General features: G+C 45.4%; 5 protein-coding genes and 1 long non-coding RNA gene across 6 annotated transcripts; 3 read left to right on the top strand and 3 right to left on the bottom strand.

Moving 5' to 3' along the window:
* Positions 1-18,961: 18,961 nt before the first annotated feature.
* On the top strand, positions 18,962-22,866 carry LOC109762982 (F-box protein KIB4-like). The gene has a single exon (XM_020321858.3). It carries the CDS (start codon positions 19,516-19,518, stop codon positions 20,944-20,946), a length of 1,431 nt encoding a protein of 476 aa, XP_020177447.1. The 5' UTR covers positions 18,962-19,515; the 3' UTR covers positions 20,947-22,866.
* Positions 22,867-23,421: 555 nt separating this feature from the next.
* Positions 23,422-25,228, bottom strand: LOC109762979 (uncharacterized). Its single transcript, XM_020321855.4, has 3 exons — positions 24,588-25,228; positions 23,894-23,977; positions 23,422-23,788 (listed from the first exon to the last, which is right to left on the bottom strand). The coding sequence occupies exons 1-3, from the start codon at positions 25,224-25,226 to the stop codon at positions 23,657-23,659; spliced, it is 855 nt and encodes a 284-aa protein (XP_020177444.1). The 5' UTR covers positions 25,227-25,228; the 3' UTR covers positions 23,422-23,656.
* A 76-nt stretch (positions 25,229-25,304) lies between these two features.
* On the top strand, positions 25,305-27,776 carry LOC109762980 (uncharacterized). The gene is made up of 4 exons (XM_040386777.3): positions 25,305-25,954; positions 26,278-26,381; positions 27,290-27,384; positions 27,466-27,776. The coding sequence occupies exons 1-4, from the start codon at positions 25,883-25,885 to the stop codon at positions 27,621-27,623; spliced, it is 429 nt and encodes a 142-aa protein (XP_040242711.1). The 5' UTR covers positions 25,305-25,882; the 3' UTR covers positions 27,624-27,776.
* Positions 27,777-31,155: 3,379 nt separating this feature from the next.
* LOC141021213 (uncharacterized) lies at positions 31,156-31,888 on the top strand. Its single transcript, XR_012181468.1, has 2 exons — positions 31,156-31,239; positions 31,714-31,888. It is a non-coding gene; the product is annotated as an uncharacterized lncRNA (long non-coding RNA).
* Positions 31,889-32,490: 602 nt separating this feature from the next.
* On the bottom strand, positions 32,491-39,169 carry LOC109762984 (factor of DNA methylation 1). The gene is made up of 8 exons (XM_020321860.4): positions 39,020-39,169; positions 38,855-38,916; positions 37,975-38,735; positions 37,659-37,840; positions 35,391-35,480; positions 35,013-35,300; positions 34,713-34,925; positions 32,491-33,028 (listed from the first exon to the last, which is right to left on the bottom strand). Exons 2-8 carry the CDS (start codon positions 38,878-38,880, stop codon positions 32,801-32,803), a joined length of 1,788 nt encoding a protein of 595 aa, XP_020177449.1. The 5' UTR covers positions 38,881-38,916; positions 39,020-39,169; the 3' UTR covers positions 32,491-32,800.
* A 3,854-nt stretch (positions 39,170-43,023) lies between these two features.
* LOC109762994 (uncharacterized) lies at positions 43,024-45,635 on the bottom strand. The gene is made up of 4 exons (XM_020321868.4): positions 45,294-45,635; positions 44,949-45,105; positions 44,098-44,176; positions 43,024-43,536 (listed from the first exon to the last, which is right to left on the bottom strand). The coding sequence occupies exons 1-4, from the start codon at positions 45,517-45,519 to the stop codon at positions 43,396-43,398; spliced, it is 603 nt and encodes a 200-aa protein (XP_020177457.1). The 5' UTR covers positions 45,520-45,635; the 3' UTR covers positions 43,024-43,395.
* Between the last annotated feature and the right edge of the window lie 25,148 nt (positions 45,636-70,783).

Consider the following 70,783-nt stretch of genomic DNA (forward strand, 5'->3'; position numbering starts at 1 on the left):
AAAAAAATTCCTACGATCACGCAAGATCTATCTAGGAGAAGCATAGCAACGAGCGGGGAGGGTGTGTCCACGTACCCTCGTAGATCGAAAGCGGAAGCATTTAGTAACGCGGTTGATGTAGTCGAACGTCTTCACGATCCAACCGATCCAAGTTCCGAACGTACGGCACCTCCATGTACAGCACACGTTCAGCATGATGACGTCCCTTGAGCTCTTGATCCAGTTGAGGATGAGGGAGAGTTTCGTCAGCACAATGGCGTGGCGACAGTGATGATGAAGTTACCGGTGCAGGGCTTCGCCTAAGCACTACGACGATATGACCGAGGTGTTAAACCGTGGAGGGGGGCACCACACACGGCTAAGAGATTGTCTGTTGTCCTTTGGGGTGCCACCTAGCCACGTATATAAAGGAGGGGGAGGAGGAGGCCGGCGGCCAGGAGGGGCGCGCCATAGGGGGAGTCCAACTAGGATTCCCAATCCTAGTTGGAGTCCCCTTCCTTTTCCAAGAGGGGGAGTGACGATGCCATGGATCTAGGGTAGGGTCATAAGCCTGACCTAGACACCCTACCCAAGGTCACTACCCTAGAGTCAAGAACATTCAAAGTATAACAAAGGACACCAACTGAAGTTACCTTGGAGTGCAATCCACTCGACCAATTATCTCACTCGGATACCCCAATTCCATTCGACCAAGATGAAGCCACTCGACCATACAAGAAACCACTCAGACTACAGAAGACCTAAGGCCACTCAGGATGGCAACGGTCAGGTGCTCACTCTGTAGTCTTAGAGATCATTTATAGCTCTTTATAGCTAGCGTTACCAGTAACGCCCTGTCTTAATGTATATTAAACCCTGTGTAACGTGGGATGGCTGGGGTCCTGGCGCACTCTATATAAGCCACCCCCTCCACTGGAACAAGGGTTCACACCCCCTGTAACTCTCATGCATAATCCAGTCGACCAAGCCTCCGGGCACCGAGATGTAGGGCTTTTACTTCCTCTGAGAAGGGCCTGAACTCGTAAATCTTGCGTGCACAATCTTACCGTAGCTAGGGCCTTGCCTCCTCCTACATACCCCCTATTCTTACTGTCAGACTTGTTCCCACGATAGTTGGCGCCCACCATGGGGCAGGCGTCTTAGCGACTTCCGATGAGGTTGCAGTTTTTTCGATCTCCATCAACATGGTTTCTGGTGGTGGTTTGACTTTGGGCCGCGAGATCCGTCTCGGCGCGCTCATCTTTGTCGCCGACGACTCCGCCTGGCTCCAGGAGTCCCCTCTCTATGTCGAGGCCCTTCCCGTCCACGGGGCGGTGCACTTTCGCCCGAGTGCCTGCGGCGTCCTCCTGCGGCAGCCGTCGACCCAGTATCGGTCAGCTCCTTCGTCATCCACTCTCCCTGCTGCACGCCGCCGCAAGCGGTCTGGTGAATCACGGCTCCAGCGGTGGGTGAAGCATGCGGTGGCCCGCCAGTCGGTCACCCCCCAAGTCACGGAAATCGAGCCCGACGAATCCCTCTATGGTCCAGTCGACCTGTCGACTGGCTCCGCGGACACTCTTTCCGAGTGCGGAAGCAGCGACCCCGCGGCAGAGGTCCTCATGGTCGACTCCCATCGCATCCCACCTGGGCACCGTCGCAGCAGTGGCGGCGGCGGCGGTGATCCGTCGTATGCTCACGATGAGTATGAACCCCAAGCCCTCACTTTGGAGCAAAGGGAAGAGCTGCATCGCCGCAACGTGGAGGCGCTCCAGACCCCCATCATGGGGGAGACTTCCGAGGCTCTAGCCCTAGAGGCCACGCGCATGGCCACCTTGGCCGAGCGCGCGCGTCTGGAGAACCTTCAGCATTCACTCGATGAGCGTGCCCGTAGGCTGGTCCCCGAATCCAATCGACGGCAACGACAGTTGTTTCCGCCTGAGCCCGGGTATACCGCACTCCAATCCAGAATCTTACAACTGCTGCCCGTATAGCAGAGTCGATTCAGCCGTCCCAATCAGAGGCTGGAAGAGGTTTGATGCTAATCCGAGCGCTGCTCCGGGCAGCCGGTGAGCAAAACACAACTGTTTCTCAGTCGCGCAACAGGATCCACAGCAGGTTCGTGGTAGCAGACACAGTCCAGTTGGCTCACAGCCCAAGATCGCCTCTGCGGCGTGAGGCTCGTGGGCACCGCCAGGAGCAGTACTTGGGTCAGAACCATGAGCAATATGATCATTGACTCGGCCGTGATGACCACTATTGAGTGCATACGCCCCCTCCGAGGGGTGGATCATATGCACCCTGGTAGTATGATGACAGGCGCCCGTATGGCGATGAGCGAAGGGCCCCAGTCGACCCAAGAGAGCCCGGGTTTGATGCAAGATCACTTCTCGTGCAAGGTTTGGTCGACAGAGGCCGAGCGCACAGGGAAGGTCAAGATAGGAATCATCCGAGTGGAAGCAGAGTTCACGTGTATGGGCCTGAATGTTTTAGCAGAGCCATCCGAGCTGCGGAGATTCCCCCCAACTTCAGGTTAGCAACGGGAGTAAGTAAGTTCACCGGTGAGTCGAAGCCAGACACTTGGCTAGAGGATTACCTAGTGGCAGTGCAGATTGGTGGCAGCAATGATGATGTAGCCATGAAGCACCTCCCCTGATGCTGGAGGGTTCAACCAGAGCTTGGTTGAATCAGTTGGCCCCTGGTAGTATTTTCAATTGGGAAGAGTTGGTCCGAGAGTTTGTCAGGACATTTGAGGGCACTTGCAAACGACCTGCTGGGCTGACTGAACTGCAGCATTGCGTCCAGAAACCAAATGAAACCTTGAGAGATTACATCCAGAGATGGACCACTCTTCATCATACAGTGGAGAATGTGTCACAGCATCAAGCAGTTTGCGCCTTCAAAGAGGGCGTCCGATATAGAGAGCTTAACCTAAAGTTCGGTCGGACAGGTGACATGACCCTGGCTCGAATGATGGAAATAGCCACTCAGTATGCTAACGGTGAGGAAGAAGACCGACTCCGCAGTCGCAAGAACAAACCAGTCGCCCAGGACACCGGAGGAGGAAATTCCAGTCGGAAGCAAAAGCGCAAAGCTGACCCCGCAGGTCCTAGTGAGGCTGCATTTGTGAATCAGGGAAAGTTCAAGGGAAAGCCTAAGGGGCCATGGATCCCCAAGAAAGTGAAAGATCAAGCAGGAAAAGATATTCTGGATTTGCCGTGTCACATACACACCAAGAAAGATGAAGAGGGAAACCTGATTTACCCCAAGCATACCACTCGACAGTGTCGACTCCTGATTCAGAGCTTCCGAGAGGGTCAGCCCAGTGGAAAGAAGAAGGAATCTGATAAGGACGAGGACAAAGAGGAGGATGATGGTTACCCCAATGTCAATGCCACTTTAGTGATTTTTGCTAACATCGAGAGCAAAAGTTGACTGAAAGTTATCAACAGAGAAGTAAACATGGTTGCTCCGGCAATGACGACATATTTGAAGTGGTCACAGACTCCCATTACGTTCGACCAGTCCGATCACCCAGCGCACGTTGCTACCCCCGGGCAGCAAGCGTTGGTGGTCGACCCATTCGTTGGGGGCACTCGACTGACCAAGGTTTTGATGGACGGTGGCAGTGGTTTGAACATCTTGTATGCTGAGACCCTCTGAGGGATGGGCATTCCGATGTCCAAGCTCAGTGAAAGCAACATGCGATTCCACGATGTCATCCCTAGGGAAAGTCGATTCACTCGGTCAGATCACTCTTGATGTGGTTTTCGGTGATTCAAAGAATTACCGCAAGGAAAAGTTGACGTTTGAGGTGGTGGATTTTCACAGTGCCTACCATGCTATTCTGTGCAGGCCTGCATATGCTCATTTCATGGCTCGACCATGTTACGTGTACCTCAAGTTGAAGATGCCTGGCCCCAGAGGCGTGATCACAGTCACTGGAAATCGGTAGAGAGCAGAAGAGTGCCTCCAGAAGGGCTCAAAGATTGCCGATGAATAGATGGCAGCAGTCGAGATGCAAGAATACCAGAAGAATGTAGATCCGAGTGATTTGTTACGTGCTAAGAAGCCTGCTTCAGAGTCTGCATTTCAGTCGTCCGATGAAACAAAGCCAGTTCACATTCACCCGACCAATCCCAATGCTGCTCCGACTCATATTTCAACAACACTCGACATCAAATAGGAAGAAGCGCTCATCCAGTTCCTCCGTGAGAACTGGGACATCTTCGCATGAAAACCATCTGACATGCCGGGTGTACCCAGGGGACTGGCTGAACACCGTTTGCGAGTCGATCCAAAGGCAAAACCTATCAAGGAACATCTCCGTCGGTCCGCCGCGGAGAAAAGGAAGGCAATTGGTGAGGAGATAGCTCGGCTTCTGGCAGTTGAGTTCATCCGCGAGATATACCACTCCGAGTGGCTTGCCAATGTCGTCACGGTCCCCAAGAAAGATAAGTCACTTTGAATGTGTATCGATTTCAAACATATCAATCGGGCCTGCCCGAAAGATCATTTCCCTCCGCCCCGCATCGACCAGATAGTCGACTCGACTGCAGGATGTGAGCGATTATCCTTTTTGGATGCATATTCCGGGTACCATCAGATCCGACTGTATGGACTCGATGAAATAAAAACAACTTTCATCACCCCATTCGGGTGTTTTTGCTATATTACCATGCCCTTTGGCCTCAAGAATGCTGGTGCCATGTTCATGCGTATGATTCAGAAGTGCCTGCTCACTCAAATCAGTCGGAACGTGGAAGCTTACATGGATGACATCGTGGTCAAGTCTCGCAAAGGTTCTGACCTACTCGCTGACCTTGCTGAAACCTTTGCCAACTTAAGAAGTATGATATCAAGCTCAATCCGTCAAAGTGCACATTCAGAGTTCCAGGTGGAAAGTTACTCGGTTTCCTTGTTTCCGAACGAGGGATCGACGCAAACCCAGAAAGGGTTGGCACGATCCTCCGAATGAAACGCCCCATGCGCGTGCACGATGTTCAGAAGCTTACTGGTTGTCTGGCTGCATTGAGTCGATTCATCTCACGTCTCGGTGAAAAGGCATTACCTCTTTACCGACTGATAAAGAAGTCTGACAAGTTCTAGTGGAATCCTGAAGCTGAAGCAGCGTTTGAAGAGCTCAAAGCCCTGCTTTCCACCCAGCCGGTGCTTGCTTCCCCAATCAGCAAACAGCCTCTGTTGCTATATATTGCAGCCATTGGACAGGTTGTCAGCACAGTGCTCACGGTTGAGCGGGAAGAAGTAGGCAAAGCCTACAAAGTTCAATGCCCAGTGTACTACATTTCTGAAGTTTTAACTCCATCCAAGCAAAGATACCCGCATTATCAGAAGCTTGTCTATGGGATTTACTTGACCACGAAGAAAGTTGCACATTACTTTGCAGATCACTTGGTTTCAATCATCAGCGATGCTCCATTATCTGAAATTCTGAACAATCGGGACGCAACTAGTAGAGTGGCCAAGTGGGCAATTGAACTCCTTCCTTTGGATATCAAGTTTGAGGCAAAGAAAGCAATCAAGTCTCAGGCAATAGAAGATTTCCTCGCCGAGTGGATTGAGCAAGAACAACCGACTGAGGTTCACTCGAAACATTGGACTATGTTCTTTGATGGGTCCAAGATGTTGAATGGTTCCGGTGCTGGAGTGGTTTTGGTATCCCCAACAGGTGACAAGCTCAGCTATGTCCACCAGATTCACTTTGATTCTTCAAACAATGAAGCTGAGTATGAGGCACTTTTGTATGGGTTATGTATGGCCATTTCACTCGGCGTCCGTCGCCTGATGGTCTACGGCGACTCAGACTTAGTGGTTAATCAGGTGATGAAGGAGTGGGATATCAGAAACCCAGCTATGACTGGTTATTGCAATGCAGTAAGAAAGCTAGAGAAGAAGTTTGAGGGATTATAGCTCCACCACATACCTCGAATCAAGAATCAAGCTGCTGATGATCTGGCGAAGATAGGTTCCACTCGAAAGCCTATCCCCAGTAATGTGTTCTTGGAGCATCTCCATACCCCATCAGTTCAAGAAGATCCCTTCACGGAAGAGCCCCCACAACCGATAAGTTCAACCAATCCGACTGAGATTGAAGTCCCAGCTGTAGTCGACTTGATCATGGGAGTTCTAGTGATCACCCCCGACTGGACAGTGCCATATATCACATACCTGCTCAGGCAGGAACTCCCAGAAGATGAAGATGAGGCCCGCCAGATCGTCCGTCGATCCAAAGCCTTCACCGTGATAGGTGGACAGCTTTACAGGGAAAGTGTCACAGGAGTTGCTCAACGTTGCATATCTCCAGAAGAAGGTCGGATGATTCTAAATGAGATCCACTCCAGGACCTGTGGTCACCATGCGTCCTCTCGGACCATCGTAGCCAAAGCATACCAAGCGGGATTCTATTGGCCGTGTGCAAATGAGATGGCAAAAGATATAGTCGACAAGTGCGAAGGTTGCCAGTTCGACTCAAACATGTCTCACAAGCCTGCATCTGCCTTGAAGACTATTCCACTCGTATGGCCATTTGCAGTCTGGGGGTTGGATATGGTTGGACCTTTCAAGACTGGCAGAAGTGGTTTCACTCATTTGCTTGTGGCAGTCGACAAATTCACCAAATGGATTGAGGCCAAGCCTATCAAGAATCTTGATTCAAGCACTGCCATCAGTTTTATCAGAGAGCTGATATTTAGATATGGAGTCCCTCACAGTATTATCACAGATAACGGCTCCAACTTTGATTCTGATGAGTTCAGAGCGTTTTGTGCTTCCCAAGGCACTCGGGTCGATTACGCATCTGTTGCGCACCCGCAGTCAAATGGGCAGGCAGAGAGGGCAAATGGCTTGATCTTACGAGGGCTGGAACCCCGACTGATGTGCGATCTCAAGCATGCTGCTGGAGCTTGGGTGACTGAATTGCCATCCGTCCTATGGGGTCTGAGAACAACTCCCAACTGGTCGACAGACCGAACTCCCTTCTTCATGGTGTATGGTGCTGAAGCTGTACTTCCGAGTGACTTACTGCACAACGCCCCCCGAGTGGAACTCTTCTTAGAAGCTGAAGCGGAACAAGCACGCCAAGACGCTGTTGATCTCCTAGAGGAAGAATGAGAGATGGCTCTGATCCGGTCGACCATCTATCAGCAAGACCTGCGTCGTTTCCACACCAGAAACGTCAGAGGTCGAGCATTTCAAGAGGGAGACCTTGTACTCTAAGTGCACCAGAAGCGACCTCACAAGCTTGCTCTGGCCTGGGAAGGCCCCTTCATCATCACCAAGGTGATCCACAACGGGGCATATCACCTCTACAATGTAGCCAAGAAAGAAGACGAGCCATGCTCGTGGAATGCGGAGCTGCTCTGCCGTTTTTATACCTAAACACTCGGATCGATGAGTTGTAATAAGAATCCTTCAGTTTGCTTATCAAGGACAAGATTTTTGCAGTATCTTAATGATTGTTATCCCTTAAGCATATGTATTCAAATGCCCCAGTGGGTGGCTTAGCTGCGAATCCGATTTGCCTAAGTTTCAAAAAACACTCCGAGTGAGGAGCAGCTCTCTCACTCGGGGGCTTAGCTGCGAACCTGATTCGCCTAAGTTACAAAAATACTCTAAGTGGAAAGCAACCCTCTCACTCAGGAGCTTAGCCGCGAACCCGATTTGCCTAAGTTACAAAAATACTCCAAGTGGAGAGCAACCCTTGCACTCGGGGGCTTAGCTGCGATCCCGTACTCGCCTAAGTTACAAAAATACTCCGAGTGGAGAGCAACCCTCCCACTCGGGGGCTTAGCTGCGATCCCGTACTCGCCTAAGTTACAAAAATACTCCGAGTGGAGAGAAACCCTCCCACTCGGGGGCTTAGCTGCGATCCCGTACTCGCCTAAGTTACAAAAATACTCCGAGTGGAGAGCAACCCTCCCACTTGGGGGCTTAGCCGCGAACCCGATTCGCCTAAGTTATAAAACTACTCCGAGTGGTGAGCAATCCTCCCACTCGGAGGCTTAGCTGCGATCCCGTATTCGCCTAAGTTACAAAACTACTCCGAGTGGTGAGCAATCCTCCCACTCGGAGGCTTAGCTGCGATCCCGTACTCGCCTAAGTTACAAAACTACTCCGAGTGGTGAGCAATCCTCCCACTCGGAGGCTTAGCTGCGATCCCGTACTCGCCTAAGTTACAAAACTACTCCGAGTGGTGAGCAATCCTCCCACTCGGAGGCTTGGCTATGACCCCGTACTCGCCTAAGATAAAACATACTCCGAGTGGTGGGCAATCCTCCCACTCGGAGACTTAGCTGCGACCCCGTACTCACCTAAGTTAAAACATACTTCGAGTGGAGAGCAATCCTCCCACTCGGGGACTTAGCTGCGACCCTGTACTCGCCTAAGTTAAAACATACTTCGAGTGGATAGCAATCCTCCCACTTGGAGACTTAGCTGCGAGCCCGTACTCGCCTAAGCTACAAACATACCTCGAGTGGAGAGCAATCCTCTCTCTCGGAAACTTGGCTACACGCTCCGAGTTGCGCCACAAGTACAACGTCCGCTCCATCCTGATCCGCAAGGACGACGAGGTGCAGGTCGTGCGCGGCACCTAGTGTTCATGTCCGCGACCCTCTCGTCGGAGCTGCGTCACAAGTACAAACGTCTATTCCGAGTGAAGAGTCAAGTTTCACTCAGAGTCAAGAGATTTGAAAGTGGTAAAAACAAAGCAATTATATTCAAAGAAAAACCAAGTTCAGATAAATCTAGCAAGGTTCAGAACCGCGAACAGAAGTGCTCGGGCATCAGGCCCGAAAGAGTTTAACGGTTACAAAATCACTCGACATTCTGAGGCAAATAAAATCAAGGCATAAAGTTTGTTCACTCCGCAGGAGGAGGACTAGCTGGCTCGACGAACTCGTCCAGGTCGATTCCATCAGCAATATGAGTAGCAGCGTCGATGAAGGTCTCCATGAAGGACTGGAATTGAAGTTTCTTGGTATTGGAGACCTTGAGAGCTGCCAGCTTCTCTTCTTTAACTTCCTTGCAATGAACGCGGACCAGTGACAGAGCCACGTCAGCGTCGCACCGAGCAGATGACTTCTTCCACGCCTGCACTCGACCGGGTATTTCATTAAGTCGAGTCATCAGAGACTCGAGGTCATTCTGGAACGTCATATCTGGCCAGAGCGTCATGTCAACTGCGACACCGCCACCTTCAGTCGTGCAAGATAGTCCATAACACTGGCGAAGCGAGATTCCAGTCGCAGCTTCGTCCTTGACAGGGGAGTTAATGGGATCCAGATTCGTCTCCGCCCAGTCTCTTCCTCAAAGTTTTTGACAGAATTCTGCACACACAGAAAATGGTGAGTCGACAGTTGTGTAATGAGTTGACAGTTGCAAATCAGTCAGGCAAGGAAAAGTACCTTCAAGCATAAGGAACATCTTCTTGGCGAGTCCTCCCAGATAGGTCTCCAGTTCGTCTCTCCTCCGAGTGAGATCTCCAATTTTTTCGGTCAAGGCCACCTTGTCCTTCTTCAGCTACACGACTTCTTTTTTGGCTTCGTCAATGGCAGTCTTCAGCTTGGCGTTCTCTTCTTCCAACTTGCCGACTGAAGCCAGCTTCTTGTCAGCAAGTTCAGTTCTTTCTCACGTCGTCTTCTGCGCTGCTGCAAGGTCGAGGTCCTTCTGCTCCAGAGCCTGCTTAATTTTTTCTAAAGAAATAACATTCTTCAGACGAGCTTGGAGTTGTCTGTTTTCACTACGCACATCTGTTCGAGTGGAGTCACTCGGTTCAAAAGATGAAAAGAAAAAAATGACAAGGCGAACAGTCGATCAGTTATTACCTCCCATGGTAGCTGCTTCATCCTTAGCCTTCTACAAGTTCTCCTTGGCCAACTCCAGGTGAGATTGAGCTGGATATGTTTCCTCTCCAATTCAGTAAACTGGGCCCCGAGCTCACAAGATTTCTGCAGTCAACAAATAAGACATGTCAGTCGACAGAAACGAAGATCGGTTGCTTCCGAGCGATGAGATACAAGTTCAAGTTATTACGGCAAAAAGAGTTCTAAGACTACTGTCGAATCAAACATTCAACAGTAGTCTCGGGGACTACACCCAGTGGGTGCACTTGGCGTGCCCCCACTGGTTCGACTTTCCACTCGACACGGTCTGTCCAGTCGGAATAAAAACAATGGCAACACTTATTCTCAGACCACCGCCGACTGCCCGCAGTCGACCGCGGTCTCGGGGACTACACCCAGTGGGTGTACTTGGTGTGCCCCCACTGGTCCAGAGCCCATTCGGCGCGACCTATTTGGACCGAGTGGAAGAACTGTAAAGAGACATTTGACAAAGACCCCCGCCGAATCAAACATTCGACGGCGGTCTCGGGGACTACACCCAGTGGGTGCACTCCGCGTGTCCCCACTGGTTCAAGACCACATTCGATGTGACCTAGTCGACTCAAGTGACAGAACTATACAGCAAAAGTTAAAGCACCCAGTGGGTGAATGGATGCAAGGTGCAGACTCATGATAGATGCGCATTAAAGGTTTCAAAACGCTCATCCACAGACATCTTACGAATAATAAAGCAGTAGTTTTCAAGTACCGTATTCTAACAGAGCAAAGATCAGTCGGAAATCAACTCACCTGGACATTGGTTTGAAGAGCAGAGTTGGCATCGTAGGCAGCCTTGCTAGCTTCGTGCACCACCTTCATTTGCTCCATCTTAAGTCCTGCTTGGCGTATAGCTTCCTTAGCAGTGCTCACTGGGTCCTCTGGGATATGATGGGCAACAAAGAGCGAAGTTGGTGGAATAGTCGAAGCAGCCAGAGGATCTGAGGCATGGAGTTGTATGGATGGAGCAAGGACTTGGGCGGTCGACGCCGAAGGACAATCAGTCGATACAGGATCGGCAAAAGAAACAGAAGTCCGAATTGGATCTCCGGACTGCTGGATCACTGCTTCTGGCGCTGATGTCGACTGAGGTACCTTGCTGGTAGGCACCCTCCTGATCGAAGTCCTGCCCTTTCTTCCCGTGGTCTTCTGAGGCACATCTTCATGATCATCATCGTCTGGAAGTTCAATGACATTTGATGGTGCTGCAAAAGACTCGACCGTAAGAGTTCAGTCGATCGACAGTACAATTGACAAAATGAGGGCAAGATTGTAGAGGCATACCCGCTTTGGAAGTGGCCGCGTCTTTGGTTTCCTCATCATCTTCATCCTTGTAAATGTCCATAGAAGTCCCAGAAGTAGTAGCACTGAAAGTTTCAGAACTCACTCGATCAAGAAAGAGAATGAGTCGACGATAACATAGAAGTTCCCAAACGATGCAAAAGCAAAGAGAGAAAGCAAAACACTTACGCAGAAGTGATGGGAACATCCACCTTGATCTTGGGCAAGGCCTTCCGAGGCTTTGAGGGGGCGACCTTGGGCTGCTTGGCGGCCTTTTCAGACGGTTCTGGAGATGAAGTCCAAGTGCGTTTTTGCACTTGTGTGCTTGGAGGAGCTGCCTTGCCACGCCCGCCTGTGGGGTCTTGAGACTGTTTGGATCGGCATTCTGAGCGAGGTGGTGAGTCGACTTCCTCAATGCCGTCCGAGTCATCACTGTCATCCTCATTATCGTCGGGGGATTGCCAGTCGCCACTCTCATATGTGCTTTCCGTTCCCTCCTGGACTTGCTCCCCGTTGGGCATCGAGTACATCTTAGTAAAAATCTGCAGGGAAGGAGTTAAACAGGCATCAATCTGATTCAAGGACAGTTACAAATCAGAATAAAAAGGCATTCGGTAACAAAGGTCGGACCTTGTCTGGCTCATTGTTGGCGTCGAATGGAACAACTCTTGTAGACCCCCTGGGGTTGTCTTTGTTTCCAGTGATGCTCCACAACCACTGTGCCACTGTCTCCTCGGTGACCTCCTCTGGGTGGACCCGAGCGGTGTCATTAGTGCCCGAGTACATCCACATTGGATGATCGCGAGCTTGGAGAGGCCGGATGCGTCGACTGAGAAACGCCTCCAACAAATCCATGCCGGTCACACCATCACGGACTAATTGAACTACCCAGTCGACTAGCATGGACACCTCTACTTTCTCTGCTGGAGTCACGGTCAATGAAGAGGGTTGGCGGGCTCGGTCCATGGTGAAGGGGGGAAGACCAGTCGACTGACCAGGGGTCGGAACATCTTGGCAATAGAACCAGGTCGACTGCCACCCTATAACCGATTTAGGAAGGGTCATAGAAGGAAAAGTACTCCTACCCCTCATCTGAATCCCTAAACCCCCGCACATTTGGATCACGTGCGTCTTTTCATCAGTTGGATTTGTCTTTTCACAGTTTGAGAGTGGCAGGTAGAGATGTGTTTGAATAGACCCCAATGCGGTCGACAACCCAAGAAGTTTTCGCACAAAGAAACATACGCAGCGAGATATGTGATTGTGTTGGGGGAGAAGTGATGAAGTTGGGCACCAAAACAGTTCAAGAAACCCCGAAAAAAAGGATGCGGAGGCAGAGTGAAACCGCGGTCGACATGGGTTACGAGGAGGACGCACTCACCCTCCTGCGGCCGAGGCTCGGTCTCGTTCCCCGGCAACCTCCAAGACCCGTGAGCAATCAAGCCCGCGCCGGCCAGATCCTCCAAATCTTCTTTCTGGATCGTGGATCGAATCCAGTCCCCTTGGATCCAACCAGGCAGCAATCCAGACCTCAACGATGACCCCCGACTCGTCTTCTTGCCCTTCCGTCACCTTCTTCGCTCGCTCCAGCGCCGCCGTCTTCTCCTTTCCCATTACGGCGGACTGCGCACGGGCAGGGCGGCGGCGTCAAGAGTGGAAGGGGGCGCGGTGGGGAAGCAGAGGAAGAAGAAGGGGAATAAGGCGCACTGTGCAAATGCATCGGCCTCGGCGCCTTTTATGGGCCTGCTTCCGAGTGGCTGACTTGTGGGCCCAAGTGATCCTGTCAAATCCCGCAACAGTCGCGCGCCCGATACGTGGCAAAAAAGGTGGCGCAAGGATCGAGGTGCCCCTGTCTATCCACTCCGTTTACTGCGGCGCGCTCCGATGATTTCGAATCCCGTGAGATCCGGGAACCGCAGAGTAACCAACCGCGCCGATGATTTCGTACCATATCAACACTCGAAGATTATCAGTATAGTTCACTCGACGACCTCTGAATCGATCAAGGCGACTGAAATAAAGTTGAAGTTTTAGAGTGATTCCCAGACTCAGGTAAAATGCCTCTGAAGCATAAGACTCGGGTCGGGATCAACTTCAACTCTCTTTTCACTCAGACCTCAATCCATTCGGGGGCTAATGATGATGCCATGGACCTATGGTATGGTCATAGGCCTAGACACCCTACCCAAGGTCACTACCCTAGAGTCAAGAACATTCAAAGTATAACAAAGGACACCGACTGAAGTAACCTTGGAGTGCAATCCACTCGACCAATTATCTCACTCGGATACCCCAATTCCATTCGACTAAGATGAAGTCACTCGACCATACAAGAAACCACTCGGAGTACAGAAGACCTAAGGTCACTCAGGATGGCAACGGTCAGGCGTTCACTCTGTAGTCTTAAAGATCATTTATAGCTCTTTATAGCTAGCGTTACCAGTAACGCCCTTTCTTAAGGTATATTAAACCCTGTGTAACATGGGATGGTTGGGGTCCTGGCGCACTCTATATAAGCCACCCCCTCCACTGGCACAAGGGTTCGCACCCCCTGTAACTCTCACGCATAATCCAGTCGACCAAGCCTCTGGGCACCGAGACGTAGGGCTTTTACTTCCTCCGAGAAGGGACTGAACTCGTAAATCTTGCGTGCACAATCTCACCGTAGCTGGGCCTTGCCTCCTCCTACATACCCCCTATTCTTACTGTCAAACTTGTTCCCACAACAGGGAGAGAAGGAAGGAGGAGGAGAGGGAGAAGGAAAGAGGGGGGCGCCGCCCCCTCCCTAGTCCAATTCGGACTTACCATGGGGGGTCGCGCAGCCACCCCTTGCGGCCCTCCTCTCCTTTCCACTAAGGCCCATGAAGGCCCAATACTTCCCCGGGGGGTTCCGGTAACCTCCCAGTACTCCGAAAAATACCCGAGTCACTCCAGAACCATTCCGATGTCCGAATATAACCTTCCAATATATGAATCTTTACCTCTCGACCATTTCGAGACTCCTCTTCATGTCCGTGATCTCATCCGGGACTCCGAACAAACTTCAGTCATCAAATCACATAACTCATAATACAAATCGTCATTGAACGTTAAGCGTGCAGACCCTACGGGTTCAAGAACTATGTAGACATGACCGAGACACATCTCCGATCAATAACCAATAGCGGAACCTGGATGCTCATATTGGCTCCTACATATTCAACGAAGATCTTTATCGGTCAAACCGCATAACAACATACGTTGTTCCCTTTGTCATCGGTATGTTACTTGCCCGAGATTCGATCGTCGGTATCATCATATCTAGTTCAATCTCGTTACCGGCAAGTATCTTTACTCATTCTGTAATGCATCATCCCGCAACTAACTCATTAGTCACATTGCTTGCAAGGCTTATAATGATGTGCATTACCGAAAGGGCCCAGAGATAGCTCTCCGATACACGGAGTGACAAATCCTAATCTTGATCTATGCCAACTCAACAAACACCTTCGGAGACACCTATAGAGCATCTTTATAATCACCTAGTTACGTTGTGACGTTTCATAGCACACTAAGTGTTCCTCCGGTATTCGGGAGATGCATAATCTCATAGTTAGAGGAACATGTATAAGTCATGAAGAAAGTAGTAGCAATAAAAGTAAACGATCATTATGCTAAGCTAACGGATGGGTCTTGTCCATCACATCATTCTCTAATGATGTGATCCCGTTCATCAAATGACAACACATGTCTATGGTTAGGAAACTTAACCATCTTTGATTAACGAGCTAGTCAAGTAGAGGCATACTAGGGACACTCTGTTTGTCTATGTATTCACACATGTACTAAGTTTCCGGTTAATACAATTCTAGCATGAATAATAAATATTTATCATGATATAAGGAAACATAAATAACAACTTTATTATTGCCTCTAGGGCATATTTCCTTCAATGCCAGCATGGCGGGACCCGCTGTCAGTGACAGAAAGGGAAGGGCAGGGTGTGTGGCCGTTTTTTGTTTGCGAAAAGCCCCTCAATAATTTTTTCCTCTGATTAAAAAAGTACAGAAAATAAATTGGTCTGTCGGAGGTTTAAACCAGCGGCTTGCCGATTCCAGCCCACCTAGACGGCCTTGTTGTCACTTGAGGATACATACTCCCTCCGTCCTTGAAAGAGTGTACTTCCAACTTTGTTGGAGGGTCAAACTATCTCAAAGTTTGACCGAGTTTTGCAAAAATATATCAATGTTTGTGAAATCAACTAGGCATATGATGAAAATATATTTTATCATGAATCTAATGCTACTAATTTGATTGCATAAATGTTGGTGTATTATTGTATAAATATGGTCAAACATAAAAAAGTTTGACTTTCTAACAAAGTTGGAAGTACACTATTTTAAGGACGGAAGAAGTATCCTTTATATATTTCGACTGAACATTTCTCACAAAAAATCCAACTGAACTTTTAATCTAAAAAACAGTGCATGCTCGGTAATCCAAACCAGGAACCTTAGGGTAAATAAGTGCCTGGGCATACCACCACAACAGACAAGGTTACTTATTTGTGATGTCTAATTACATTATATGAATATAACACAACACGATCATGTGACTAAACTGAATTGCAGTCAGTGAAACCATTTTCAACATTTTAGTTTTTTGCATCTTTAAATTCGGTAAAAAAAATATGTAAATTATAATTATGTGCTATAAATAATATACATATAAACAATAGAAATGCATTAAAGATGTTCATATAACATCAAAACAAATCCACCTACTAATTTAACAAAAAACCATATACTCCTTCCTTTTTGGTTTATAGGGCTTATCTCAAAATTTTAGGTTTTCCGTTTTATAAGTCTCAATTTGATTGTTCCCCATCACATGTTCAGATTTCAAGGTGCATTAATTCATTGCATGCAAAGATTAAGAGAAAATTGATCAATGCATGTACTTCATGCATGCATGTATTGTAATTAATGCATTGGTAAACACAATTCTCTGAGAAAAACAAACACATTAATTGAGTGCTTTTACAAACTACAAAAATTATTTCACCACTCATCATCTACCTTGGATGGTGAGATATTTGAATTGATCCCTATAAACCGGAAAGGAGGTAGTAATTAAATTAGTGCTCGGGGATACAGCTCCAACCAAAGAGGTAACATATTTCCGCAGTATAATTACACTTCATGACTATAACGGAAAACGATCATGTGGTTGAACCGAATTGCAGTCAGTGCAAACAATTTCAACATTTTAGTTTTGGGGATTTTTAAAATTTTGTAAATTATAATAATGTGTTATAAATAATATACATATAAGTATAATAAATTATATTAAAAAATGTTCATATAACATCAAAACATATCCACGTACTAATATAACAAAAACCCATATAATTATCTTATGATGTTTTTTGAAAAATATGATTTTAAAAACTATTAAGATTTTAAGAAAAATATTTTAATTAGTTTTAGAATTTTCTACATATTAAATAAATTCTTATATATGTTGATTTTCTTTCCTGATTTTTCATATCATATTCATGTAGGATATAAGGTGATCATGGTTTAAGAAAATTTTAGGTTGTTTTAAAAAGAGTTCACGTGTTTTAATATTTTTTGTGTTTTCTAAAAACATTATTTTTGTATTTTTAATTAAAATTAAGTATAAAATATGTATGAAAAATAAGTATGAGCCTAGTGTGCCATCGGATTGTAGATTATGGTATTTTTACTATTTAAATCTTATAAAAAGATTTTATAATTCATAAATATTTTAAATTGTATGGGTATGTTTTAAAATAACACATGAATTATTTTTAAATGACATGAATTTTTAAAATTATGCAAAGCGTAATTATACTTTGGACGTCTTGTGTTCGGGTGGTATCCCCGGCTATGTAACCTGTTGTATTTTGTTTTTTGGATTAAAATTTTTAATTTATATTTTTTTGCATGGAAATTCTTAATTTATATGGTTAAGCCTAAAGTATATACCAAAGTATCTATAAAGAAGAAAGCTTCCTATACCTGGCAAAGTATAATGGCTGGTGTTGAGGCCCTAAAGATTGGGTATATATGGAGAGTAGGTGACGGGGCAAAAATTAAGATTTGGGATGATGAATGGATTCCTCAATCACGTTCCAGAAAGGTGATAACTGCTCGTGATAACCTTTTTGTCACGAGTAAACGACCTCATCGATCCTTTGACAGGGGACTGGGATGAACAGCTAGTTCGGCAAACCTTCTGGCAGGTGGACACCCAACGTATACTTGCAATTCCATTACCACTACATGAAATGACTGATTTTCTGGCATGGAATCTGACAAGAACAGGTGTGTTCACGGTGCGTTCAGCTTACCATGGTATTTGAGAATCTCAATTCGGTAGTAAAATACAATCTTCAGAGGGAATTTTGAATCAGAGAGGTATTTGGGATTCAGTTTGGACGTTATTATGCCCAGCAAAGATTAAAATCTTCATCTGGAGGGCACTTCATAGTGCGATCCTTTGCTGATCAATTCTTGCAAATAAGCATATCAAAATAAATTCCAGTTGTCCGGTGTGCAACTTAGGTCCTGACAATGTCAAGCACCTGTTGTTTGAGTGCAAGTTTGCAGCTAATGTGTGGAAATTATTAGGTATGGAGGATATCATTAAAAAGACATGCTTGCTGCTTGGTGGACAGGGCCGGTGAGGCTATTCTGGAACATTGTTGTGCTTAAAAGACCATGACATTCATATTCTGGGCTTGCCAAAGTTGATAGAAGTAGTGGTAACTACAGCGTGGTTATTGTGGTACGAAAGACGAAAATTAACTCATGGGAAATCTACACAAAGCGCTGCTCAAATAAACCTGGCTGTTAGAGCTTTATCGGCAAACTATATTATTTCATGTGCACCCAAAGCCAAGCAGAAGTCGGCACTATGGATGAAGCCTAGAACTGGATATGCCAAACTGAATGTTGATGCTGCATATGATATGGATACACTAGAAGGTTCGGTTGGTGTTGTTCTTAGGGACCACAATGGCCGGTTCATAGCTGCTGCAAACGAAAAAAATGACATATGTTTTGATTCATTTGTAGCTGAGGCGACTACAATTCGGTTTGGCATGAATCTTGCTCGAACGACAGTAGGATGCAGTAAAATTGAGATCAACTCCGACAACATTGAGGTCATGGAAGCTCTTAAAGACGGAAATTCTTCTTCGGTTGCTAGTGTAATATTTGACGATTGTTATTTCATGTCATTAGATTTTAATCATATTGTTTATGATCATTGTAATAGGGAATCTAACCAGGTAGCTCATGAATTGGCGAGGTTAGCTAAATTTTCTATCTCTGGTTTTTGGATGGATGATGCCCCTAGTGCGGTCATTTTGTTGCTTGTAAATGATGCCACTATTTTGGTGATTGAGTAAGAGATATTATTCGTAGAAAAAAAAGACATCAAATCCATTTTTTTTGCATGGTCATCAAATCCAAATTGGTGTGCTGGCTAGCCACCGGCGCATAGACAGGCACACGCCCTGCCCTTCCCTTCCCTTCCTGTCACTGACAGCGGGTCCTACGCCAAACTGACGTGACTTAGGTGTGTACAACATCGTATTTACACTGTTAAACCAAGTTCTTAAACCATTTATATGTATATCATAAATTTTAGCACTAAAATGAACTGTTATGCCAAGTTCTAACACTAGTGGTGTAATTGATCGCTCGCGCGAAAGTTTTCAAATCAAACAAGAAAATGAAAAAGGAATCGTTCGCTCGCGCGGAGCACACAGTGCTCGGTCGCATAACTGACGCCTTCTCCGCTCACCTCTGCAAGGCGACCTGCCCCCACAACGCCGCCGCCTGCGATGAAGACGGCGGAGCCAAGCACCTTCTCGCCGCCGCCTTCCACTGCTAATCTCACCACCCCTCCTGTATCCCATTTACCGCCACGGACGAAGCCCCAGCTCGCCCGCGCTACCTTCTGCCTTCCCGCGGATCCTGGGACGGCCGAGCCGTCGGGCTACACTGCGGCGGGCAATTAGTTGGTTCTCCCTCTCCCGTCGTTGGGGGGCATCCTTCCGAGGCGCAGTGGAGCAATCGACGGGAGCCCTTGCGGTAATTGCTCGGATTCGAATTCCAGATCTTTTCGGAGTTTCTACGGCAACAATTCCCGGCCGTTTCGTCCTTGGATCCGGACTCCCTTCTTCTAATCGGATAAAAGGTGAGGCCTTGGCTCGACTGGATATAAAGTGCAGCCAGCCCTCGGTGTGCTTCTTCTCAGATTAGATACTACTCCTACAAGCCAAGTCCAATTGGTTTGCCGCTGAAGCAACTCTTCCCCCACAAGACCTGCTTTTGCAATTGCTCCAATGGAGGCCTGTAGCGTAGCCAGGATAATGAGCTTAGAACATTTTGGCCTGAAATTTTTGCCTAAGCTCCTGGCTCTTTCTCCCGGTTCATTGGGGAAATTCAGAAAGGTCTCGCCACCGATGGAAACTGAAACTGTGTTGAAAAAACTGCCGGAGCTACCGCAGGATGTATTGAGAAAGGTCTCGCCACCCATGCAAACTGAAACTCTGGTGAGAAATTTGCCGGAGCTGCCGCAGGATGTATTGATGGACATATTTTCACTCCTGGAGATACCTGACCTCATGCGTGCGGCCGCTGTCAGCTCCTCCTGGCGCTCCGCGTATACCAGCCTCTGCAGCCAGCTTGAGCAGTACAAACGGCCTCAGACGCCTTGCCTCCTCTACACCTCTGAATCTGCTGGTGAGAACGTAGCTTGTCTCTACAGCCTCGCGGAGAAGAGGGTCTACAATTTAACTCTCCCGGATCCACCCATCCGCAATAGGTATCTTATTGGGTCATCACATGGTTGGCTAGTTACAGCGGATGACAAGTCTGAGCTACACCTTATCAATCCGGTCACTGGTCAACAGATTGCTCTCCCGTCGGTGGTCACCATTGGTTATGTAGAGCCAATCTTTGGCAATGAAGGCACACTTATTAAGTATGAATTGTGGGACCAACTGTACGATCCGGAGGTAGAGCCCGAAATGTTAAGTTATGCTCCTGACGAGCTTCGTAACCATGTCTACATCAGGGCATTTATCTTTCCAGATCCGTCCACAGGAAGCTACATTGTGGTTCTCATCCATGGTCCAGGATATCAGCTTTCATTTGCAAGGGTAGGAGATTGTAAGTGGACCCCGCTGCCGCCGGGTTGGGACTATGAACAATGCATCTACATGGATGGTCTATTATATGCATCCACGAAATCCGGAAGAATGGATGCTTTTGATCTCACTAGTCCTAACGTCACGAGGAATATAATTGCAGATGAGATTGACATTTACAGTAGTGAGTACAAAGGGGTATTCTACCTTCTTCAGGCTCCATGGGGCGATTTGCTGCAAGTTTGCAGGAAGGCAAAACTCATAGATGCGGGTTATGAGGAGCTCATAGTTAAAACTAATAAAGTCTTGTTACACAAAGTCAATATGGAAGCAGAAGAGCTTGTGGAAATAAATAGCTTGCATCATAACGTGTTGTTTCTTGGGCGTAACCAGTCGCTATGCCTTAGTGCCGAAGAATATCCGCAACTGAAGGCCAATTGTGTCTATTTCACAGATGATGAGGAATGTAATTGGAAGTATAAGACGAATCCCCGGGATATAGGTGTTCTTAACCTGGAAGATGACAATAGGGAAGAAATTGTATCTCCGCTTTGGTGTAGCTGGCCGAGTCCCATATGGATAACACCCAGTCTTACAGTGATGAACTTGTCATTGTGCAAATAGGTAGCCTTTTGTAATTATGTACCTTGGTTATGGGGTCCGTCGACCAAATCCATTTTTTTATGGGCAGATGCTATGACAACTGAAGCATGTCCTGTCTATCTCCTTTTCATATGTTGTTTGCTGTATCTGATGAAACTATGACCGAGAAATAAATATTAGGAATGAAAATGGTGCTCTACAACAATTATGTTTTCTGTTCTCACATTTCTTTCCTATTCACATGCATATTCTGACTGAATATTGTTTGTTTGATATTTTCCCCCTTATAACAGATAGTACAAGCCACGTAGTAACCATTCGGTAGAATGGTCTGTTATTCTCTTCTGTATGTGATATTATGTACTGTATTTCTGATTGCACTGATGCTTTCATTGTTCTTGAATCATTTATGTAATTAGGTTGATTCGCATTAACTAGCCATTGAACGTGACATCATGTGCACTAAATATTATCAGCAAATGTTGTTAGTGCAGTTGCTAATCCCTGTCCATAGTTGAAGATAACTGAAGATTTTATTAGAATGCTATATGTAGTTACACTCTTGCTCCTGGGCTACTTTCTTTCATGCTTTGGCAAGCATTTCTGCTGAGTTACTTTCAAAAAGCGGAAGGTTCTCACTAGAAACAGTTTAGAATCTTCAATTCAGGCCGAATGTCACTGTGATTGGCATATTTGTTAGCAGGCTCATAAAAACATGTAACGGTGGCGTTTTTCCCTCATTGAACTTTACCATGCCATCCATCTTGCTACATATCTGCCATGATCATCAAGCCATCTCATGCTCATTGGGGATCCAATATTCCACTACAATTTCAAGTTATTGGCGCAGTCTGCCAAAAAAAAAACAGGAAAACAACTGTTGGCCCCAGATTCCAAGACGCCTAGGCAGCTATGAATCTGATCTCATGTTGAGGTTGAACAAGGGGCCATGACAGTGAAACATGCAGTATCTTGCGCACCGCATTTCGTCAACCCATGCCTCACAGTGTAGGTAATCTTCGTCTTAAAATTGAAATCTTCAGGGACCACAACTAATGATTTGAATGATCATTTCTCGTGAATGATGGTTTGGTTTGACCTGCCTTTTGTATGGGACATCTGAATGTCGTAATGTAGGCTAGTGAAAAAAGTACCCCTGCTTATGAAACAACGTTGTTGCTTTGACATGGGTTTATACAATTCATATCTTCTGCGATCTTGTAAAACAGCCTCCTTATACTAGAACTAACAAGTGATTTTCAGCACTTAAAAAAAGATTGGATGGGTGTCTAGCAAATATCGAATGGCGTGCTGTTCATTCAAATACTGCTCTCTGTAATAGTAGAGAAGATTTTTGTGGATTTCCACTTACACACGCTATGGGGCATTGCGCAGGTTCAAGCCACATATGCGCAGATGGATGAAAACTATGATGGAAACACTCGTCAGCGGGAACTTGCTCTACCAAGAACGTGTATGCCTTGGTGATATGGGTGTATGAAAGAAGTTGAATAATATATGCAGAGACATCAGCAGTAACATCCTCTTAGATATTGATGATGCTGTTCGGAAATCAAGAGAATACACTAACATGGCGTGTCTATAACACTACCGGAAATGGCGTGTCTTTTCTAGCTGCAAGCGCAGGCAAGCTGTTGCATGTGCCCAATGCTATTCGATCGAAGGCTGGCAAGAAGAGGGTTTGTCCAGTTAGGCGTGCGAAGGGCTTTTATTTGAAGATTGATGCTTTTAATCCCTATGATAAGTCTAAGTATAGTTCAGAGACATTATGTAAGGTCCAGATCATTCTGGCTGGTTCTGAATTTACATTCAGACCCTGCAGCTGTATTTAGTTTGTCTTAAAAACAGGCAGAGCGCGTATTTACTTTTGTTGTGGGAAAAGAAGTGTTGTCACTGTAAATACAAAATTTACATACGAAATGACATGAGGCAGAAGATTACTAAACATGCTGGGTGGAAAGGGACAAGCATATGTTGTGCCTGATGTTCCCAGTACGCTAGTTTATCAGTTTATTGCTGAATAAGTGAATATATCACAAGCAGACCAGAATACTGCTACGCGGCACAAACAAACAGGGATCCCTGCACACATCATTGACTAATCTAGACTGTTATGAATGATAGGATCGTGTCAAATGACATGAGGCAGATGATTACCAAATCGCAGCGTCTTTATTTTAAGGCCAACATTGCAGATGATTACCACATGTGCAAACCTAGCTGCTAGTAGGGACAAGATTGCATATAAAATGCAGTTAACATGAGACAGATTACTAACAATTCAGAAGATTGCTAGACATGCTGGGTGAAAAGGGACATCATGCATGCATCCCCTCATGCATTCTCACAGATAATTAACCAGTATGTTCATCAGTCTCCTGATTATGGATCATCACAACCAGAACTGAGTACTGCTACACCATGCAAAAAAAAAAAAAAAACTGGGAGTATAATGCTAGGATTGGAACAACAAATGACATCACAGAACATGATTAAAAACATGCCCAGAATTGGATCCAGCTTTGACATGTATACTGCAATTCGATTGCATTGCTTGTCATAGTGATTTTCGTACATGCATTCATCACCAAAGGCCATTCACAAGATTCTCGTACCAAATTCTCCAAACAGCACACTAGCGCGCACAGCTCATGTGAAACAGAGTAAAAACTAATGCTAGCACTCACTAGAGAAGCACCAAACAGGGGCCTCATTTGCTCAAACCATGACAGTAGTACTCATGGACCTGGATGTCCCTCTTATTGGCTCTAACAAGGCAGCCCTTCTTCCTGCAACTTCGCATCTCAACTCCCTTGTGAAACTTGTTGTTATGGCGATCAATCTGAAAAGAAAATCGATGGCATTTAGTCCCAAAATTTATTTCACCACACAATTTGAAGTTTCAGAGAACATTTTTTGAAAAGGAAATTTCAGAGAACATAGCTACCTCGTCTGGAATGTTGCCTAGGCACTGCTTCTTGCGCTTGTTGTGATTTTGAGACCAGTAACTAATGTGAACATCCTTCTCATCCTACAAAACATGTTTACTTAGCGGTGATTAAATCTTCCATCGGTAGAAACTAAAACATGGCAAGTGACACTAAGGAAAGATACACATTCTTCACCAAAACAGCTATCTGATAAATCCCCATCTTCAAATGACCAAAGGTTTTCAGGTAGGCTTAGCGGTGGCTGTAGTCTTGATAACAAGGAGCAACCTGACTAGATATAGAGATCGGGGTGGTGATTTATCCTTAGATCGGTCACTTCATCAAGATCGAACACTAACTAAAATTCCATACAAAAAATCAACACCCTCTGCATCATCCATAAGCAGAGCAGTGGGCATTTTTCAGGCAATTCTTCAGTAGAAACTAAAACATGGCAAGGGATTGGGGTTTTAAATTGTAATGTAACAGAATTGTGATCAACTATTCTACTTCTACCATTATTGTGACAGCAAACATCAGTTTTTTTTCAGAGATCTAAACCTGCCTAAACGCTGATGATCGGTCAAAACACGCTGATGAACAGAAAGTAACGCTGATGATCCTCATTTTGCCAATTCAGACAGGAGCAGAAAGGAACAGGAAAACTGAACTCATAGCAAAAGGAACGAGCAAGCGCATGATCGATCGTACCTCATACTCATCCTTGTTCCTGTCCGCCTCCTTCCTCCTCTGGGCCTCCTCCCGCCTCCTTTGCCTGTCCTCCTCCTCCATCCTGGCCTCCTCCTTCCTCCGCTCGGCGTCCTCCCGCTGCCGTCTCTTGGCCTCCTCCAGGTCAGCCTTTTTCTTGTCCTCGGCAAGCTTCTGCCTGGCCTTCTCCTTGGCTGCCTTCTGCTCTTCTTCCCTGATCCTGGCCTCCTCCTTGGCCGCCTCCTCCTCTTCTTTCCTCTTCATGGCCTCCTCCTCCTGCCTCTTCTTCTTGTCCTCCGCCTTGGCCTCCTTCTTGGTCTTCTTGGCCTTCGCCTTGGCCTCCTTTCTGGCCGCTTTCTTGGCCTTCTGCCTTGCTCGTTTCCTGGCGGCAATCTCCGTCTTCTTCAGGCGATCCTCATCATCTTGGCCGCCTGTCTCGTTCTTGTTCTTGGCATCATTGCGCTCCTCCTCGTCTTGGCCCGCCGGTAAGCGGCATGCGCGCCAAAGTAGCACCATGAGAGAGCGGAGAGATAAGCCCAATGAAGAGGCCACCGAGCGCAAGATCCTGATCCAGCTCCCTGTCGGCGGCGGTGGGCGTGGCTCCGGCACCGGCGGTGGTGGCCGCTGGCCAACTTGATTCATCGCAGAGGATGCGGGCTTGCGGAGGGAGCACGATGTGGTTTAGGGTGGAGGGGGAGGAGGGTGCGGTGCGGTGGCTGGCTGGCTTCCGGTGGGGGCAGTCGCAGTGCGGCGCGGTGGCGTTGGGAGTTGGGACGGAGGTGGGAGGAGGAAGAAGGTTTCGAGCGACGAGTACGCGGGGAGGGCGGGGACGAACTGAATTTAACGGCCACCTCCTCGTCTCTCTGGCCTTTTTTTTCTTCTCTCTCTGGTTGGGCACGCACGAGGAGGCCTTTTTTCTCCTGGGCCGGGCTAATTGAGCCCAACCATTTTCTTCTCTTTTATCTTCTTTTTTTAGTTCCTGTCCGGTTGCCTCTCCGAGCTCCGGCGGCCGGCGACCGTGGGTGCTCCCAAACCCCCGCGTGCCAATAGGGCAACCGACCGGCACATTTCGGTTCGAACCGAACCGACCGAGCCGTAACCCCTAAGTGGCTTGAGGTCTGCTCACTGGCTCACCGCATCGCATCCTCGCTCCTCGGCGCTCAACCACCAGCACCGGCGGCGGCGAGTAACCTCAAGGGCGCGGCGCTGGTTCTTCTCCGTCTCCTCGCTGCCACGGACGTCCACGACCTCCTCCCCCTCATACCCACCCACCCACCCCTCCCAACTCCAATGGCAGCATGCCCGCCACCTGCTCGACGAAACGAAACGGCCGACCAACTGACCGGCATCCATGCCCAATCTACTCAATGGTACGTGTCTCAGATCCCATCTTTCCATTCTTCAGTTTGATGACCAATCCAAGACTCATTCAAGGTCCATGGATGAGATGCTATCCAGTGAATGTAAGATTTCTGCCTATGAGAGTACTGGTCCTGAGGGACTCCCTAGCTGTCGATCAACAATTGAATTGGACTAGTTGAACTTGCTAGCTGCTTGTTACAATTTAGTTGTACTTCTTTTGCGGATGCTTGTTGGCAGACTAGTTATGCAGATGCTTGTTCTACATATTAGTTGTACTTATTCTGCAGATGCTTGTTACAATTTTGAAACCTGTTACTCTTTACTGCACCAGATCGCCGCCAGCCCCTACCCCGGCCCCAAGGTCGCCGGCAGCGTCAATCCCGACGCCCAGGTCACCGTCACCCCCAACCTCGATGCCCAGGTCCTGGGCGGCAGGTACATTCGATCGCTTGTACATTTGTTGTCTGAAGGTCCAAAGTTTTTAAATCTAACTGAAGCCAAAACTTTGTGATTTATCTAACTGAAGATCCAAAGCTCGTAGTTAAAATGATAGTTAGGTGGTACAAGGAAACAGGGCAGCCTACAGCATGTTACATGTTCAGACCGAGTGTTCATCCTCTGAATAATACTAGTACTAGACAAGGACAGATAATACTAGGACAGATTTCACTACATGTTACTTGTACTCCCTCCGTTCCCAAATATTTTTCTTTCTAGAGATTGCAACAAGTGACTACATACGAAGCAAAATGAGTGAATCTACACTCTAAAATATGTCTACATACATCCGTATGTTTAGTCCATTTGAAATGCCTAGAAAGACAAATATTAAGGAACGGAGGGAGTAATAGGCAAACAGCCAATGAAGTACTACTGTTTCACATGCTTTTTTCTTGATGGGAATGTTTTACTTATCTTTATAAGGAAACAAACAGTGGCATTTCATACAGATTGTGCAGTTTCAGATATTGATATGATAGGACTGGCATCATGTGTATCTCATTCATGCATGCATGACTGCAACTTAAACCTGAATTTCTTGTGTACCAACAATTGATTTAAGCTGTTTACCACATATCTTCAGTTAGTTTCAGGTGGATACTGAAATGTGCTCTAATCCGCTGTTTTGCTAGGCCTTTTTGTTCTCTTTCTTAATGCAGTCGTTCATAAGATAATTTACAAGTACCACAACATGCTTTTCAGGGGCTCATAGATATATACTGATATATATGTTTGTATTACTCACAATGTATTATTAAATTCTATTGTACAAAGATGTTTCAATTCTCCTCAATTCTTTTTTTCATCATGTTGTTAATGATGCCTCAATTCTCCTCCGCCAGATATGACTGCAGTGGATCCAGGTGGCCAGAAAGAAGCGCACGACGAAGGTTCGGGCGGCATCGATGCCTGGGAAGAAGAGTATGGCATTGGCAAGGTCCAAAATAGATCTCTGCTTGATAAGCTTCAAAATCTCTCTTGTCTCATACTGTATGTTGTGAACTATGTATACTTGCAGGGCTCTTCAAAATGCACGCGAGAGGATTCAACATCTTGGAGATATTCGAAACGGGAAGAAAGAAATGGCTCATGTCGACCATGTTTAGAGCATGTAGCCTTCTGATGTGTGATGTGTTCACAGATTTCTGTCATTTGTGGTGTTTATTAATGAAGTGATGTTCACTTCTGAAGAAAAAATGGTGTTGCAGTCTGGTTGCATGTTATTACTAACTTGCAACTACGATTCATGTATGCATGTTGTATACAACCACAGCTCGTATCTGCATGTTGGATACGCAACATAGTTTGTGAAGTAGAATCCATTTTGTATATGTGCATATATACGTCACATATCTGCATGTGTATACCTTTCGGAAGTGGGAACCCCACTTGATCCCACTTAAGCCACATAAGTTTTACTGGGTTGTTGGCTATCACCCACCAAAGTGTGTTGGGATTGAGTGGGATGTGGTGGGACGCCCACTACCAGTCCCACCTGCAGCCTGATGAGGGAGGCAGATGCTGGACCTCTCAGCGAGGAGCAAAGTTTTCCGAGGATGAACCTTTTGCACCAGTTGAAATCCTCTAATGTAGATGGTTTGTATCATTCTCCAGTATCTACATGTAATGCACTGCTTTAGAATTGTTTTTCATATGTTTTATGAACATTGGGTAGTTCCCAGATTATACTAGAATAGTTAGCTTGAATAGCTGAGGTAACTAGTAGTACAATATGACCATCTGGCAGCATGTTTATTGCTTGCTAGTTGCATAATGCATGTCATCGTGATTGATTCATCAGTGGTCTTCCCAGAGTACTTCGATTATGAAATTTGCAGCTCTATGGGCACTTATGGAAACTAGGTTTAGTGATTTAGCATGAATCTTGGGATGTTATATGTTTCAAGTTTTAACTGCATGACCGCTAGACATAGTCGACCAACTGTGAGCCTTGACATTCAGAACACTAGGGGTCGCATGTTTCTCAGTTTTATGTTTGCACATGGCTACTATACATTTCATTGATTGATTGCTTTGCTTCTTGTATGTTCATATTTTCTGCGGATATACTGTTTTTTTCATAGTGTTCAAGCACCCTGTTATATCTAGTTATGCACCTTGTGGCTGCTCTGCTAGGTTGCTTTATGTTTTTATTTTGAGAAAAAGTCATGCTTCATGTTCTATCTACTGATATAAGATCCCACACCATTGTTTATTTAAGACTTCCACAAGTTAACTTCTAGTGAGGCTGTTGGCGTACTATGGCATTTCAGTCCACTACAATAGCTGAATACTTTACCTTACTAAGCGAACCCACTAAGTCATCATATATACTTTTACATAATGTGGTTCTGAAAATTGGGTAGTTCTCATATTCTAGTAGAATGATTAGCTTGAATTGTTGTGGTAACTAGTAGCGTTGTACAACATGACCATATGGCAGCATGTTTAATTGCTTGCTGGTTGCGTAATGCCTGTCATCATGATTTGTCATGACCATCTAGCAGTGTATTTCACTCCGTGGTTTTCCCGAGTTCTTCGATTGTGATATATGAAGCTTTATGTGCAGGTATGGAAACTACTAACTTCTAGTTGATTGAGTAGCGTAGTTAAGTTCACCGTAGGAGACAAGACCAACATGGCTGATTGATTGCACTCTCCCTCTCCCTCCCGCGCTGCCCCCGCACGGCGGCGGGGAGGGAACCCTAGGCGGCCGCCGCCGAGCTCCCCACCCTCCCTCCTCCTCTCCCGCCGCCGCCAGAGGGTCTGGCTGGGCAAAGCTCGTCCGGGTCGACGGCGGCGGGGCCCTCTCGATCCCCCGTAGGCAGAGGTGCGGCACGGGCGCCGCGACGCGACGTCGCGCGGGCGCGCTGGAGGCCGCTGGCGTGGTGGCGGCATGGACGGTGGAGGATCGTGCGGGGTGAGCTCTGGCGGCGTGGATCTGGCGCGTGAGGGGCTTATGCGATGAGGGCTGTGGGCAGCGCGGCCTGGCGCTTCCTGGGCGTCGGACGGCGGCTGCTCGCAGCAAGGTAGACGGCGGCTCTTCTCATGGGCGGGTGGAGGAAGGTCGGCGGGTGGACGGTGGACGCCTTGGCCTAGGGCGGCGGTCGCGGGACGATGCGTGGAGAGCCGAGGGGGCGCGGGGCTGGCACCGTGGATGCGGCTGCTCGGCGGCCGGACTGCCGGCTGCCTTGGCGGCCTCTCATCTAGATCCGGGATGCCCAGATCTGATGGGGCGGCAACCGCCCCTCAGATGCGTTGGCTGGTAGTTGGCCGGCAACGCGGACTGACCTCCGGTGCGAGAGTTTGACGCGGTCCTCCTGCCCGGGGCTCATCGCTCCTCGCGCGACATCCGGCGTTCGGTCGCCCTGGAGTCGGTGCACGGCTCTGGGCCGCCTCCGTTCCGGTCAAGATGGGAGCTTGTGGTTCGATTGGGGGGCGTCTTCTCGTTATGGCGTTGATGAAGGACCGTGGCGGTGGTGGTTAGGATAGCGTTGTGCCAGCAGTGGGATCTGTGCCGTAGGCCACGGATTTGGCGTCCTCTGAGTTGATGGCTCGACGATGCCCGTCGGTAGCCACTGGGCCATGTCCCCCCCCCCCCCCCCCCCTGGTCCACCTGGATAGGAGGGGACTTCAGGCATGGGTGCCCCTACGGTGGTGGCGCTGACCCTAGCCTGGGGGCTGATGCCGGACTTCTCTAACCACGGTTTGTGCACGGTGAAGCGGATAGTCGGCTTTGTCTCGTGGCATGGATGCCGGGGCGGCGGCCCTGGAAGGTGGTCCACATGGTTGGCTCTCCGGCGGGCACCATGGCGGCGGTGGTGGCATTGTCTCTTGGTCGTGTGGGCGGCGACAGGCTTGGCGCAAGGTAGCTCGGGCGTGCTCTCGGTCTCCGTGGGGGCGTCTCAATCCGGATCTAGGGACATGAGCTCGTCATGCTTCTTCTGAAGACCTCGTGGTGACACATGAGAACTACCGGGCGAAAGCTCTGTGCTCTGGCGCCGACGATGGTGACGCTCGAGGGCGCCGCTCTCTTCTTGAAGACGTCGTCGTGGTGTTCCCATCCGTGTTCGGGTTTCGGGTGAAAACCTTTGTCCATTGTGGACTCGACAGCGGCGACGCTTGGCGCCGGCATCCCTCCTGAGGGCGTTGTCGTGGAGCTTAGGTGTGTATAGGGCGTAGCGTGGCGTTGTACTCGGGTCCTCCTGTGCTTTTTCGTCGGTACCATTGGTGATCCGTTTATTCTGGGATCGGCTTTGTAAGAGGACTACCTCTCCACCTTGTATCGTTCGGCGCCGTGTACTTTGTTCAGTTGTTGCTTTATATATAAAGCGGGGCAAAAGCCTCTTTCGAGAGAGTTGATTGAGTTAGCATGAATTCTGGGGATGCTATATCTTTAAATTTTCAAATGCATGACAACTAGATATAGTTGACCAACTGTGAGCCTTGACATTCAGAATACTAGGGGTTGCATGTTTCTCGGTTTTCACTTTGCACAAAGCTACTACACATTTTGTTGAATGATTGCTCTGCTTCTTGTATGTTCATATTTTCTGCGCATTACTCTGTTTTGTCACAGTTTTCAAGCACCCTGTTATGTCTAGTTATGTTCCTTGTTACCAAACTTTATGCATCGCTGCTTTTCTGCTTTATTACTTTTTAGCTACTTTTCCTTGCTATTTAAGCACCATTCGGGGTCGGTGAGATCCATCTCTTGTGCAAGGGGTTGTCCCCCGGCTGGCTAAGAACCCTAGCTACAGTACTTCTAGATCGAGCAATCCATCGTCTTGAGGTGGCCTACTTTCTGTGTTTTGCATTTCATTTCTGAAGATCATCGACAGATCCTTAGTTAGCGCCTGTCAGTACCATACTTGCTGGTATTGATGAATCTAGCCTCGTATGAGATGGCTTCTGTAACCAACTTGCTTCATGTCGTGTGCACACCTTCTGTTAATTAATATAAGAAGATCCCGCACAGGCGTTTAGTTCAGGCTACCGGGAGTCAACTCCTGGTGAGGCTATTAGCACACTATGTATGGCATTTCAGTCGACAACACTAGCTGAATAATCTACCTTGCTTAGTGAATCCAGTAAGCCATCTTATATATTGTTATGTAGTGTGGCTCAGCTTTAAGAACTTAATCGCTTGAATGAAATGTACAGCCTGATTTTATTACTACACTCTTGACTGTTGCTATGTGTTACTACTGGACTGCATCTTCACTTGTTCTAATCAGGCTGTATTTTGTTGTTGCATCAATTATAGGCGCTCGCAACTGAGGTCTTCAACAGTCAACACACACGCGCGGCGCATGAATGCAAGCAGGCACACGTTTTTGGAGAGCTAACCTGAATATCTGATGGTTCTGTAGTGGGTGCTGTAATGTTTACCTCAAGTTGCTACTCTGTGTTTGCATGAGGATGAGGTGTGCTTGATGTGAGTGTGTGGCTTGTTCTAACCGTGGATGTAATGTAGTCCCTCCGTTCCTAAATACTCCCTCCGTCCGGAAATACTCGTCGGAGAAATGCATAAAAATGGATATATCTAGAACTAAAATGCATCTAGATACATCTATTTCTCCAACAAGTATTTTGGGACGGAGGGAGTACTTGTCTTTCTAGGCATTTCAACAAGTGACTACATACGGAGTAAAATGAGTGAATCTACACTCTAAAATATGTCTACATACATTCGTATGTGATATTCATTTGAAATGCCTAGAAAGACAAGTATTTAGAAACGGAGGGAGTACCTAGCATCTCTGTGGTGAGAGATAATTCTCTAGTAACTGAAAAAGACCTGATGGATGGAAACTTTAGCTCTGAATGAAGGAATCCTTGCCTTCGGCGGTGGGTTATAAAACATGATCAAGCGGTGACCTGCTTAGGCTTGGGCGCGCAGTCATCGCGGAAATCTGGACATGAACGATCAGGCGCCAATCTAGACAACAGCACATTGCGGAAAACTGTAGTTGTAGCACCGACACATCGCTGAAAGTTTCTCGTGCTATATAACCAACTAATACTAGTACTTGGGCTCGTGTTTTCAACAAGCCATTCATTCATACTACTAACTCCGTTCGGATTTAACTGTCGCTGAAATCAGTGAATCTTACACGCATTCCAGCGACAGTTACTTCATAGCTTGGTACAAAATACATCCTAACAGGACAGTTCGCAATCTCCAATTACCAGCATTCATGTCAATGCTATACCAACCAGGGCCAGGGCCAGGGCCAAGGCTGAATGATCCACAGCTAAACCATCACCAACATTCACGAGTTCATGACAATATAAGATCAATACACTTCTACTTCACTACTTCATTGCTTCAGGAACCTAGGTACTTGGGCTCAGCGCTTCCGCTTCTGTGTGCGCCACTGCCTCAGCACGTACTGGACCACTTCTTTCAGGGTTGCCTTCCTATTCTCTTTGTAGTTCCACAGCTCCGGCACAGAATAGCGGCCGCTAGGGTTGTACTCATTCACTTCAAGCAAAGCCTTTGTCACCAGCCCATAGACTTCCTCACCATGCTCTTCTTTCAGTTCCTGCAGCTTCTCGTCATCCTCACGGAGAATTTCCTAACATCAACGCACACACCATTAGATAACCATACTACTCCATTTTAAACATGTCAGATAAAACAGGCACCAAAAGCTTCAAAACTTCGCGCGCTCCACAAATATGCCTAAGACAGACAGTGATCAAGGAGCTTGTGCTATGAATTTAGCAAAGTATTCATACGGGAACTATGTAGTGTCTACATGCTGCCACAGTATAATAAAACATGGATGAACAAACATAATTTATGTGTGTGAAATAATGTAAGACATGCCTACTTCATTACATAGTAATGCATGCCTGCATTAATAAACCAGTATATCAAATATACATACACAATGACCTTTCCATGCATGTGGAACAAGTATGCTACATAAAGTTCAGGGGGGAAATATTGTTTGCAGATGGCAGGAGGGCTTTGAGCTCCATGTATCAAGTATCATGTCAAATTCCAACAGCCAAGACACGTTGTGTCCAGCTTAACCAAGCTAGGAACTGGGAACCAACTTTTAATTGACGAAGGAATGTCATAAAGCGTCCCTATCATAAACTTCTAGGAGAGGGGGAGTCATTAGCATCCGGCAATGTGGGTACTGAGTGGCAAGCTTTTTATCGGTAAGAAGTTTGGTTACTCCATGAGCAAATGCTAGATGTACCATCTTTCCAAAAGGTTGGCGAATTAAATATAACTTAATTGGTATAGAACTGACCATCAGCTTCAGAGAAAAGCAACAAATGGAAGAAAGAGAGTCTTGAATAAATACAATTCACCATTTATTTAATTAGATGCTATATATCTCAATCAAGAGCAGCTAACATCAACGTAAGGTTTTGCACACAGGAACTCAAAAATCTTGCTTCCTAGCATTGAAGTTGCACAAATATATGCATATGACCAAGCTCTCCAGAAGCTGCTAAATCAAGTAAATGAAACTTATCTAACATTCACTACAAGCATAGATACATATGGCTGACTTTTCAGATTCCTTCATCAAGCATCCAATATTTGCTATTGCACAAAAGAAAAATTATTTATGGCATAGCCTAATTGACTTTCTAATTGGTTAGCTGTAAAAGATATCGTGCGGTAGCTTACATCCACAGTTGACACCATGCCATGAAAAACAAGATATTTATAACTCCCATGAAAAACTAGAGTATTTAAATTACACAAGAATATAGCCCCTTGGCTGGTTACAACTGGTGGCTGACGTTTTCTTGTTTCCTCCACTCTTATTTCATGTAATGAAGGACCAAGGAAGTAACAGATGGAGGAAACAGAAAGGACCTGATTAGTAATGTAACTAATGTTTTTGGGTCAGGCTCAAACACAGCAAGATTCAGAAATGATAACACTATCCGGAGCCCTTAAATCAGTAAGTCCAATGTTTGTATTATGGAATATTCTTTCTCTCGCTATCTATGGTTGATAATACTTTTGATCAACAGATTAGGTATTTTCCCTTTCCATTATTAATGTGAGAATTTCTGCTACTTTTCTCCCTTTAGATTAATGTAAGAATATGCAGGGCAGTAAATTAAACTTTGTGTCTCCAATTTTCAGCTCTCACCACAATTTACTTATGAATAGATGAACCGAGTTAATGTTTGCAGAACAGGAAATTCAATGTGAAATTGATAACTCGAGATACAAGCTATTAGAGAACATCAAGTGTATAAAAGCAAGAGCGAAGATATTACTACCTTCTCTCTACCCTCGACCATGATAACTTTAAAAGGGTGCCATTCTGGATTTTTAATCTCCTCTTCCCACTTTGAACAAAGAATGGAAGCAGTTACTTCTGCATCTTCTTCTGACATTTTACCTTTGCAAGCCTTAGCAAACGATTTCAGATCAAGATCACCCATTCTTTTAACGCCTATAGTTGCTCGGGCAGTTGTAACATCCCGCAGACCCTGCAGCATATGCAATAGATAGCTTTGAAATGTAATTCAAACATAATACTAGACAAATGCAAGTACTCAATCGATGAGATAACTTACATCTATTAGCTTCTTCCGAGCATCTTGCAACTCATCGTTGCTTATCCTTTCCTTCATAAGCAGAGTGTGGTGGAGTGCTTCCACTGCATCCATTTCATCATACTTGTCCTGGAGCTCGGCACTAAGTTCATCTATTTTCCTCTTTGATTCAGAGTCTTCTTCACCTGGCATATGCTTCATCACTTCCAATTTTCCCTGCAACTGTTTTATTTCTAGCTCAAGCTTCTGTTTGGCATCCAGTTTCTGCTCTAACTTGATAATCTCATCTAGAGCAGCCTTTTTCTCCCTCTGCAGTTTGCCATTTTCAGCACAGGAGGACAGTCATAGATATTAGTATCTCAAAACCTCAAGTAAAACAATATATAGTAAGGCACAAACCTTGTGTTTTGCCACAAGCTTCAGCACATTTTCATCTGCCCTCTGTTGCTCCGACGTTGCCATCTTAAGATACTTTGCTTTGATCTCATTCTGTATTCACCACAACAGCCTGACATGAGTTTTATGCAGAGATACTAGGGGGGGGGGGGGGGGGGGGGTACCAAATGGCATCTACATTTCACGCCTACCGGCATGCCCTCTCTAAAAGTAAAAAACAAATTACGTGCATTTTGCTGAAATTGTCCTACTGTTAAACCCTCTGCAATCTATTGTCGTCCAAGAGCGGAATTTCGAGTGACGACAAAAATAAGAAAAATGCAATGATAGGAATCTATTTATTATATTGTTAAACCAACATGAAATGAAAGGTGAAGATTCACCAATTTAAGGTTAGAAAAATTGGACAATAGAGATTCATCAAGATCAACTTAACAACAAAAACTAAGACGTTCAGATGGACGCACGCGCACAAAACCATAGACCAATTTCAACTGACAATAGTGCTTGGTATAGAACTGTAAGATAAAACTAGGAAAGAACTTATGTACATCTGAATCAGAATCCCATAGGCGTGCTCCTCTCAAAATAAGAGCCTGTACGCTTAAATCGCTTAGGAATCGAATAGGGAAAGTCACCAATGCATCTCAATTAAGGCATACTCATGAAAAATCAGAGCCCGCGCACTTGAATCAGCTTAGGAGTCGAATTACGAAATGTCATGCATCCCCATTTGTACTACACGTCAACTTCAGAGTTCAGGCTACTACTCTTAGAAATTTGAGCAAAGTGCAAATGAATAGTAATGTCAAACTGATCAAGTTCTGGAAAAAATAAAAACCCGCGCATCTCAAAACTACATGTCAAACGCAAGAAAAGTGCAACAAAAACTGTCAGTAGATCTCGACTGAACAATATAGAAATACTTTCTGCAGATTCAATAGCGATATTAGTACGCACAGCGTTAAGAAAGAAAGGTTCACAGCATTTACTTCTAATGGCCAACATGATAACATCTTTGATTGCTTCTATAAAAAATAGAATATCTACACCACATATTTTGATGTATTTCAGAGTAATAGGAAACGCTACGCAGGTTATTTTGATGAATGTACTATAACGGTGTTTATGCACTAGAAGAAAGTATCTACTTAAAGCATTTATTTTGGTAAAATCAGATTGCAAGGTGTAGATTACTATGAAATTGTGTAAAATAGGGCCAGCAATTTTAGTGTAACATGCCATGGATCTAAGTACATGCATCGGGTGCATAGTTCTATAACCATGCATGCACGTATGGATTGGCGGTCAAAAGTTTATAGCAACTAAAAAAGACAGAGAGAAGTGGTAGATTGGAAAGGATCATAAGTCTAAACATGCATAGGACCACATACAGAGCATGCATGCCATCAGGTAAGAATGATCGATGGTAATGCATTGTGTGTAAGCGAAAACATATCGTATATAAACTGCAAAATGGTGTCATTGTTGTCAAAGTAAATATGGGTAGCAACAAATCACGTGAGTATCTAGTATGTAGTTTCAGCCGTGCTGAAAAATATAAGCCTATGCAATACAGCATGTGTAAAACAGGAGAAAAAACTACCACGAGAGAAAATATTGTAGCAATTTTGAATAAATATGCCCAGATAATTACATGCCTTAGATGGGTAGATGACAGAAACAACTAGAGCAATATGAGGATGCATGGAAGCATCAGAAGGCATGATATTTGCATTAGATAAAGGGCAACTAAAAAACCAGAACACGATGTTTAAGTACTGGTGCCCCACGTTTGAATTTAATTCATGCTGGAGAATACGGAAAAAATATATTCTCAGTAAGATAGGGAACACGAGATAAACAAGAGTAGATGAGGTAAAATTAGAGGTTAGTAAGAAAGTCTATTGTTTTGTATATAGTGGGCCACGAATCTCAATGCTAACGGTCTTCCTGTGTTAAATAAAATACACTCGCTAGTGGCTACCATTATTTTCTATATTAGAAAGACATACAAATATTAATGAATGTGGCATGAATTAAATCGCGGATCATTCATTTACAAATAGGAAGGAGAAGAAAATTCCAATATTAGTGCCATGTAGTTATTCTAGCCGCGCATGCACAGGTCATCCAGCTAGTTACTAGTAAACAGAAAGATGCTATTTAAAAGAAGCACAGAAACAATCAACCATCGTCGAAAACAAACAAAAGGAGAGGACACAAAAAACTAACTTCCATAATTCTTTATTGGCGACAATGGACACGCACCTTCTCCTTCTCTTTCTCAAGGTTCCTTCTATCCGAGTCACTACGCACAGCAAGCTCATCAAGCTGCCTGGATTTCAATTCAAGATCCTGCATCTTGGCCTCCAGTTCCGAACGAAGCTTCTGATTCTCATTAAGGATCATCTGAGAATGCCTACGAGCAAGTTGCTGCATATTGCGGATTTCTGGTGATAATGCAAGTTCAAAATGGATAATTAGATAACTGAAAGGGAAAGGCCCCAATGCTCAAAGGAGATAAATGCACATATGCTGTTCTACCATAACAGAACACATAAACAGCAAAAGATTGCAGACCAACCATCATTGTATCTCTGGAGGACCAGCTCCTTTTCTTCCATCACCTTGTCAAGTGAGGTGGTCGTCTCATTGTACTTGCATTCAAGTTCTTGGGCATGCTTGGTCTTTACCTCAATTGCGCTGGCCAAATTAGCTACCAGCTTGTCGGTTTTGCGTGTTCCTTCATTCTCAAGTTCTGCAACGGTTTTCAGATCACCGTTTTTCTGCAGATGCTCCCCGATCGGTCCCGGGGCTCTTTGATCCTCAGCCCTTGCAACCCATCCAAACATCTCGGGCCCTCGATACTTGTGCTGCTCCCAGTCTCGCTTGCCATATCCTTCTGCCTCAAAGTGGTTCTCAAACTTGAAGGCATTGCAGAAAGAAGCATAGTCTTTTCCAAACTCAACAATGGCGTTCCCGGTGTGGCCTCTATGGTTCCACAAAGGAATGACCTTGTGCGGGCAAAAGGCCGAGAGCTGCTCCTTCAGGCGGTTCCCACTTTCCCCGACCTGGCGCCCTCCTTTCCACTCAGTAGGCACATTGACCAGCACTCCCATCCAGGGCCAGACGAACTGCTCGTCTCTGTTCTGAGCGGGGTGAGGCTCCAGCTCCACATCCTTCTTCAGCCGTGACGGCGGCGGCTCCGATGTGTCAGGCGATTCATCCTTCAGGCGCTTGGTAAGGACGCGGTCTCCCCCATCGCGATTAGCATCTGGACCTGCTCCAGTCGCGTCACGCTGAGGCAGGCCGTCTCTGCTCCGAGAACCCGTTTCCTCGCGAATCCTGCCAAAATCGGAAAAAGAAAGGCGCTAAATTGCAGGCAGCTGCCGCGTTCCTTGATTTCGCAGGGCCTAGAGCGAGATCTCAAGAGACGGAAAGAGGAGGGGTTGGGCATCACGTACCGTTCCGGTGCATCGCCGGGATCCATGGATGGCCGCCGCTGACAGACGCCGCCACCACCAACCTAGGGTTTTAAGGCCCCGAGAGGATCAGTCCAATGTCGCTCAAAGGAAGGGGCGGGGAGGAGACGGACCACGAACGAGGGGCGAGGGAGGGTCTGGGCTCACCTTGCGGTCCGCGGCGGCGCTGGGTGAGGCGAGCCGCCGCCTTGCTGTGTAGTGTAGGGCGCTGTGGCCGGGCGGGGGGCAGAGCAGAGGAGATGATCACGTGATCGAGGAGGCGAAAGGCCGAAATGTCCAAATGGGGGAGACGGGGAGGGGGCGCTGAGCAAGTGAGCAAGTGAGTAGTAGTATTTTTTTTTTTATGGGATGTCCTAGAAGGGACAGCTATGCATAAATTTTGACTACCTCAATTCATTTTCTAGGTACATGAGTGAAGATTTGGGTAGGCAAAAAGATTCTGCTTTTACAACATATATACATAAAATTCATACCCGCATTTCCAGAACCACATGGAATATATAGATCTGTCGGTGGGAGGCCCGAATCGGGTGAAATCGTCGCGCGTCCGCCGGAGCGGGAGGTGGCAACAGCGGAACTCAGGGAACGGTTATGTTGGGCTATCAGGAGGCGGACCCGATGGCGAGGAGGCCGGCTCTGACCGGCACGGCGCCATAGCTTGAGCGCGAATGTCGGCTACGCGAAAAACGAGAGGAGCTCGAGGACAGGCGGCGGCGATGGACAGACGAAACTAACACGTGTAGGGAGGATTTCAGCAGGACCAAGCGGCAGCGACGGCACATTGCGAGCTCGATGACGGTCGTGGGGGTTGCCACAAATGGCCCTGAGTGGCGGGGCTCGGGGTGGCCGAGCAGTCGGCGGCCAAAATCGATCGGCATGGGGATGGTGTCAACGATGAAAGTTTAATGGATTGTGGTTGGACTTGGCACCATGTTTGTTTTTGTGTCTTCATGCAGATTTAGATGTGTCACTCAAGCCATTTTTAGGAGATTTTCTTTCCTAAATTTCAATTTTTACATATTTGAGTAATTGAGTGTTGTAGGTCCAGAAATTGAAGGGTCCAGCCCTCACCGGAACCAACTATGGAGATATGGAGTCGTCAAGGACGTGTTTGGTAGCCTTGTGAGCCAGGCCTGGCTCGGCGAAGCCCGGCTCAATGAAGTTTGGCTGAGTAGAAACAACCTAAAAACCAACATCTGCAACATGTTTGGTTGCCTGCGTCGACACTTCCTGCATTAGGGGATCGCTTTGCGTACGGTGTTTGGTTACCTGCATTGTCTCAACTCACACATAAGCATGTTGTTTGGTTGCACACAGGGGGCGAGGTGTGCTAACCTTGTACCCTATGTGGTGAGGTTACCTTACACACGTTCACAGCTACCACACCAACGCCACAACACTGCGATGGCGACGAACTATGCGATGATGATCAAGTTCTTCACCCCAAAGTGTCGTGCCGCCTTGCCGATTTCAACCTTGCAATGCTCCTTTCGCACAAGCTTGACGTAAACATCTTCTGCCGCCTGCCTAGTCTTAAACCCTCTATTGTTGTTGTCGCTGTACCCTGAAACTTGTTGGTTGCAAGCTTCCCATGAGTTGTAAACCCCTGGTTCCTTCCCGACGAACACCACATACCACTTGACCTAGCAGTGCACAAAGAGCAACGCTTGAAGCAGCAAGCAAAGGAGCACACAAAGCAATGGAGTAGAAGAGCAATACTAAGCACGCATGATCATATGGCATAACAAGTTCAACCTACCACTACTATGGTGTCATCCTACTACCACCACATCCAAAAGAGGGTGTCATCCTACCACCGCAAGTTCACGATCATCATGAGGGGTTAGTATATACCAGCTCATCAAAATATACAAACCATAAGATTATTTTTAAGCCCTAGCTACACAAAATATACGTCGTCATCGTCATCGTCGTCCCCATCGCCATCACCGTCCAGGATCATGCACGCGATAACCAGCAACAAGCTCTAGTAGTAGTGCTTGCCCAGCCAGCTCCTGAGCTAGAGCACCCGATGGGCGTCTGCTATGGCAAAAAACCCAACACCCTGGGCCTTGTTGTCCAACAGGTAGCTCAGAGCTGCCATGAGAGCCTCATCGCTGAACCCACCTTGCTCCATGACGGCGTTGTATATGTCAGGGTGGACGTCGAGGGACTTGCTCTCCATAATGGCGGTTGCCACCTCCTTCACAACCTCAGTCATGCTGGTGAAGACACTGATCTCCTCCTACATCAGGCCGCCCCTCTTCCTTTCCCTATCAACCACAGGGACATGCTCAAATGGCTTGTCAGGGCCATCAAGGATTGCCTCTACTTCCGGGGTGCCTGGGAACTTCGACATGGGAGAACCGAGAGGCTCACCAGAGCCCATGACATGCTTGTCAATTGCTAGCCCGAAGGAGAAGATGTGTCACATCTGGTTTTAGTTTTAGATGGGTGTGTTGAGGAATTCAACGTCTTTGGGAGGGTCCTAAGAAAGAAGCACAAGTGTTGTTAGTTGCGAGTAGGCAATGGTTGTTAGTGTGAAAAACAAAGGGGGCAGTGAGCTAACCGCGACATGGCCGGTGTAGTGCTATGCAGCCAGAATGATCGAGCAAGTGTTCTGATCCCATGAGGCGACGCTAAGGTCTCCGAGTTTGGACACTTGGATCCATCAAGTTCTCCACTTCCTGAGGTGATTGTACACCTGGGTGGCGGTCACCTCCTGGCTACAGAACTCGAACACTTGCTTTGCAACGTTGTTCAAGTGCACCTCCTTTTAGTCCTTTTCAGTCATAAACCCACTAGAGATGATCTCACACATCTTGTGCGACACAAACGTGGACATGAAGGGTTGCGACTTCATGTTGTTCCCCCTACCATCCTTCTTTGCATTTGCGGCAGCCATCAGTGTACCTGCACCACCACCAGCAGCAGTTGGCTCAGCGAGCACAACTGGCACAAAAAGAGAACTACCAGCTGATACCTCGAACACCTCTGAATCAGCAGGCATCTGCTCATCGAGGGGGGCTGGGAGTCCTCGACATAGGACGCAGCGAACTGGCTGTTGGACAGGACAAGGGCATGACTAAGATCTTTGCGTCTGCGTCATGTCCTATAATCGTAGCACACACTGACAGTAAGCATAGCACACATAGTGTCGGACGATCTATGAAAGGAGGAGCATACATCACAACTAGCCAACTAGCTATGAATCCATTGTGTTCATCACTATCATACTACTCTAGCATGCTACAAATCCACCATAGCTACCACAACATCACAATCTACCATCTGCTCACAGATCAAACCCTACCACATACTTTGCACATCAAACCCTACGACCGCATGCTCTCAGATATAGCTACAACGAACAGAGAGAAGAGGGTGATTGAACTCACAGAGGCCATGGCTGCAACTCGAGGGGGGCGCGAGAACGGCCGGAGAAGTTCAGGACAGGAGTTGCCGCCGCCGTGGACCACCCGCTGGTGAAGGAGCGCCGCTTACCTGCTCATCGGAGCCGATGCGCGTCGGCGGGAAAGCTCGAATGAGATGGGGGTGGGAGGTTTGGCGGGACTTTAGGCGGTCAAAGGAGGGGGGTAATAGGGGCGACCGAATCGGCGAGAGGTGAGCTGAAATCCTCCCTCCAATTTTCCGGGGACGCGCAAGCTCGCGGCATCTCCGTGATCGCACGAGCTCAGCACTGTGTTCTCTTGCCCTCCTTCGGCCGAGCCTAGCTCTTCAGAAACTGCCGATTTAGACGTAGCAGTTGGGCATGACTAGGAGGTGCTTTAAACTTCATACATTACTGGCTTACTACCTGGAGCAGGCCTCGTTTTTATTACGGGCAAACGGGAAAAGGGAACTTTACGAGGCAATGGAAAAACATCTAAACGGCGCGCACACACTACTTCGTCCTGTGTTAACCAGTCAAAATATGCTTTAATAATTAATTCTTTGCCAAGCGATCATGTAGAACGAGGGCAGACCAAAGTGGCTCACCTTTCAGCAAAATTGACGCACTTTTAAGACCTAAGTGTTCAGGGGAACGTACAGCAGAAATTACAACACTCTTCGTTCCTTCTGCTCTATGTTATCAACTTATCATACCACATCTTCACTAACCTGAGTAGTCATCGGGAGATGGCTGAAGCTATTTGAAGATATAACTGCTGGATAACTTCATTCGTTACATCATCTTAGCTCAATGTACATACATTGGAGAAACAAACTTGCAAGGACATGGCTCCCTCAACAAACACAAAATCTTGCAAGGACATGTCCTAACACAACCATATACTAGCCATCACTTGACTCCACAACATCTTATACTACCGCACTACAACAACTACAAACACACGAAACTGAGCATCAGTTGTCACTAAAGCACACCACCTATGTTACAAGGACTGTCTGTTCCTACTTCATAACTCGCAGTTATCCCATAAAAGTAACCCAAGCGAGTACATTTTTGTACAGCTGTATCGCACATGATCAACGGATAGGCTTGATTTTTTTTATGCAGGTCAGTCAGTTTCTGAGGCCTCTTCCACTGGCAGTTCAAAGGCGTCGATCTCCTGGAAGTATGCTCTCTGCTTCTCGACGAAATCATCTGGTAACTTGGGTCTGCCAGAAGATGAGTTCTCCACCCCCAAGTGCCTCTTCTTCTGTTCAGAAATTCAAGCAATCAGCAAGGTGAAAACACTGTTGCTAGGGTCCCAACATTCTCAGTTTTGCTCCTAAGGTTGATTCTGTGGAAGGCTGTTTATACACCAGACTTAAGCACCTGCTGTTTCGACTAGCGCATGTACTACTTAAGTCCTTTACATTCAGAATAAAAACAATACCGGCGGATATCCAGATGGACCAAACATACATATTCCTTGAACTGCCTTAAGTTTGTGTGATACTCGACACTATGGTGCCGGTACTTACTCTACAGCATACAGATGAGGTGTCAACATTTACTCAAATAAGCATATTTTCATATACAGTGTTGAATAAATGCCACATGGGAGATACACATGAAAAGGAGCATGAAACAGAAAATCAATATGTGCCTTATTACCATTTACTTGTCACATATTACTGAATGACAAAGTTTGGGCAAAACCATGAGCTACAAACAGCAAGCATAATTAATATTTGTATCATAAAGATCAGTCAAAGAGAGCATGGCGGTCAAGGAAAAATTCTTGGAAACTGGCTCAAAGTTCACTGCTGCTTACCTTTTTAGCTTGATGACAAGGAGCTGAGGATGAAATAGGACGAGGATCCTGAGCTGCTGGGGCTTTCTTAGTTGAGTAACTGAAAGGGAGGTGCAATTGAGTTAACTAAATACGCTCACATTGCAAGCATTAGCTATGCCAATATTCAGACTTTGCATTCGGAACTTGCAGATATCTGGACATCTGGGAACATTTACTTATCCAGTTACCCCTATTACTAATGACATAGTATATGATTTGATAACTTCATTCTCTTGAAAACCAAGAGACACTGTACAAGCTACCAGTATCCAAAGCACTTAACGACAAGAATACAAGCAGTTAACAAATAGATAGCCAGACTGACAAAACCATCAAAATACAATAAGCATACAGGTATTCTGACAGTCTAGACCAGTTAGAACTTGAACTCTAATTGTTCATATTGTGTTTCGAACAGAACTATTGCGGGCTTAACAAGATTATGCAACAAAATGAATGGGCTGCAGGTATACAACAGAAATAGCACTGTGAAAAATCAGATGGACCTTGTCATCAATTATTATGGTTGCCTGGTCGGTGCGTTGTTGCACCTTATTCCATTGCGATGAAAATTTATTCTCACCTACTGATAAAAATCTGCATTAATTAAAACTTTGTTGTACTTGGTCTGGTTTCAAGACAAACTAAATACAGCAATCGAAATGAACTATCTCACGGCAGAAGCTTATCATAAGTAAAATCACACAATGGATAGCACAAAAGCAGGTGTAGAGCTGCAGGGTCTGAACTCTGAACCGAAGTAATGAAATGCAAGCCCGTTCTGAACGAAAGGGGACTAAATTGCCCGAGGCACATATCAACTTGCTCACCTGCTGGCCCTTGTAGCTTTTCCAAGAGGGGGGCAACTTGCTGCTGCTCCAGTAGGAAAAGGCGCCTTGACACTGGTGGGATTTCTCCTCCCCCGAGTCGCTCGACTCGTGTAAATCGTCGAGATGGGCGATTTCACCAAACCCGGCTCCTCAACAGCTGCAAAGATCCAGAGTCAGAAACTCAAATTGGTGCCACGCAAGGAGAAGCAAATAATCCACAGCAACTCAACAATCGAACGGAGAAGGCGTTGCGGTGTGATAATGGTGAAGGAAATCGGCGCGCCTAGCTAAGATGCTGCTGCTAGTTAACTAAGGATTGAGCCGAGATGGGGGAAGTGAACTCACCGGCGGCGGAAGAGGCCTTGGAGACGGGCGTGGCCGACGCGGAGGAGGTGCACGCGGAGGCGTCGGAGCGCGGCGGCCGGAGGGGCCGCTTGGCGCTAGGGTTTCTCGGGGCTGGGGTGCTCGGGAGGAGGTTGGTCAGATCCCCTAGGGGCAGCGCCGCCTTCCGCCTCCGCTTGCTGGCGGCTGCCGCCGGTGGCGTGGTCGTGTTGGTGGTAGAGGATTCCATCGCATTCGCGCGGGATTGGGTTGGATTTGGGGGTGGGGTTTGTAGCTGAGCGGGCGGAGCAGCAGAGCGGGAAGAAGAAGAGACGAGAGCCTTGCTACCGAAGATTGGAGAACAAAACCGGTGAACCCACGAATATTCAAGAGAAGAAAAAAAAAAGAATCATGTACAGTCTTTCTAAATATCTACTTCTTCCAATTCAAAATAGCTATCAGTAGTTTTAAACAGTGGTTTATTATGAATAAATAGGAGGTAGTACTACCGTGAACTGACCATGAGCATGAATCGGTGTCTCACTTTGCTGATCAAACTTAAAAAACCCTAAATACCTTGCGGGACATTCCATTTATGAGGCCGTGGCGCGGGCCATTGGCCCCGGCTGCTCGATAGACTACATCGAGCCTGCGTTGAAGCTCAATACGAACTGCGAGGTGCTGGGTACGGGCGTGAATGGCGTCACCGACCAACGTAGCGCGCGTCAACTGGATGACTCTGCCGGCTCGCGCTGGCGACCAGCCGGCCTTTGGGCCGCACGGGCTGGAGCTCCGGGGATCATTCACCTGGCAATTCAAGAGGATCCAACGTAAGGGCCTCGGATTGTGTCCAAGGGGTACAATGGGTGAAGGACATCGCCGACGGCGAGCGGCTCGCGCGCAACCTCAGGGAGCGCATCTCCCACCCCGTCGACAACCACACGCACGACCGCGACGACTATCAAGACAAAAGGCACAATGATGGAGACCGGTGAGTCTTTGCCTCCTGTCGAGGCCGCGCCTGTTGTGCTACTCGGCTCCGGCTCCTCGAGCTTGATCGAGGACCGCGCCCTGGAGATGTTGCCCCTGTAGGCTCCTCCACTAGCTGTTGGGCGTGGCCGAAACCCGACCTGACACCCCTCGCCGCGCGTTGCTCGCCGCTGTTCTCAGGAGTTGTTGACACCACCAACCTCGGCTCCTCTGTCGGCAACAACAGTCATCCCCCCATCGCCACGGTCCAAGAAGAATGAAGCCCGACCGGCCAAGCTGGTGCACGCAAAGCCAAGCCAGGTGTTGCTCGAGCTCTGCCCCCCTGATGTTGTCACTGCCTCTGGCATCGCCTACCAGGCCTCCCCCACTCTGCCCATGGTGTCCAACGGGCCGCTGCGTCACGGCCCATCTCCGGTGGAGAAGAGGACAGCCGCTGCTGCTGCCTGTGCGGTTGGACTCCAATACCTCACGCCACTGTTCGAAGACCGTGAGGAGGTCATTCTTCCTTCACCGGTGACGACCCCTCCTCGGGCCGCTGCTACTCTGAAATGCCCAATATGCGGTCCTATCCTCGAGGAAGTTGGAAGTCCCGGAAAGGATAGAAGTTGTAGGAACGAAATATGTCTACCAGAGGGGGGTGAATGGGAGTTTTAAATTTTCTTCGGAAAATCAAAACTCTCGTAACCCAGCAGTGGAGCGACTATAAACAGAGTACAGTGAGCGAATACAAACTGTCGAATGGAAACTAAACATGCATCGAGACAAATCACATGATTGAAACAGTGTGAATATAAAGAGGAGTAGTAGAGGTAACCAGAGATGCTCAATGGCGACAAGGTATTGATGTCTACTATGCAACTTTATCCTTGTAGACGTTGTTGGGCCTCCAAGTGCATAGTTTTGTAGGACAGTACCAAATTTCCCTCAAGTGGATAACCTAAGGTTTATCAATCCATGGGAGGCGTAGGATGAAAATGGTCTCTCTCAAACAACCCTGCAACCAAATAACAAAAGAGTTTCTTGTGTCCCCAACACACCCAATACAATGGTAAATTGTACAGGTGCACTAGTTCGGTGAAGAGATGGTGATGCAAGTGTAATATGGATGGTAGATATAGGTTTTTGTAATCTGGAAATATAAAAACAGCAAGGTAGCTAGTCAGGAAAGTGAGCAAAAACGGTATTGCCATGCTTGAAAACAAGGCCTAGGGTTCATACTTTCACTATTGCAAAGTCTCTCAACAATGATAACATAATTGGATCATATAACAATCCCTCAACGTGCAACAAAGAATCCCTCCAAAGTTTCTATCGGAGAACGTAGGACGAAAACGTGCATCAACCCCTATGCATAGATTACCCCAATGTCACCTCGGGAATCCATGAGTTGAGTGCCAAAACATACATCAAGTGAATGAATAGAACATCCAATTGTCACCACAGATATCCCATCGCAAGACATACATCAAGTGTTCTCAAATCCAATACTCAATCCAACATAACGAAACCTCAAAGAGCAAGACTCAATTCATCACAAGAAGGTAGAGGGGGAGAAACACCATATGATCCAACTATAGTAACAAAGCTCACGGTACATCAAGATCGTGCCAAATCAAGAACACGAGAGAGAGAGAGAGCGAGAGAGATCAGACACATAGCTACTAGTACATACCCTCAGCCCTAAGGGTAAACTACTCCCTCCTCATCATGGAGACCGTCGGGATGATGAAGATGGCCTCCGGTGATGGTTTCCCCCTCCAGCAGGGTGCCGAAACGGGCTCTCGATTGGTTTCGTGGCTACGGAGGCTTATGGCGGCGGAACTTTCGATCTAGGGTTCTTTCTTTGGCCATTTGAACTGGATTGTTGTTTTAACTTCCTGCTCTATGTTGATTTCAGTTTCAGTTGTACAAATAGTTATGTTCTCATGTGATGCACATTACAAGTGTTGCCAATGCACTATAGTTTCTCACACTTATATTTTGTCTATACTGCTGTGTCTTAAAAATATATGAGTTGAACTGTGTCTCTATCTTGATTTGGCAACATAAACTAGAATGATATGGACAATACAGTGACCATAGTACATAGATATATATTTGTTTCATGTTGTTATCCTGTCCACCTTACTACTGAACCAGTTTACCAAAATGAGTTTCGTATACTACATGCTAAGCCTGTGATGTGTCTGCTTGTTTCTCTTGTAGTATGCGAACAGAATATTGGAGAAGAGCACCCCACTATGCAATGGTAGAGAAAGTAATGCAGATAAGGTTCAAGATAGTGAGACAACCCTGTTGGTCTCCAAGAAAGGTGATAAAAACGATCTTGTAGACAGTGAGAAAACCCTACAGTCTTGCGTTGATGTAGTGTTCGAGTTACTAGCCAGTACCGCTGGCACAAGCTCTTCGAACTCGCTGCCTGAATCACTTCGGCTTCTTCAATCTCGGCCACAAGCTGAAAGGCATCAGTCAGCTGTGCTGCGGCAAGAAGCCGAAGGACTGAGGAAGTCCCTGCAGAATTCAGATGCATACTTTCTTGTGCAACAGCAAGCGCTGGAGGATTTAAGCGCCAAACAAGAGAAAGTTAATAAGCTTGCTAAGCATCTTGCCAGCATTATGAGTACCCAGGATATTGTTTCTTGAGCTCTTCTGAAGTGGCTTCAATTCTGGACTTGTTTTGCTACGACGTTTATTTGCACTGGTCACCAACTTTGACAACCAGTGTATGTGATATGCTGCTTTGTTCCCTATATTTGCACTGGTGGCGAACTTTGATGCCCAGTGGATGTAATATGTGTAATAGTCGTGATAGCCTAGCGTAAGTTGCTTGCTTATTTATTTCCTTGTTGTCTTGTATATTTGTTTGCTTGTGGTCAGTGCAGTTCTTTTCCCGCGGTTTGCTAGTGGCCGCAATAACCTATTTTTAAAACTAGGCCACAATAACCATGGGCTACATATTTACTGTAGTGACTCTGGGCCCCCTACGGGCCGTAGAAACAATGGGCCTTCTACGGGGAGTAGCATCAATGGGCCTTCTACGGGGCGTATGATTGATTGGCCAAACATGGGCCAATAACAGACCGCATTATGGGCCTTAAACAGGCTAGAGTTGGAATCGTCCGTTCATGGGCCGACCATAACAGGCCGTCATTAATCGGCCGTATTTGATGATGCTATGAAAATGGCCCAACGGATTAACGGGCCACAAACGGGCCGACTGTAACCACATGCTGAATTTGGCCCACAAGCAGAAAAGGCCAGTAACAGGCCGTAAGTAACCGAATGCTGGAAATGAGCCCAAGAATAAATGGGCCCTGAGAAGGCCGAAAGATAACATGGGCTTGAAACGGCCCAATAGAATAATGGGCCGTTAATGGGTATAAAGCTATATACTGTTCATTACGGGCCAGTTTCACCAGGGGCCGTTAATGGGCCAAGAGTTACAAAGTGCCTCACATGGACCGAAAGACGTCATGGGCCATACATGGGCCGGAAGTTACAACGGGCTGGAATCATATTGGACGGCCCAGATGACGCTACTGGGCCTAATTCAGACAGGCCGTAACGGGCCCTGGGTTAGTGGGCTGTAAATGGGCTATGTGCGAACAGGCTTTCCGTGGGCCGGCCCGCTATCTTTTGACCAAGTCGAACGGGCCAGTCTTTTCACAGGAATGGGCCTCTGTTGGGCCATGCCACGTGTCGACGTATCATTGGCACATTTTGTCCAATGAGTGGATGACATCTGTCCCAACAGTGAGCTGACACGTGTTTCCTCCAGCCAATGATAATTTTACACGTGGAAAATCCCCATTGGTCCGGGCACTTAACGGGTTATCGGATCCAAATCGGAACCCGATAGCTTAACGGCAACCCGTTACGATGGATGCCATGTGTCGGTCACCCTTGACGAAAGCACTTCTATGACGCGCGATTTATCGTCATGGAAGTGGACACTTCCGTGATGATAATTTTGGTAATGTCATGGAACACTTCTACGACATCACAGGTATGACTATCTTGATTCTGTCATAAAATCGTCATGGATGTACATGCATGACAAAAAACGTGACCTACTGTGACAAACACGTATCATCACAGAAGTGTATCTTTTTGTAGTGATGTATTTCAAAATATAAACACTAAAGCAAGTTATCCCTAGCCCATTATGCTCAATCATCGATCCATTAATGAAACACACTCACATATTAGCTACACCCAATGCTCAAGTATGATCATAGTGCCTCTTAGTTGGTGCTTTATAAGAGAAGATGGAGACTCAAATAAAAAAATTGCATATAGTAAATAGAAAGGCCCTTCGTAGAGGGAAGTAGGGATTTGTAGAGGTGCCAGAGCTCAAAGCGGAAAAAGATAGAGATAAAACATTTTGGGTGGCATGCCTTTCATGTCAACGAAAACGATCGAGTAGTTCCCAATACTTTCCATGCTAGATAGTATATCATAGGCGGTTCCCAAACAAAAAATAAAGTTTATTCCTTTTTCCACCATACTTTCACATTCCACGGCTAACCGAATCCACGGGTACCGTCCATACCAACACTTTCCAAGGAATTTATTATTTGACAACATAAAGTAAATTCATTTTTCATTTCGGGACTAGGCATCCCTAATACCTTTGCCGTACTCTCGTGCAATGACAAGTGAATAAACACTCATCTTCAGAATAACACATCTAGCATGGAAAAATATCAGACACCCCCTACCGTTTCATGAGCGGTACGAGCACACACAAAAGGAAATTTATTTTGAAGATTAGAGATGGCACATACAAATTTGCTTAGTACGGCACCGAAATACCGCATATAGGTAGGTATAGTGGACTCATATGGCAAAAACTGGGTTTAAGGATTTTGGATGCACAAGTAGTAATCCCACTTAGTACAAGTGAAGGCTAGCAAAAGATTGAGAAGCATCCAACCAAGAAACGAAAAATCTCATAAATGAGCATTAAGCATAACTAACACCGAATAATGCACCACAAGTAGGATGTAATTTCATTGCATAACTATTGACTTTCGTGCTTGCATAGGGAATCACAAACCTTAACATCAATATTCTTACTAAAGTATAATTACTCATCTACATGACTCACATATCACTATCATCATATCGCAAAACTATTACAAAGAATCAAGTTTATTTTGTCCAATGATCTTCATGAAAGTTTTTATTATATCCCTCTTTAATATATATCACTTTGGGACTAATTTCATATGTTGCTTTTGATAGCTCAAACAAATCTAAGTGAAGAACATGAGCATACAAAGTTTCTTCTCTCAAAATAATTTAAGTGAAGCATGAGAGAATTTCTTTAAAAAAATCCTAACTCTCAAATAAATCTAAGTGAAGCTTGAGAGCATTTCTTCAAAAAATATTAGAGCACACCGTGCTCAAAAAGATATAAGTGAAGCACTAGAGCAATTCCATAGCTCAAAAAAATTTAAGTGAAGCATAAAGAGAAATTCTAACAAATCATAGTATAATTTTCGCTCTCTCAAATAGGTGTGTCCAGCAAGGATAGATGACACAAACTAAAAAGCAAAACAAGCAAAGACTCGTATAATACAAGATGCTCCAAGCAAAACTCATGATATGTGACGAATAAAAATATAGCTCCAAGTAAAATACCGATGGTCGTTAGAAGAAAGAGGGGATGCCACTCGGGGGCATCCCCAAGCTTAGTTGCTTGTTCCTCTTTGGATAATAACTTGCGATGCCATGGGGCATCCCCAAGCTTAGGTTCTTCTTGCTCCTTATTCCTTCATCCATCGTGATCTTACTCAAAACTTGAAAACTTTAATCACACAAAACTCAACAAAACCATCATGAGATCCGTTAGTATAACAAAGCAAATCACTACTCTAAGTACTGTTGCAAACCCATTCATATTATATTTTTGCATTATATCTACTGTATTCCAACTTTACCATGGCTTATACCCTCCAATACAAACCATAGATTCATCAAAATAAGCACACACCGCAAAGAAAACAGAATCTGTCAAAAAACAGAACAGTCGGTAGCAATCTGGAAACTTCGAATACTTATGTAACTCCAAAAATTCTAAAACATTAGGAAAACGTAAGATATTTGTATATCTATCTTGTGTAAAAAATTCAGAATTTTATCCCGCTTCCGTGATTTTTAATAATTCTATGACTGGCATACAAAGTTTCTGTTTTTCAACAAGATCAAATCAACTATCACCCGACATGATCCCAAAGGCTTTGCTTGGCACAAACACTAATTAAAATATAAAAAACACAATCGTAATAGTAGCATAATTGTGCAAACACTCAAGAATAGAAAGAAAAAGACAAAAATAAATTTTATTCATTGGGTTGCCTCCCAACAAGCGCTATCGTTTTATGCCCCTAGCTAGGCATAATGCATAGATCTAGGTATTATCATTTGTGTTTTGGCAACTTCCACAAGGGCTTTCTCAAACCCGGAAGGCTCCTTACGCTTCCCTAAATTCTCAGGAAAAGAAACCATTTTGAGATCTAAAATATCCCAAGTTTTATTGCAAAGAGTAATCAAAGTATTCATGCGATTGAGGTTTCCGCTAATATGTTTAAGAGGTACATTATATTTTTGCAACTCGGCCATATGTTTATGCAAATCACTCAACTTGTCTAAAATTTGAACCCCTTCTTGAGTAAAAGAAATCCCCTTCTTGGTTGGTGGGATTCCCAAGATCCCCTCTAAGATCTCAAAAGCAGTATTAGCATCAAGTTCAATAAAATTCCCTTTAGCAGCAAAATCCAAAAGTTGTCTATGATGCAAAGCTAATCCTATATAAAAAATTCAAAGCAAAATCCTTGCATCTCCTTTAAGATTGCTAATGCGATAAGATTCCATTAATCTATACCAAGCATCTTTCAGATTTTCTCCTTGTCTCTGCTTGAAGTATAAAACTTCAAAATCTGGTGATAAAGGAGGAGTAGTAGTACCAGACATAGTGACACATAAACAAATCCGGCGAGAAAACGGCGAACGGAAAAGAGGGCAAATAAAACGAAATTCTTTTGTGAAGTGGGGGAGATGAAAACGAGAGGCAAATGGAAAATAATGTAAATTGCAAGGAAATGAGATTTGTGATTAGGAACCTGATAGATGTTGATGATGTCTCCCCGGCAACGGCGCAAGAAATTCCTTTTGATGCGGCTTGAACTACGTGGTATTTCCCCAAAGAGGAAGGGATGCTGCTGCACAACTATGGTATGTATTTCCCTTAGTGATGAGAACAAGGTTATCGAACCAGTAGGAGAACCACACAACACTATGTAAACGTTACCTGCACACAAAGAACTAATACTTGCAACCCGACGCGTAAGAGGGGTTGTCAATCCCTCGCGGGTACAAGATAGATAAAATTGTAGTAGATTGGATAAATAGATCTCATGGGAACGCGAGATAATGTAAATAACAAAAAAATTGCAGCAAGGTATTTTTGGGTTTTGGATTAATAGATCAGAAAATAAAAGCAAATAAAAATAGATCTCAAAGCAAATATGATAAAGAATAGACCCGGGGGATCATGAAAAGCGAATAAATTTGCTTACGTGGAGAGTAATAAAATTTCTATGCTTGTGGATCATGAAAAGAATGCTTTATGTGATAGCTATATTGTTGAATTCATTCATGATGCTGCTGAAAATTATTATGAGAGAGGAACATATGCTTTTACATATTGCAATAATATCAAGTTTCCTCTCTGTGTGTTGAAAGGTTTGAAGTCATGCTTGTTTTGCCTTCCTATGCTAGTTGATTCTTGTTCCCATAAATTGTTTGCTCACAAAACCCCTATGCATAGGAAGTGGGTTAGGCTTAAATGTTCTAGTCATATGCTTCATGATGCTCCCATTATGTTTCAATTCTTCTCTTTTATGTGAGCATCATTGAAATCACCATGACCTAGCTAAAAAGCTATTAAAGAAAAATGCTTGTTGGGAGACAACCCAATATTTACCCTAATAACCCACAAGTATAGGGGATCGCAACAGTTTTCGAGGGTAGAGTATTCAACCCAATTTTATTGATTCGACACAAGGGGAGCCAAAGAATATTCTCAAGTATTAGCAGCTGAGTTGTCAATTCAACCACACCTGAAAGACTTAATATCTGCAGCAAAGTATTTAGTAGCAAAGTAGCATGGAAGTAACGGTAACGGTGGCAAAAGTAACAGTAGCAGTTTTGTAGCAGTCGTAACAGTAGCAACGAAAAAGTAACTTAGCAAAGATTAATATGAAACAAACTCATAGGCAATGGATCAATGATGGATAACTATGTCGGATGGCATTCATCATACAACAGTTATAACATAGGGTGACACAGAACTAGCTCCAATTCATCAATATAATGTAGGCATGTATTCTGAATATAGTCATACGTGCTTATGGAAAAGAACTTGCATGACATGTTTTGTCCTACCCTCTCGTGGAAGCGGGGTCCTATTGGAAACTAAGGGATATTAAGGCCTCCTTTTAATAGAGAACTGGACCAAAGCATTAGCACTTAGTGAATACATGAACTCCTCAAACTACGGTCATCACCGGGAAGTGTCCCGCCTATTGTCACTCCGGGGTTGCCGGATCATAACACATAGTAGGTGACTACTACTTGCAAGATAGGATCAAGAACACAAGTATATTCATGAAAACATAATAAGTTCATATCTGAAATCATGGCACTCGGGCCCTAGTGACAAGCATTAAGCATAGCAAAGTCATAGCAGCATCAATCTCAGAACATAGTGGATACTAGGGATCAAGCCCTAACAAAACTAACTTGATTACATGATAAATCTCATCCAACCCATCACCGTCCAACAAGCCTATGATGGGATTACTTATGCACGGCGGTGAGCATCATGAAATTGGTGATGGAGGATGGTTGATGATGATGGAGACGATTTCCCCTCTCCGGAGCCCAAAACGGACTCCAGATCTGCCCTCCCGATGAAGAACGGGAGGTGGCGGCGGCTCCGTACCATAAAACGTGATGAATCCTTCTCTCTGGTTTTTTTCTCCCCATACGTGAATATATGGAGTTGGAGTTGAGGTCGGTGGAGCTTCATGGGACCCACAAGCCAGGGGGCATGCCCAGGGGGTAGGGCGCTCCCCCACCCTTGTGGACTGGTGGTGGGTCCCCCTCGGTTGATTCTTTCGCCAATATTTTTTATTTATTCCAAAAATATTCTCCATGAAGTTTCAGGTCATTCCGAGAACTTTTATTTCTGCACAAAAATAACACCATGGCAATTCTGCTGAAAACAGCGTTAGTCCGGGTTAGTTCCATTCAAATTAGAGTCCAAAACAAGGACAAAAGAGTTGGGAAAAGTAGATACGATGGAGACGTATCAACTCCCCCAAGCTTAACCCATTGCTTGTCCTCAAGAAATTCAGTTGACAAACTGAAAGTGATAAAGAAAAACTTTTACAAACTCTATTTGATCTTGTTGTTGCAAATATGTAAAGCCAGCATTCAAGTTTTCAGCAAAGATTATGAACTAACCATATTCACAATAACATTTAGGTCTCACATTTACTCATATCAATGGCATAATCAACTAGCGAGCAATAATAATGAATCTCGGATGACAACACTTTTTCAAAACAATCATGATATGATATAACAAGATAGTATCTCGCTAGCCCTTTCTGAGACCGCAAAACAAAAATGCAAAGCACCCCTGAAGATCAAGGACTGACTAGACATTGTAATTCGTGGTAAAAGAGATCCAGTCATAGTCATACTCAATATCAATTAATAACAACGCATACAAATGACAGTGGTGCTCTCTAACTGGTGCTTTTTATCAAAGGATGACGAATCAGCAATAAAAGTAAATAGATAGGCCTTTCGCAGAGGGAAGCAGGGATTTGCAGAGGTGCCAGAGCTCCAGTTTTTGAAATAGAGATAAATAATATTTTGAGTGGTATGCTTTCATTTTCAACATAACAACCAAGACATCTCGGTATCTTCCATACTAGATACATTATAGGCGGTTCCCAAACATAATGGTAAAGTTTATACTCCCCCACCACCAACAAGCACATTCTACGGCTGGTTCGAAACAACGAGTACCGTCTAACTAACAACAGTCCTGGGGGAGTTTTGTTTGCAATTATATTTTGATTTGATTTGAGCATGGGACTGGGCATCCTGGTTACCAGCCATTTTCTCGTGAATGATGAGCGGAGTCCACTCATCGTGAGAATAACCCGCCTAGCATGGAAGATACTGACAGCCCCCAGTCGCCACATGAGCGATTCGGGCATACAAAACAGATTATCATTTGAAGGTTAAGAGTTTGGAACATGCAAATTTACTTGGAACGGCAGATAAATACCGCATACAGGTATGTATGGTGGACTCATATGGAACAACTTTGGGTTTATGGAAGTTGATGCACAAAAAGTATTCCCGCTTAGTACAAGTGAAGGCTAGAAAAAGACTGGGGAGCGACCAACTAGAGAGCGACAACAGTCATAAACATGCATTGAGATTAACCAACATTGAGTGCAAGCATGAGTAGGATATAAATCACCATGAACATAAATATCGTGGAGGCTTTGTTGATTTTGTTTCAACTACATGCGTGAACATGTGCCAAGTCAAGCCACTTAAATCTTCAAAGGAGGATACCATCCTATCATACTACATCGCAACCATTTTAAAAGCATGTTGGCACGTAAGGTAAACCATTATAAACCCCTAGCTAATTAAGCATGGCATGAGTAACTATAATCTCTAATTGTCATTGCAAACATGTTTAATTCATAATGGGCTGAATCAAGAACGATGAACTAATCATATTTACAAAAACAAGATAGGTCGAGTTCATACCAGCTTTTCCTCATCTCAATCATTTCATCTTATATTGTCATTATTGCCTTTCACTTGCACGACCGAACGGTGTGGATAAACATAATACTACACGTGCATTGGACTAAGGTGGAATCTGCAAACATTTATTCAAAGGAGAAACAAGGTAATATGGGCTCTTTGTTAGATCAACAATAATGCATATGAGATCCACTCAACATTTTCATCGTGGTCTTCTCCTCCTGACCCACAAAGAAAAGAAAATAATTTCAAAGAAACACATTGAAATGTTTTTGGAGTTTTGTTTTTCTAAAAAAGGTAAAACAAGAATGAGAAAAACTATTTACACGGGAAAGCTCCCAACAAGCAAAAGAAGAACGAGAAATATTTTTGGGTTTTCTTTTAATAGTGCTACTAAATAAACATGGAAAGTAAACTAAACAAAAGCTACAACTAATTTTTTTGGTTTTTCTTAAGGTTTTTTCAAACACACAAGAAGAAAGCAGGAAAAGGAAATAAACTAGCATGGATAATACAATGAAAAAGTATGAACACCGACAACTGAAATGAGTGTGTGAACATGAATGTAATGTCGGTGAGAAATACGTACTCCCCCAAGCTTAGGCTTTTGGCCTAAGTTGGTCTAGGGCCACGACTGGCCCGGATTGTATCTGAAATCATAGTTGGGGTTGTACTATGATGTGGCAGCTACCGCTTGGCGAGCTGCTTCTTGGAGGCGAGCAGCCTCCACTACTCTCTCATACTCGTTTGCCTCCTCTCTAGTTATAAAATATCTCCCATTTACCTGAAAGTTAAAGAAGGCAGGAGCAGGAAGGGTAATATGGACAGCACGTCGTTTGTCAAAGATTAGTCGATACTGGTGTCGGTGTCAAAACCGGGAGATCTCAGGTAGGGGTCCCGAACTGTGCGTCTAAGGATCGAAGGTAACAGGAGGCAGGGGACACAATGTTTACCCAGGTTCAGGCCCTCTTAATGGAGGTAATACCCTACTTCCTGCTTGATTGACTTTGATGAGTATAGGGGTTACAAGAGTTGATCTACCTCGAGATCGTAATGGCTAAACCCTAAATGTCTAGCCTGTATGATTATGATTGCCTCTACGGAGGGGGCTAGGGTTGTACAGAGTCGGTTTACAGAGGAAGGAATCTTCATATCCGAAGGCCAAGCTTTCCTTCCACGCCAAGGGGAGTCCCATCCGGATACAGGGGAAGGCCTTCCATCCTATATCTTCACAGCCCATAAGTCCGGCCCATGTCGTATAGCCTGGACGCCCGAGGACCCCGTAATCCAGGACTCCCTCAACTGCAGGGACTGTTCGTTCCTCTCAAGAAACTGGTAGCATACCATAGCATTATAATCTAGAAAAGCAGGTGGCAACTCAATGTCATTCCCTCTTATTGGTACACCAAGATAATTAGCTAAACGAGTTGCATAAATCCCACCAAATAAATCTCCATCTTTAGCATTAAGATGTAACATCCTCGCAATAATAGCCCCCAAGTTATAACGCTTATCACCTAACACCGCACACTTGAGGACACTAAGATCTGGAACGCAAAGGTGGCAATGCTCATGCTTACCATTAATGCATCTACCTATAAAGAGAGCAAAATAATGTATGGCAGGAAAGTGAATGCTCCCTATGGTAGCTTGTGTGATATTTCTAGTTTCTCCCACAATGCTACTAGCAAGGAAATCATTGTATTCAGCTTTGTGAGGCTCACTAAGAAGGCCCCATTGTGCGATTTTGCAAGCAGTATTAAAATCCTCAAGGTCCATGGTATATGATTCATCATATAGATCAAATAAAACAGTATGGGTATTGCGCTTAGATGAAAATTCAAACCTCCGCACAAAGGAATCAGTGAGGTAATAGTATTGTCGGCACTTATCTGACACGAAGTCCTCAAGGCCGGCATTCTGTACATATGCATCAAACTCATCCTTGAAACCTACATGAATTATGAATCCATCTGACGGCCATTCACAAGGCCGCACTTGAGCTTCCCTTGGTGGTTCAAGGTCCGGCTCACGTATCGCGAGCCTCGGTGCTTGCTTCCTCGAAGAACCACCTTGATACATTTTCCTAGACATTTTTCTTGCTTTGAAAAATTTCTAAAATTTTTAGTGACTCGAAATAAAAGTGAACCAAACTCAACAAAATGTATAGCAACTACTCCTACAAGTGCCTAGAGGCTATATCATGCATCAAAACTACTTTGGACCATATAAATTTGACATGCAAGCTCAAGAACAAGGTCACCACTGCAACAAAAATTTGCAATAAATAAAGCACTAGAACAAAAACTAATTGGACCATTGGAGGAGTCACATACCGAAGAACAATCCCCCAAAATAGTTTTGCAAATGGAGCTTTGCACAAGGAGATCGAAAATGGCAGCAAGATGAGCAAGAACATGGGTTTGAGCTACGGGATGATTTTTTTCTGGAGAAAGACGAAGTGGATGGGTACTGGAATAAGTGGAGGGGACCCACATGGGACCCACAAGGCACGGGGGTGTGCCCTCCACCCTTGTGGTCCACTGGTGCATCCCCCTGGTGCAGTTCAGTGCTAGAAATTCTCAAATATTCTATAAAAAATCATACTAAATTTTTAGGGCATTTGGAGGACTTTTATTTTTGGGACATTTTTTATTTCACGGATAATTCATAAAACTGACAGAAAATACTATTTTTGCTTTATTTAATCTAAATAACAGAAAGTGAAAGGTGGGTACAGAAAGTTGTGCTTTCTAAATTCATCCATCTCATGCTCATCAAAAGGAATCAATTAACAAGGTTGATCAAGTCTTATTAACAAACTTCTTCCGAATGACATGAAACCGGAGAACTTTCGAATAATACTAGGTTACCTCAACGGGGATGTGCACGTCCCCAACAATAAGAATATCATATTTCTTTTTGACAATAGGAAGAGGGAATTCAAAACCTCCAATAGTAATAGTTGAAAATTTTCCAATAGAATTGATACTATGAACTTAAGGTTGTTTCTTTGGAAAGTGTATCGTATGCTCATTACCATTAACATGAAAAGTGACATTGCCTTTGTTGCAATCAATAACAGCCCCTGCAGTATTCAAAAAGGGTCTACCAAGGATGATCGATATATTATCGTCCTCGGGAATATTAAGAATAACAAAGTCCGTTAGGATAGTAACGTTTGCAACCACAACATGCACATCCTCACAAATACCAATGGGTATAGCAGTTGATTTATCAGCCATTTGCAAGGAAATTTCAGTAGGTTTCAACTTATTCAATTCAAGTCAACGATACAAAGAGAAAGGCATAACACTAACACCGGCTCCAAGATCACATAAAGCAGTTTTACATAGTTTCTCTTAATGGAGCATGGTATAGTTGGTATTCCTGGATCTCCAAGTTTCTGTGGTATTCCACCCTTACAAGTATAATTAGCAAGCATGGTGGAAATTTCAGCTTCCGGTATCTTTCTTTGTAACAATATCTTTCATATACTTATCATAAGGAGGCATTTTAAGCATATCAGTCAAACGCATACGCAAAAAGATAGGTCTAATCATTTCAGCAAAGCGCTCAAAATCCTCATCATCCTTTTTCTTGGATGGTTTAGGAGGAAAGGTAATGGGTTTCTGAACCCATGGTTCCCTTTCTTTACCATGTTTCCTAGCAACAAAGTCTCTCTTATCATAACATTGATTCTTTGATTGTGGGTTATCAAGATCAACAGCAGGTTCAATCTTGCTACCTCTTGAGCACTACGTTGGTTTTCCCTTGAACAGGAAAGGGTGATGCAGTAAAGTAGCGTAAGTATTTCCCTCAGTTTTTGAGAACCAAGGTATCAATCCAGTAGGAGACCATGCTCAAGTCCCACACACCTACACAAATAAATAAGAACCTTGCAACCAACGCAATAAAGGGCTTGTCAATCCCTTCACGGCCACTTGCAAAAGTGAGATCGGATAGAGATGATAAGATAATATTTTTGGTATTTTTATGATAAAGACTAAAAGTAAAGATTGCAAAATAAACGGTAATAGAAATAACGGTAGATTGATATGATGGAAAATAGACCCGGGGGCCATAGGTTTCACTAGTGGCTTCTCTCAAGATAGCATAAGTATTATGGTGGGTGAACAAATTACTGTCGAGCATAGAATTGAGCATAGTTATGAGAATATCTAGGTATGATCATGTATATAGGCATCACGTCCGTGACAAGTAGACCGACTCCTGCCTGCATCTACTACTATTACTCCACACATCGATCGCTATCCAGCATGCATCTAGAGTATTAAGTTCATAAGAACGGAGTAACGCCTTAAGCAAGATGACATGATGTAGAGGGATAAACTCATGCAATATGATATAAACCCCATATTTTTATCCTCGATGGCAACAATACAATACGTGTCGTTTCCCCTACTATCACTGGGATCGAGCACCGCAAGATTGAACCCAAAGCTAAGCACTTCTCCTATTGCAAGAAAGATCAATCTAGTAGGCCAAACCAAACTGATAATTCGAAGAGACTTGCAAAGATAACCAATCATACATAAAAGAATTCAGAGGAGATTCAAATATTGTTCATAGATAATCTTGATCATAAACCCACAATTCATCGGATCTCGACAAACACACCGCAAAAGAAGATTACATCGAATAGATCTCCAAGAGAAACGAGGAGAACTTTGTATTGAGATCCAAAAAGAGAGAAGAAGCCATCTAGCTAATAACTATGGACCCGAGGGTCTGAGGTAAACTACTCACACATCATCGGAGAGGCTATGGTGTTGATGTAGAAGCCCTCCGTGATTAATGCTCCCACCGGCGGAGCGCCGGAAAAGGCCCCAAGATGGGATCTCATAGGTACAGAAGGTTGCGGCGGTGGAAATAGGGTTTTGGCTCCTGTTCTGATGGTTTGGGGGTACGTAGGTATATATAGGAGGAAGAAGTAGGTCGGTGGATGTCGGTGTCAAAACCGGCGGATCTCGGGTAGGGGGTCCCGAACTGTGCGTCTAGGGTCGATGGTTACAGGAGACAGGGGACACGATGTTTACCCAGGTTCGGGCCCTCTCTATGGAGGTAATACCCTACTTCCTGCTTGATTGATCTTGATGAATATGAGTGTTACAAGAGTTGATCTACCACGAGATCGTAATGGCTAAACCCTAGAAGTCTAGCCTGTATGACTATGGTAATGAGTATATCCTTTCCGGACTACCCCCTCTGGTTTATATAGACACCGGGGGGATCTAGGGTTACATAGAGTCGGTTACATAGATGTAATCTTCATAGTTGGTCGCCAAGCTTGCCTTCCACGCCAAGGAGAGTCCTATCCGGACACGGGTACAGTCTTCGGCCTTCATGTCTTCACAGCCCATCTGTCTGGCCCATGGATAACCGGTCGGACGCCCGAGGACCCCTTAGTCCTGGACTCCCTCAGTAGCCCCCGAACCAGTCTTCAATAGCGAGGTGTTCGGCACACAAATTGTCTTCGGCATTGCAATGCGGGTTCCTCCTTTAATAATTTCCAAGTAGTGTATTCGGCCGTAGATTCAATGTCTCCCCTTGGCTTCTGCGCGTTTAATAACCTCGTCTTCCACGTGTCGAGCGAATGCGGGGGGTCAGGGTATTTTTGCAAATAACACCCCGTTTAGGTCAGGAAGAGCGTCTATTTAAAGAGATCGGATCTTAGATCCATCCAATATCTCGCGGAAAAAATCCCCAAAGACTACTAGGAGAGGCCATCCCAACATGGCTAGCATTCCCAGTTCCTCCTTCGACTCAGAGAGAGGCGAGTGGGAGAGGTGCTCAATGGCCTACAGCCAATTAAAGAAGATGCAAACGCAGGGATTCCTCCCCCTGCAGATCCGGTCCCTGTTCGAGCAGGGCAAGCTTCCCTTAATGGTGAGACCCAGGCGGAGGATTTTCCCAATCCATCCGGGGGGAGCGAGTTTGTTTCGTCCCTTATCTGCTAAGGGGCGTGGGTTTCCAATCCATCCGTTCCTCCGGGGGCTTCTGGAATACTATGGCCTTCAGCTGCATAACTTTACTCCCGCCTCCATTCTGCATATTGCGGGCTACATTGCTTTGTGCGAACTGTTCCTGGGCATTGAGGCCCATTTCGAACTGTGGAGAAAGTTGTTCTGTCTTGTCCCGCGCAACCACCAGGGGTCAATATTTGAAGTGGGCGGAGCCGAAGTATGGCGCGTCGCCGATACCGGATACCTGCCCGGCACACCAAGGAAGGCATCTAAAGAATGGCCTTCCGAATGGTTCTATATAGAAGACGTCGCTCTTCCAGACCCAGTTCGCAAGGGTCTCCCAGAATTTGCAAGTGTTCCATTAAGGAAACGTCACAGCTGGCGTCCCCGAAGTCTTGAAGAGGATGACAGTGCGGAGGTTCATCAGCTCCTGGGCAAGATAATGATGCTTGCCCAGTCTGGCTTTACAATAGTAGAGGTGATGGCGATCTCCATAGTGCGAGGGGTTCAGCCACTTCAATACAGAGGGCTTCCAATGTGGCACTACAATGGGGAGCATGATGCCTCCCGTTGTGGTCTGAAAGGTTCGGACACCCCCGCCGCTCTAGCCAAGATACTGGCCAAGCTGTTTAAAGGGGAGGAAGAAGAATTTCTCTGCATCAATCGCAGAGACGGGTACTCCATGTACAACCCTCCCAGCTGGGTAAGTCCTAACCCCTTTGCTTTTATTCGCTCCGCTCTCTTGGCCATGTAACATCCCAAATTTTCAATTTGGTATGTTATACATAGATCATCATTGCATAGCATGTTTTATTGCATTTTGACAAATCCTCGATAAATCCTAAGCAACTCAAGGACCCTCGGAGAGAGTTGGGGATTTTTCTCGAATTTTCATATTTGATTTTCATCAAATATTAAGACGAGGATTTTGGTTTTAATTATTTCTCTCCGGAATAATATTTCATTCTAAAAATAAATGAGAGGAGAAAATATGACTTCTCCAAAACAATTGAAATACTGGAGGAAAAATGTTAAAATCATTTATTGGAATTATTTGGATTTTATTTGCTATTTTTATTGCATTAAAAATATTGCATGTTTTCAAAATATTTATTTTGTGTCAAAAAAATGTTCACCCTATTCTAGATTTTCTAACTAGACGGGGAAAATTTATCTTATATTTTTCTGACTTTTATTTATTTTTGTACGAATTATTTTCCACGAAACGTTTAAAAAAAAAAACTGCGCGCGCCCCCGCGCTGGGCCGAGCCCAGGCCGCCGGCCCACCCCCGCGCCCTCTCCTCCTCGCGCACGGCACGGCCGCCGCCGCCGCTCGAAGTCCGAGCTCCGCACGACCCCGCCGGCGCCCCCTTCCCCAAGCCACCTCCGCCCCCCCATATAAATACCCCGCACCCCCCTCCTCTCACCTCACCCCGCCGCCGCCGCATCGCACCCGCCGCCGCCCGCACCGGAGCCCGCGCCGCCGCCGCCGCTCGCCGGAGCCGCCGCCGGAGCCCCGCCCCTCGCCCCAAGCCGCCTGACCCCGCCGCCCCTCGCCTCGAGCCGCCGGAGCCCCGCCGGAGCACGCCCCGACGAGGTACCTCGCCGCCCGTTCGGTTGCCGGTTTTCTTTAAAAAAACCATTCGTTAAAAAAAACCCTAGATCGGTTTTTTTCGGTTTTATTATTTTGCGAGCGTTTACCGAACCGTTCGTTTTAACGAACGCGTTTGTCGGTTTTTCTCTGTTAACGAACGTCCGTTCTTTAACCGTTCGTCCGTTTTTCTTTTTCGCCGGATTTTTTCTGCGATTATCTCAGATTCGATTTCTGATCGAATCTTCGATTCTGTTTAACTTCTCACTCGTTTATCGGAATCAGGCGATTCAAGCGCCTAGAGTTTCGTCTCGAAATTCTCTTTCCGTTTAACCTACTCAAACAAGTTTTGCTACAGTAAAATTTGACCTAGATCTAGATTAGTAAACGAAGCTTCTTTCTTTCACCGTTTGACTTTCGTTGCTTCGTTCGAGTTGATTCTTTTTGTAAACCGGAGTTCTTAAGTTGAACTTTCTGGTTGGATCTTTCATTCGAGTTTTACCTGTGCATTAGATGAGTACTGATTGTATGCTTGTTTGTTTGCGATAGAGTACCCGGAGTGTGCCGCTTGTTACTTCGAATCGCTAGGTTTTGCGGATCATCAGCAAGGCAAGTAACACTTTGATCATACTTTCCATACCCAGTTTTATTGCATTAGATCTATTCCTCAAACAATTGCATGATTAGGATCTGATTAAATTGTGGGAGCTGGGAAGTAGTTGAGGTAGTACCTATTACCTGTTTTCTATTCAAACCCTTGGGAGTTACTTCTACGTTGCCTTTATTATTGCCATGCTATGCTCGTAGACGTGGATGGGTTTGAGAGATATTCATGACAGATGTGAGATGTTTATTAATGGTTCAACTTAAGGTGGCAACTAAAACTCACATCTGGGTGGATTGAGGCACCTGGAGAACCCAGTGTTGTCTGATTTTATAAGGTCCGCCACCCAGGCTCAAAGGGATCATAAGATTATTCATGCTAGAAACTTCCGTGTGCAGCCACAAGCTATTATGGGCTCTAGAATAGTTGAGTAGGTCACATGATCTCTTGAAGAGGTGGACTAGCAGATGTAGGGGAAAGTAGGTGTACCGGTCCATCCAGAGTAAAGAGTGATTGTTTCTGAAAGACTGTGTCTCGGTCATTCGTTTCTCAAACACCATGCAGTGCGAGAAATAAAACGGAGGCGATCGAGTCTTGTGGGGAAAAGTGCGCAAACCTCTGCAGAGTGTACAAACTAATCATGGTTAGCCGTGTCCCCAGTTATGGACAACTTGAGTATCTAGTACCTGGATTATCATTTGAATCTCATCACCATGTTACTTTTAATTAATTTTGTTGGGTTAATGATGACACCTAATTGGGATTGAGTTGGAGGTACCTTCTCAATGTTTGACAACCACCATGATAGTTAAATAAAATTTATTCCTTTGAAGTAGGATAAAATTGGCTTTTCGCAAAACTGTAACCATAGAGCTTTTCACCAGCCATATATGCATGTAGTATAGCATTATTATTGTTCATTACTCTCTATGTGTTACTTTGCCAGCATATCCTATGTGCTGACCCGTTTTCGGGCTGCAACGTTTCATGTTGCAGACTTTTCAGACGACGAGTAAGGTGCCTTAGGTCGTGGTCTTATACTCAGTGATGCCGCTGGAGTTGATGGACTCACTTATCTTCCAAGTCTTCCGCTGTTATCGTTATTAGATGGCCTTAAGCCATGTTTATCATACTTAATCTCTTCGGAGATATTCGATGTAATAAGTGTGTGATTGCTACTCTGTTATAAATCCTCCATTTGTACTGTGCGTGTCAGCATTACTGATCCAGGGATGACACTGGTGCACAGCAGCACAGACCATTTGAGGTCTGGTCGCTACAAAGTTGGTATCAGAGCACACGCTGACTGTAGGACACGACCACTAAGCTTAAGCCCTAGAAAGCTTCTCTCTTCTCATTTCTGACCCCTCTCCACTTTCTACTCTTTTAGGAATGGCGGATGCAAGGAGCAAGTTCATGTAACCAGATGAAGGCACGCCGTTTGGTCGACACTTGAAGGAAGTCACCAAGTACTTGAACATAGGAATACCAAGCATCACCGGAACCTACAACGCCACATTACCTGAAGAGGAGAGCTGGAAGATTCAAGTTCTCATTCCAGGAAGGACGTTTGTGCCAGTTACTGAACCCATAAGATTGGTTTTCGAAGCACCAACTTGGAGTTTAGGGAAGAGCATGGCCGCACACATCGCCATGGGACGCATTGGAGAAGTCTACCACCAGGAGCTTAAGGATACAATTTACCAAATTTGTGGACGCCGAGACGCGCAATGGGAGATGATCAGAACCAAGAAGGATGGATCAATTGCAACTTTCATCCAGGAGCAGAACCAACATATTCGTCGCCAGGAGAACCAGATGTGCACGGACAAGGAAGAACTGAAGAAGGCATTAACGAAGATCAAAGAGCTCCAAGAAGAACTCAAGGCTACACGCGAAGATTATTTGGAGGAAATCAACGCACTAGTAGGGAAGAATGACGACCTGGAGAAGAAGATTGGAGTATTTATGGGAAATCCAGTGCCAAAAGCAGAAGTCGACGAATGCACTTGTCCGGATAACTACATCATCATCGACGACACCGACTCAGAACCAAGTGAAGACGACTGGGTTGATGAAGCTGGAGCAGACATCATGGAGTCTTCAACGGATTAGAATTTTTTTATTAGACCACCATATCAGTAGTAGTTTTCCCCCATTTAATAGTATAGTTCAAGCACTTTGTAACGCTAGTTAGATCGATTGTTTTGCCTTGTTTGAATTGATTGAGTGATATTGATTGATTTGTCTCATGAGCATATGGGTAGTGTTTTCTCTCTAGACCTCATTCTATTCTTAACTCTCATCTTTTCTAAACCTATCAGATGCCTCCGAGACGCGACACTGGATTTGTTTTCCCGCCAGAGATCACCCAGTTGATTCAGCAACAGAATGCCCTGATGCAAGTGTTAGTGCAGAACCAAGGCAACAACAACAACAACAACCCACCGCCACCACCACCTGTTGATCACTTAGCCCGTTTCTTAAGGCTAAACCCGCCGGTGTTTTCCAGTAGCACCGAGCCGATTGTAGCAGATGATTGGCTCCGCAAAGTGGAAGGGAGTTGACCACTGCAGGATGCACAAATGCGGAAAGAGTGCGTTTTGCCGCACATCAGCTTGATGGACCCGCAGCATCATGGTGGGAGAATTATACAGCCACGCACCCTATTGACACTGTCACATGGGACCAGTTTCAGCAAGCTTTCCGTACAGCTCATGTTTCAGCAGGAGCTATGGCTATGAAGAAGCGTGAGTTTCGCAACCTACGCCAAGGAGGATGCACCGTAGGCCAGTATGTGGAGGATTTCAGTAAGTTAGCACGTTATGCACCAGATGACGTTGCTACAGATGCTGCCAAGCAGGAGAAATTTTTGGAAGGGCTGAATGATGAACTGAGTATGCAGTTGATGGTAGCAACCTTCAACAACTACCAGGAGCTGGTAGATAGAGCTCTCATGGTTGAAGGGAAGCAACAGCAGATTGAAAATCGTAAGAGGAAGTATGGACAAGGGAAGTACAATTCTGGAGCTCAGCAGAAGCCGCGATTTACCCCGAAGCCGGGAGGACAGTTTCAGCATACCCATGGAGGAGGTAGTTCGCACAACCATAATGGCTCCAAGAATGGTAATGGGAATGGAGGAGGAAACGGACAGAACCGCACCAACCCATCTACCCCAACCAAGAGGGATCTAAGTCACATTACTTGTTTCAAGTGCCAGAAGACTGGACATTATGCAACTGATTGTCCTGAAGCCCAAAATGGAAATGGCAATGGAAGCTCTGGGAAGAAGCCGAACCCGTTCAACAAAGGACATGTGAACCACGTGAGCGTGGAGGAAGTTGAAGCTCAGCCTGATGCAGTAATAGGTAAGTTTTTGGTTAAGTCATTTACTGCAACCGTTCTTTTCGATACTGGTGCATCGCATTCATACATATCAAGGGGATTCGTGAATAAGTTTAAGATGTCCACCCAAGTTCTCAAAACCCCTATGTTAGTAACCCCGCCAGGAGCAGAGTATATGGCAACCCAAGGATGTTTTCAGATACTGTTGGCCATTGGAAGGCATGTTTTCCCCTCAGACCTCATTGTTTTGGAATCGCAAGGTTTGGATGTGATTTTGGGAATGGATTGGCTATCGTTGTATGGAGGAAACATCGATTGTGCCAGCAAGACGATTTTGCTTACCACCCCGGAAGGAAAAAGGATCAAGTATGTATCCCGGCATATGCCGAAGAGGACTCAAGTAAATTCCTTATCAGGAGTTGTACAGGAGGAAGTACCAGTGGTGAAGGATTATCCGGATGTATTTCCAGAAGAGTTGCCAGGCATGCCACCAGATAGAGACATTGAGTTTTTGATTGAACTTTTGCCAGGCACAGGGCCAATATCTAAGAGACCATACAGGATGCCCGCAAAGGATTTGGAGGAAATTAAGAAGCAGATCAAGGAGTTACTAGATAAAGGCTATATTCGCCCAAGTTCGTCACCTTGGGGATCACCAGTACTTCTAGTGGAGAAGAAAGATGGATCGCTGAGGATGGCTGTTGATTACCGAGGATTGAATGAAGTGACCATCAGAAACAAGTACCCACTGCCGATGATCAATGATTTGTTTGACCGCCTACAAGGAGCTAAAGTATTTTCCAAGATCGATCTATGATCAGGATACCATCAGTTAAAGATTCGAGAGCAGGATATACCAAAGACGACATTTACCACCAAATATGGATTGTATGAGTACACCGTAATGTCTTTTGGACTGACTAACGCACCTGCCTATTTCATGAACCTGATGAACAAAGTGTTTATGGAGTTTTTGGATAAGTTCGTCCTGGTGTTCATTGATGATATTTTAATCTTTTCCAAGGATGAAGAAGAGCATGAGGAGAATTTACGATTGGTACTTGAGAAGCTCAGAGAACATCAGTTATACGCCAAGTTCAGCAAGTGTGAATTTTGGCTGAAGGAAGTTGGATTCCTTGGACATGTTATTTCTGGAGAAGGAATAGCAGTAGACCCTGCCAAGGTTGACACAGTGACAAGTTGGGAATCACCCACGATAGTTGGAGAAATCCGGAGTTTTCTTGGACTTGCAGGATACTACCGGAGATTTATCGAGAATTTCTCAAGGATTGCTAAGCCCATGACTGAGCTATTGAAGAAGGACAGAAAATTCAATTGGACTGAGGAATGTGAAGCTAGTTTCCAAGAGTTGAAGAAACGATTGGTTACCTCACCGGTGTTGATTCTGCCAGATCAACGCAAAGACTATGAAGTTTATTGCGACGCTTCTCGTCGAGGACTTGGAGCAGTGCTTATGCAGGAAGGAAGTGTTGTGTCATATGCTTCACGACAACTTAAACCCCATGAGAAGAATTATGCTACGCATGATTTGGAATTAGCAGCCGTGGTGCATGCATTGAAGACATGGAGACATTTCCTCATCGGAAACCATTGTGAGGTGTACACGGATCACAAGAGTTTGAAGTATATTTTCACGCAGAAGGAGTTAAATCTCAGACAGAGGAGATGGCTGGAGCTCATTAAAGATTATGATATGAGATTGCATTACCCTGGAAAGGCTAACGTAGTAGCAGACGCGTTGAGCCGCAAGAGTCATATCAACACCCTCATGACAGGAGAGATACCTCAGGAGTTAGCCGAGGACCTTCGCGAGCTATGTTTGGAAATAGTCCCAAGAGGCTATTTAGCGACATTGGAGATTCAGTCTACCTTGATGGGAAGGATCAGAGAAGCTCAAAAGACAGACAAGGAGATTGAAGAGATAAAGGGGAAGATGAGCAAAGGAAAAGCCAAGGGATTTCGTGAGGATGAGCACGATACCTTATGGTTTGAGGACCGCGTTTATGTGCCAAATAATCCGGAGATCAGGAAGTTGATTTTGCAAGAAGCCCATGATTCACCGTACTCGATTCACCCAGGAAATACGAAGATGTATTTGGATTTGAAG

Source organism: Aegilops tauschii, chromosome 4 (assembly GCF_002575655.3).
Source record: "Aegilops tauschii subsp. strangulata cultivar AL8/78 chromosome 4, Aet v6.0, whole genome shotgun sequence".
Taxonomy (NCBI): domain Eukaryota; kingdom Viridiplantae; phylum Streptophyta; class Magnoliopsida; order Poales; family Poaceae; genus Aegilops; species Aegilops tauschii.

What these genes read in the sequence shown, in the direction of transcription:
- LOC109762982 (XM_020321858.3), top strand. Translation starts at nt 19,516, where the DNA reads ATGGAGGCCTGTAGCGTAGCCAGGATAATGAGCTTAGAACATTTTGGC.
- LOC109762979 (XM_020321855.4), bottom strand. Translation starts at nt 25,226, where the DNA reads ATGAATCAAGTTGGCCAGCGGCCACCACCGCCGGTGCCGGAGCCACGC. An exon ending in GGAACAAGGATGAGTATGAG is followed by an intron (nt 23,978 to 24,587) that starts GTACGATCGATC and finishes CATGTTTTGTAG; the next exon opens with GATGAGAAGGATGTTCACAT. An exon ending in TAGGCAACATTCCAGACGAG is followed by an intron (nt 23,789 to 23,893) that starts GTAGCTATGTTC and finishes TTTTCTTTTCAG; the next exon opens with ATTGATCGCCATAACAACAA.
- LOC109762980 (XM_040386777.3), top strand. Translation starts at nt 25,883, where the DNA reads ATGCCCGCCACCTGCTCGACGAAACGAAACGGCCGACCAACTGACCGG. An exon ending in CATGCCCAATCTACTCAATG is followed by an intron (nt 25,955 to 26,277) that starts GTACGTGTCTCA and finishes TTACTGCACCAG; the next exon opens with ATCGCCGCCAGCCCCTACCC. An exon ending in AAGAGTATGGCATTGGCAAG is followed by an intron (nt 27,385 to 27,465) that starts GTCCAAAATAGA and finishes GTATACTTGCAG; the next exon opens with GGCTCTTCAAAATGCACGCG.
- LOC109762984 (XM_020321860.4), bottom strand. Translation starts at nt 38,880, where the DNA reads ATGGATCCCGGCGATGCACCGGAACG. An exon ending in CCCGGCGATGCACCGGAACG is followed by an intron (nt 38,736 to 38,854) that starts GTACGTGATGCC and finishes CGATTTTGGCAG; the next exon opens with GATTCGCGAGGAAACGGGTT. An exon ending in CCTCCAGAGATACAATGATG is followed by an intron (nt 37,841 to 37,974) that starts GTTGGTCTGCAA and finishes CATTATCACCAG; the next exon opens with AAATCCGCAATATGCAGCAA.
- LOC109762994 (XM_020321868.4), bottom strand. Translation starts at nt 45,519, where the DNA reads ATGGAATCCTCTACCACCAACACGACCACGCCACCGGCGGCAGCCGCC. An exon ending in CAAGGCCTCTTCCGCCGCCG is followed by an intron (nt 45,106 to 45,293) that starts GTGAGTTCACTT and finishes GGATCTTTGCAG; the next exon opens with CTGTTGAGGAGCCGGGTTTG. An exon ending in CTTGTCATCAAGCTAAAAAG is followed by an intron (nt 43,537 to 44,097) that starts GTAAGCAGCAGT and finishes ATTTCTGAACAG; the next exon opens with AAGAAGAGGCACTTGGGGGT.